This window comes from Canis aureus, chromosome 3 (genome assembly GCF_053574225.1).
Source record: "Canis aureus isolate CA01 chromosome 3, VMU_Caureus_v.1.0, whole genome shotgun sequence".
NCBI classification, from domain to species: Eukaryota; Metazoa; Chordata; class Mammalia; order Carnivora; family Canidae; genus Canis; species Canis aureus.
The window spans coordinates 38,047,221-38,118,706 of NC_135613.1; the positions used below are offsets into that span (position 1 = coordinate 38,047,221).

General features: G+C 45.5%; 1 protein-coding gene, 2 long non-coding RNA genes and 1 other non-coding gene across 5 annotated transcripts; 2 read left to right on the top strand and 2 right to left on the bottom strand.

The window, feature by feature from the left end:
- Positions 1 to 15,170: 15,170 nt before the first annotated feature.
- JUN (Jun proto-oncogene, AP-1 transcription factor subunit) lies at positions 15,171 to 18,151 on the bottom strand. Its single transcript, XM_077891971.1, has one exon. It carries the CDS (start codon positions 17,033 to 17,035, stop codon positions 16,007 to 16,009), a length of 1,029 nt encoding a protein of 342 aa, XP_077748097.1. The 5' UTR covers positions 17,036 to 18,151; the 3' UTR covers positions 15,171 to 16,006.
- A 29-nt stretch (positions 18,152 to 18,180) lies between these two features.
- On the top strand, positions 18,181 to 20,063 carry LOC144310685 (uncharacterized). Of its 2 annotated transcripts, XR_013376348.1 has the most exons (3): positions 18,181 to 18,406; positions 19,059 to 19,201; positions 19,572 to 20,063. It is a non-coding gene; the product is annotated as an uncharacterized LOC144310685 (long non-coding RNA). The 2 variants fall into 2 exon arrangements; XR_013376347.1 differs by lacking the exon at positions 18,181 to 18,406 and having other exon boundaries at positions 18,443 to 19,201.
- Positions 20,064 to 35,910: 15,847 nt separating this feature from the next.
- LOC144311678 (U6 spliceosomal RNA) lies at positions 35,911 to 36,015 on the top strand. The gene has a single exon (XR_013377259.1). It is a non-coding gene; the product is annotated as a U6 spliceosomal RNA (small nuclear RNA).
- Positions 36,016 to 55,243: 19,228 nt separating this feature from the next.
- Positions 55,244 to 57,808, bottom strand: LOC144305084 (uncharacterized). Its single transcript, XR_013372118.1, has 3 exons — positions 57,730 to 57,808; positions 55,557 to 55,673; positions 55,244 to 55,445 (listed from the first exon to the last, which is right to left on the bottom strand). It is a non-coding gene; the product is annotated as an uncharacterized LOC144305084 (long non-coding RNA).
- Positions 57,809 to 71,486: the final 13,678 nt, after the last annotated feature.

Sequence of the window (71,486 nt, forward strand, 5' to 3'; positions counted from 1 at the left end):
TGTGGTGGCAGAAACCAAGTGAAGGGGTGAGGTGATCTCAGAGAGGTGGAAAGAGGTCAATAAGCAAGAGAATACATACGTGGAATTGAGGGTACAGAAAGATTGGATTCTAAAGGTACCAATGAAGGCAGTCACTGTGATGCTTTCTGGTTTTCCACCATTTTTTCTTGTGTTCTTCTCTCTGCTAATTACATCTCTTAACCAGAGTCAGCCTCAGAAAACCCTCGTGCTACCACAGTCAGCTTCTTCCTTTCCACACTCTCAGCTCCCTGATGACTTGGCCAAGCCCACCAGAACAACGATGTGCCTCGGTGCCTCCTCTGGAGTGCTACTGCTAATCCCTAGCTCAGGGTCTGGGGCTCTTGTACCCTGCCTTGCTCTTCCAAATCTTCCTCACTGAGACCAAAGACTAGCTCCACTTTCTTGACAGATCCCTAAGGTGTTGCCACCAAGATCAGGCTTCCAAAATGATGACTTGGTTAATAAAAACAGTAATGACAATATCTAACATTTATTGGACACATATAATAGCTCCTGGGCAAAGCTATTTTTTTACCTTTGTAAAGTGCTCACCATAACCCCATGAATTGGGTGTGATTATTTTGGCATGGACTGTTAGTAGCCTTCCCAACGTTCACTCTCCCATTCACAAATGTCAAAGACTGCACATCATCCACTGTCTTGTAGCTAGGAGTGGCCAAGGGGATCTACATGAAAGTTGCTGAGTGAGTTTCTAAGAAAGCTCTTTAAAGCGGGTAGGGTGCCTTTTATTGCCTTGATCTTTTTTCCCTTTCATCTTGGCTGAAATGTGGCCATTGCACCTAGAGGGCACCTTGAAACCATGAAGTGACTTGAGGATGGAAGCCATATGCAAATAGTGGTGGAACAGAGAGGTAGAGAAGAAGCCTTTGCTGCTGAGGATTGTGGAGCTGCCCACCTCTTCAGGCTTCTTTTACAATAGAGGAAATAAACCTCTAACTTTTTAAAGCCACTGTTATTTGGCTGTTCTAGTTCATGCAGCAGGGTCTAATCCCGATTCAATTATTTTAACTAAATATTAAAATATAGTGGGGGGATATAATACATAATGCTCCCCAAATATCTCTATGCCCCTCCACATTTCTCAGTCTCCCCTGCAGTTAAACTCGGACTGTGTCTTATTTTGAACAATGGACTCTGAGCAGGAATTACATATGTCACTTCTGTACTAAGGCACTTAAGAGGCAGTGTGCCTTCTCCAACTCTCTCTTCCCTGTTGCAGTAATACTGGAAGCCACATGATGAGATGACAGTGACACAGATAGAAGGAAATGGGATCCCTGAGTTCCTGAGTGTACAAGAGCTCCCACTAACCTGCCTTTGGGTGAGACCTTGGGTGGGTGAGAAATTCACTTCTGTTTTGCTAAATCACTGAGAGTTCAGAGTTTAAACATTACCATAGCATAGGTTAACCTATTCTGACTAATATGCCTTATTTTCTAAACAAAGAGGTTAAGTCTTTCAGCAATTAAGTAACTTGCCCCAAAGGGGCTACTTAGTAACCAAGTCTATCTGACCACAATAGCCAAGTTTTGTGGTCTCCAATTCCCTGTTTAAAATTGGCTACATTGGCATCCCTGGTTCTGTTGCTCTCCTGTTATTTGCTTCCATTCAGATCATTCTTCTTTCCTTTAGCATCTCTCTTAGGCCTGCGTAGACTAGAATGCCACATGCCCAAATCTTAACCTGTGACACTAAGATCATAGACCAATGTCTACTCTTGCAGGTGTGTCTTGGAATTTATTTAGAATCTTGGCTGGGTAAGCTGGCTAATATTGAAAATGGCTGCTTAGCATCTGGCTCCTATTTGGTCTTCAGCTAAAACAAAAAATTCAAAATTGATTTTCATCACCAGGTTTGCAGTATTTTCTATTTTCTTTCCTGAGCACAGTGAAGAAAAAGAAAGTGAGATGTGGCCATAATTCTGTATCTGAATCATTTAGCTTGGTAGGTTGGTACAACTTGCTTACAAGCAAAGCTCCTGTATTCGACAGATGTTATGTTTGAGGGGCCCTGATAGACTCTGGGAATGTAAGGAGAACTTTACCATCACAGCCCTTACTTTAAAGGAGCGCCCAACCTGAGCACCTGTATAAGTAAATAAAATGTAAAATAATGTGACAATCCCAGAGAGAATCAGTGTGTATCAGACGCAGTGGTGACACAGATGAGAAAGTTGTCTTTTCTGATTGTACCCATTCCCAGAGAAAGGGCTTTTAGTGCCATAGCTGGAGGAGTTTTTCAGAGATTGCTGGATGTTGAATGTTGTGCTAAGCATTCTCTATAAATCAGATTTTGTCTCTCGCTTACAATTATTGCATCTCTTTCATGGATGAGTCAACTGTTGCTCAGAAGGGACGAGAATTGGTCAAGGTCACATATGTAGGATCTTAACCTAGCTCTAGCACTTTGTATTTCCCCCAGCTGGTCCCTCTGTGGAGGCAGGTGGGTTTATTCCGATACCATTAGGCTCCATCGCCTTATCCAGCGAGTTTCCTGAGCCCAGCCCTCCACAGTTCCGTCGCAGCGTGGGCTTCTGGCAAGTTTGGTTCTCCTCTAGGCCTCCCTACCTGCTGAGCCTTCTACTTCATTCTGAAATACAAGCTGCCCTGTAAACAGTATCTGGTGCTCACTTCCTGACCTCTGGCTGGTAGAGCAAGAACATTTCCAGAGCATGTTTCCCTATTCTGTAAAAAATGTGTTTATGCTTGGTCCTCTCTGAAGGAGGACGCCTCCCCTGCTCTTCTTGTCCCAGCTGAATTTGTTGACTGGGCTTTTTCAAATCTTTTACACCCTGAGAAGCAGGGAGCGCTGTGTCTGCCCTCTGGTGCCATCTACTGGCGCTGCTCAAGCCTCTGAATGAGCCCCAATTAATTGGAAGGATCTTGCCACATCATTAGCAGATTGTTGTTTGTTTGTTTGTTTTTTCCTTCACAGACTGGAGGGTGACCAATTAGTAAAGAAAGTAGATGGCAATTATATCTTACTTTAAGGAGACCAGAGCCTCCTTTCTCTCATTTTTTCCTATCCCACCAGTTGTGACATTCCTTCGTCTTCAATTCTTTCTTCCTTTTGAAAATATTTATTTTGTTCTTATATAGAGATTGGGGCATGGGGCACACAGCCACACACCTGAGCAAACAGAGGGGCTGACTGATTTGCTGGCGTAATGAAAAACATTAGTTTTGAGCTCATTACTGTGATTCCACAATGGGCACCAAATCCCACTTAAGACCCACAGAGGAAGTCTTCAAAGGGACACTGTTCCAGGGCTGTGCCTGGCGAGCAAGCTGCCTCTCTGAGTCTCTGCGAAGGAATAACCCACATTTGGAGACCCAGGCCTGTCAGATCAAAACCAGGCCTGGCCTCCAGACCTTGAAACAAGTCGCAACAGTGAACCTTACTCATCCATTTTCAAAATACGGCCTGTTCTCTACAAAATGGAGCAAAGCCTCTCAGATTGGGTCTGGCTGCTGTATTTGATATATTAAGGAGAATCTTGACTCTTTCCAGGTTTCTGCCAGTCTGTTTTAAATCCAAATGGCTTGGCAGAGAGTGGTTTTTGGTTATTTTTTCATTTGAAATGGAATTCAAAACAGCAGGGGCTTAAAGCCCAGATATGGAAGGGAGAGAAAATTAAAAGGTCCCTGGAGTTCCCATTCACCTTTCACGTTAAAAAAAGGAATTAGCGTTTCTTGTAAACCTACTGTCTGCTGAAGTACTGCTCGAGGAGGGTGATATTGCTGAGCTGTTGAATTTTCAAGATTCTTAAAGATTTTGATTCCTTCAGAGGTAGCCTGATGGAATGATCAAGGGCCGGACTTTAGAGCCAAACCCCGCTCCTCACTTGTACAGTCGGAGGATGCAACCATTTTCTGGGACCAGTCGAGCTTGCAGACTGAGGAGCAAGCCTGTGATAGCTAGCTGATAGAGCCGTTGCGAGGTTGAACAAGGTAGCACAGAAGGCATTGGCCCCAAGTCTGGGCCCCAAGAGCTTCACAAACAGCTAATGTCATGATCCATGTCTTGTAGCCAGGAATCAGAGCTTCTGCCCTAAGCATGAAATGTGTGACTTTTAGAACATGCGTAAGTTCTCTTTGCTCACTGTCATCTAGCCTCTCGGGTTGTTTGAGACTTGAGGGTCATTGAGGTGCTCTGTTTGGACATCCTGCATTAAAATTGCTCACCATCTGGATTCACCTGCCCCCATGGCCTCCTTCTCTTCCCATCTCCTCCCTTGATTCTCCTGGAGGGAACCTTACATTCTAACCACACTGGTCTTCTGGCTACTTCTAACACATGCTTTTGCCCAAGACAGGAATGCTGTCCCCACCCACTCCCATCTGCCTGACTGATTCCATCAGGTCTCAGTTTAAAGGTCATTTCCTTGGAGAGGCCTTCCCTAATGATCAGACTGAGTCAGGCTCCTCCCCACCCTTCCACTGAATGCTCTGGGAGCGGGCTGCAGTAGTACTGCTTGTACATCTTTGTAACACTTTGCAAAGTGCTGGGCTTGGTAAGTAATTTTGATCATGTGTTTAAGAATCCGTTAAATGTCTCTTTTCCTTACCTGACAGTCACTGGGCAGAAACTCCATCTATTTTTGTCCATGAATAGTTGATGCTTGACTGATGGGCCTTGGTCTCTCTCTCTCTGGAATACCATCACCCCATTTTTCATCTTTTTAAAGATACAATTCCAAGTTGGCTTCCCAGTGAGGCCATTGTTCAACTCCCTTAGGTGGGATATTGTTTCCAAAGTATATTGTATTTACCTCTCTCACAGCAACTAATATATTGAATGCCATCAGCTTTTTTTTTTTTTTTTAAAGACTTATTTATTTGAGAGAGAGTGAGTGAGAATGTGAGCAAGAGTGACAGGGAGAGAGGCAGAGGGGGAGAGAGAGAGAGAGAGAGAGAGAGAGAGACAGAAAGCTGAATCCTGAATCAGATGCCCTGTTGAGCCAGGAGCCCAATGCAGGGCTTGATCCCAGGACCCTGAGATCATGACCTGAGCTGAAATCAAGAGCCAGCTGCTTAACTGACTGAGCCACCCAGGTGCCCCACCATCAGCTTTTGATAGTAGGATTGATATCTTACATAAGTTCTCACTTCCAGTGCTCAGTGTCTGGCACGGAGGAGGTGTTCAACATTTGGTGAATAAACATGGTAACACTACCTTCTGAGAGAGTCATGATCATTCAATCCCATGTTGGTATCCTAAGGTGGAAAGATTTTGACTATTTATGCCAAGAATTGGTCACCATATCACCTCCTGGAAATGTCTTAAACCATGCAGTAGACCCATCAACCTTTCTTGGTATGCTGTTCTTGAAACACTGGATTTTTCATTCATTTCTTATGCTAATAACCACTTCTAGAAATTTTCAGAGATCTTTCATGTAAAGATCTTTGATGTGAGTAGAAGAAAAGAATATTTCTTTGTGTATTGGATTCTCCTTTTTATTTTTAATTTTTTTCTCCTTCCTTCTTTCCTTCCTTCCTTCCTTCCTTCCTTCCTTCCTTCCTTCCTTCCTTCCTTCATTTTTTTACATTTTTAAAATTTATTCTTTTATTGTTTATTTTTTTGGATTATTTTTTGGATTATTTTTTATTTTACAAACCCTTGTGTCGAGGGCTGACTTTCATTTTTAAAATTTAAATTCAACTTGTCAACCTACAGTGTGACACCCAGTGCTCATCCCATCAAGTGCCCTCCTCGGATTCTCCTTTTTAGAATTCAGTCATGATGACTGTCTACTTCTTTTTTTTCTGACCTTTACTACTTCAGCATTTGAATTGTGGAAATACTAGTTGTAGATACTGATACTGATAGAGTTCAGTGAGCAGGAAAGTAGAGAAAAATACAGACCAGAATAGATTGGTGGGGTCCTGACATTTCATAGTCTTGCCTGGAGTACCTTTGACTTTATTTCAGCTGGCCTGCATGAGTTAATTTTTTACGATAAACATTACAAAAGCGACTAATATTAATAAGTAACTCTTTTTTACAGAGTATTTTCACGTTATATTGTTTAATACAGTCCTCCCAAACATTTTCCATCCAGTGCAATATGTTTTGATGATTTTTACCTTGAGCTTCAAACTTGTTATAAGAGATTGAAGAATGTATCATGAATTTTGACCCAGCTTTTGAAGGGGACTAGTTGCCCCTCTATCCTGACTTATAAAATGTGATAATAGTAACAACAATAATCACAAAATAGATGGAGCAGCATCTACTCTTTTATAGGTCCTGACATTGCTTTGAGGATCTTTTCTTCCCCCTCTCTCTCTTCTCTGACCATGTGGTTTGATGGGACTCCCAAACCCTAGTATTGAAAGCTGACCTACACCTAAGCCAATCAGTATGTCACATGCCATCCCTCAGTCATGGTGACTGGTTCAGGTGGTTCAGGAATGGATATGAGACCCAATCAGATCAATGAAACACCGTCCTGGGAGAAGGGAAGTAACTGCTGTTGCCATCTTACTTATTCCCATGGACAGAGAGCGGGATCTGCTGGACACTTTCATATGGAGCCTGAGCAAGAAGCTAATACTTCCCATAGCAAGCTGAGTGATGGAGGGAAATCAATTTCCATTAATTAATTTATTAATTAATATCACTTGAGCCCTGCATATAGCCAGGTCTAGAATGACTTCTACTGATGGCTTTTCAATGATATATTTCAATAAAATTGCCTCTTTTTTTTTTTTTTTACATAAACTGAATTTTCTATCGCTTGCAACCATAGAGTTCTAAGCTGATACCTTTCTGATTTGCCAGCACTAAGCTATGTCAGCTTATTCAATCCTTACAACAACCCTGTGGGGGTAGGTATTACCATCTCTATTTCCTAGCTAATGAAATTGAGGCTTAGGGAAATTAACTATCTTCCTACTCACAGCTAGGAGATGTTCTAGTTGGGATTATGGTTCATGAAGGTCTTAGTTACTCACTGTACTTGGTCCCGGACGTGGCTGGAGAATGGTAGCGTGTTACTTCTCAGGGATCCACATGCTGTGGAACACCATCCAATTTTCTGTCTCCCCTGCCCAGCCTTCCTAACCTATTCCTTCTTTTTGCTATCCTCCCCCTCTCCTTCGTTCCATTCCCAACACTTGAGTTCAAGTCTCCAGAGAGATAAACATTAGCCTCTTGACCCAGCAAGCTCTGGGAGTCCGGCCTTAGTCATTCTGCTGCCCAAGACAGGGGGCTGGCTTAGATGAACCCTGCGTAGTCCTTCTAGCTGCTTTGTTATGGAAGTCACAGCCCTTCTCTGGGTGCCAGACACTGCTTCTTCCTTTTCTGGCTCAGAGCCATTCTCAGAGGCTTCTTTGACAGCACCCAGGGCAACCCAGGCTGATAGGCACCCTGCCTAGATAAGGCATGTCACTGCCTGGGCATTCGTGTGCAGCTGGCTCTGTTTGAAATCCTGCTTCTCTCTGACTTCACTTCCTGAATGTGCTGACAGGCCTCTGAGCCAAGTCAAACAGGTTCCCAATGCCGTGCCTGCAGAGCATTCCCCTGTGAGTGCAGCTGGGGAAACAAAACTTTTCTCCAGCCCGTAGACAGGACCTGCCAGCCCTTATATGACCAAGAAGCAGACTCTGTGAGACCTTGTTGAATCTTAGTGGGAAACGTTTGCATTTCAGCGAGGATGGTTTGTATGTGCATGCATGCACACTGGCTTGGGGCCATGGGGTGGGAGATTCCTGATTATTTCATTTTAAATTACGATGAAATAGTCCATCATGAAAAATGACTAATTCTTGCTTGTCTGCTCCATACAAGGGCTTTATATATATGATCCTCCTGACAATCTTCTGAGGTATCCATAGCTGTCCTCATTTTTTACAAAGGAAGAGATTGAGGCTTTAGCAATATTAAGGTACTCTCTCCACACTCCCCCACGTACAACTGCAGAGCCTGGATTGATCCTCTGGACCATTTGGTTCCAAAATCCTTGTGCCTCCTCTAGCTCATGACACCTTGAGCTTCATGTCACCAGGAGGATACAGAGGAAGAGTGGAAAGGGAGAGGCTCTGGTGTCTTCCTAGATCTGTGAAGTGCAGAATGACAGCAGGAAAGTTGTGAGGCTCAACTAGATATAAATTCATGTGGCAGTTCTACTTGGGAATAAGGACATGTGTATGCAGTGCAAGCTCTTTGCAGTCAGAAAGACCTGGACTCAACTTGGGCTTCCACCAATCACTTATTCCACGAACCCAAACAAGATGCAAACCTCCATTTTCTCGTATGCAAAATACAGCCCTATCTTTACCTTATGAGACCCAGGACAGTGCCTGCTACATGGTGGAAACTTGGTAAATGGTATCTATTATGAACATTATACAGGTGATATTTGTGAAGATACTGTTGTTTTCTCCTGGAGTTGAAAAAGGCTAGGTAAGGCTACAGAAACAAGCAGCTCTCAAATCTCTGTGTCCCAAAACAACAAAGGTTTTGTTCTTGCTCATGTTATTTTTTTTTTATTTTTTATTTTTTTCATGTTAAATGTCTATTGTAGATATGCTGGGCATGGGGAGGGACTCAGATCTACATCATCATTATTTAAAGACCCAGGTTAATGGACACTCCTTCTCTGTGGTTCCATGGTTGCCAAAGCTGGGAAAAGGAAGCATGTTGAATCTCTCACTTGCTCTTAGGCTTCTTTCCACCTGGATGTGACAGATGTCACCCTTGCTCACATTTCATTGGCTGACACAAGTCATATGGCTTCTTACCCATGTAAGAAGCCTTCTTACTCCTTCCTTCAAGGAGGTAGGAGATGGGAAAGTATTACCCTACCTTGTACCCAAGAGAAGAACTGGAAATATTTGGTGTAGAGCATTAGGGAACATTCACCAACCCCAAAGCCATCCTCTCTCTCACTTCTTTCTTGCCATCAGAGCCTTGATTTTTTATTTATTTTAAAAACAATTTTCTGTGTTCACTTTCCCATGTGCTTAGAAAAAGGTGATCCAAAAGAGTGAATCATGATTGTAGGCCAATTATGGAAGTCTCATTCCCTGTCTGCGTATATGTATGTGACCAACTCCTGGCCTCCGGGACCTGAGGGGATGTCTACTGGGGTGGAGGTGGGGAGCATCTAGAAAAGCATCTTGCTAATAAAAAAGGGAAATATTAAAGTAAATATCTTTGCATTACTAGTGATTATTGCGTTTACCTATGATGCCAGGAACTGCCAAAGTTATCTTGAGGCCACACGAGAAACTTCCTGGACACACCAAGAATGGTGACGTGGAAAGATTCAAAGCTCCTAAGCCCATGATGATGTCAATGAACGAGGTCACTGAGCTTTGGACTTGGTTCATGTCTGGACTTCTTCTTTAAATTGTGTCTTTTGTTAGTGGCAACTGTAAACATTCTGTTAGTGTGGTCGATTATATAACAGCCCAGGTTCCTGCCCACCTTTTTCTTGGACTTGTGATAAGGCCAGGGAAAAATCCTCCCTCTGAGCATGAACCTAGATGAATCAACATTCTGGAAGAGAGTAGCCATTAGCGGAATCTGTTGGACTGACAGTCTGAAGGAGAACTGAGAAATACACAAATTCTGTGCAGGTAGCTGTAGGTAGCAGTAGGCAGTAACTTAGTGATCTGGTAATCCAATTTTCTGAAGCAACAATGAGTCCACCATCAGGCACTATTTTTCAGTGGATGTACATGGAGGAAGTCTGTATGGCAAGAGAGGGTCAGGGGTTCTCAGCACTAAGTATTCTGGGCCCTCTAGAGAGGAGGAGTTTGTAGCAGGGCAAGGAGAGTTCACTACTTGCTGCTATGGCATAGATGACATATCCCAGGAGACTATCTGATTACCTTTGCTCAGATGGTGTACACATCAAAGAACCTTCTGATGACTAATTCAGTTCCTTAGGGTGCTTGATGTGGAAGTGGGGATGTGCTCCGGGTAAGGAACCCAGGATGACCAGGGCATGTGATTCCTGGAACAAAATAGGAGAAGAATATGGTTCTTGAAGCTTAATTGTGGCCCCACAAGCCAGTGGATGAAGAGCATGAACAAAAGCTCTTAAGACTCCCAGGGTGCATCAGTTGCTGTCTCTGTGAGATACAGCTACCAACAATGACACAGCCTGGGTAGTGGTGAAAATGGAAGCGGACAGGAGAGACAAGAGCGTGACCTGGTGAGGACCTATCGCATTGCTCATCACACTTCCTTTGCTCACTGCACTCCAGGACAGCAGCCTGTCTCTAAACCCTTAGGGTGCCCCAAAGTCTTTCCCAAGCTTTCCTTCATGCTGCTCTTCCAACTGCTGCCCCTTCTCCTGCTTTTCACTCAATAAATTCCAGTCATGGAGAAAGCCTCAATTCAGGCATTCTGGCAGAAAGGCCTTTTTTTCTCCTGGTCCTGTTTTGTTTGTTTGTTTGTTTGTTTTTAAGATTTTATTTATTTACTCATGAGAGACACACAGAGAGAGGCAGAGACATAGGCAGAAGGCAGAAGGAGAAGCAGGCTCCCTTCGGAGAACCTGACATGGGACTCAATCCCAGGACTCTGGGATCACACCCTGAGCCAAAGGCAGATGCTCAACCACTGAGCCACCCAGGCATCCCAACTCTCCTGGTCCAGTTTAGATGGTTTTTCTCTTTCACAGTGCCCAGTTCTTAACTGTGCTCGTCAAGGTGTAGACTCATCCATTTATTGGTGTGTTCTCTCTTTACAGTATCTCTTACCAGAATAAAAACTCCTTGAGGGGAGGCATCCTGTGGATTTCACTCTCCTCATTGCATTTCTAAGTGCATGGCACAAAATAGGAATACAATGTCGCTCGATGAATAAAATGAGTGTTGCATGAATGTGAGGTGTTATTATTCAATTCTCCCAACAAAAGTAAAAACATTGGTCTCTTCACTGGCATCAAAAGGTTTGCATAGTTTGGTTCAGTTGGTCCTACTGAGCTTGGTCAATTCTGAGGGACGACATAAAATCAGGTTTGGGTCCTGCAGTGTGAGCTCACAATCCCTTTTCTTTTATATCTGTTTATTTGAGCATCTTGACACCAGGCAGGTAGACTGTGGACTATTTTATAAGATGATTTCCCTTCAGATGTCAAGTCAACACGTGAGATCTGAAGTTCAGGACAAGTAGCTGAGGTGAAGCACAAACTTCCCGATATCCCTCCTTAGGCCTAGCTTGCCAGGGAGTTGTGTAGGAAGAAATGTGGCATAATGGGGCTCAGCCTAAGCCATCTTCTCCCCATTTCTCCCCCAACTCCAGGATAGCTTTAAAGACCATGGGCATTCTAAATTAACTAAATCCTGTCTTTGACATTGCTTTCCTCACCTTGTGTCTTCCCCACTAGTCCATCATCCAAACTGTTAACCTGTATGAATCTTTCTCAAGTTGAGAGAGGCTGTTTTCTTCCTCTGCCGTCTTCTACATTTCCTATCACCTGCAGAATAACACCCAAACTCTTAGCATGGAACAGATACTACTTCACAACCTGACACCTAAACTTTCTTGCTTCATCTCCCTTCATTTTTCTTTCCATATCTTCATTCCCAGCCTCTCCAAACAGCTTACAGCTCTCTGAAAGCACTATGTTTTCCTTGCACACAAGTTCCTCTTCCAACTTTCCCTTCCTGGTGAGTGCCACTGGCTCAGCTCAGATGTCACCTCTCCTGTAAAGTCTCTCCTGATAATGGCTCCTCCTCCCCAAATCTGGCACCTCTCTGTGGTTCATCTCTATTCTCCTCCCCACCAGACTGTGAGTTCCTGGAGACTAGGGATTGTGTCTTGCTCATCATTGAATCCCCTGCGCTTAGCATAGGGTCTCAATGAGACCCGGACCCAGGGGAATGCCTTTCTCTGGGATGTCAGAAGTGCAAAATCAAATAAACGGGATCAGGTTCAAGAGTTAGGAAGGAATAATGTCACTTTCTGGGACTGTCCCATATTCTAACCTTTTCCCATCTTCCATGACATTTCACTTGACCCATATAGAAGACCTGTGGAGGCAAGGATAGGGCAAAGTAAAAGGCATTGTTTTTTTTTTCCCCCTTTGTTCCACCAAGACACATTTCCTCAAGCAATAAAAGGACATGGGGAATAGATACTTTAGCATGATCCTTATCTGTACCCGAGATATACTGAGCACTAACTTCTAGACCCCTGAGATAAATTAACTTTACAAACAGAAAGCTCTCTGCCATTACCAACAAAGTGGTTGTTTTTAATAAAGCCACATCTGGAACTATTTTTTATGCTTGCCTAATGGTCACACATTATCCCCTTGCCCATCTCCACCTCCAAGCTTAATGTTTCAGGCAGATCCATTTTATATAAAGAGATGCACACTTGCATTAGCAGAGTGGGGGGAAGGGACACCATTTGGCTGGAAGGATGTGTTAACAGCTTAGTTATTTTAAGAACATCCATTGAAGATAGCACTTCAGAACACTCATCAAAACTTGGCTGGGCTTGAATTTTCTTGGGGGTCTTCAACTCATCTTGACTTGTACACCTGGAAATGGATGGGATATATTTCACTAGAAGAAATTAAGACCTGGAATTATTTTGGAGGATGGTTTAAGTTCAGTTGCTTGTTCAGTCATTGCACATTTATTTTAAAAACACCTCCTAGTACCAGGCACTGTACTAGGAGTCTGGGGTCCACAGATGAGTAGGAGAGGGCTCTAGCCAAGAGACACAGAAGTTGACAATGATAATACTTTGGTAAGTGCTATTTTAGAAGTTTTGATGGAATGTTATGAATGTTCAACGGGAATATTCATTCCACCTGAAAATAGAGTTAGCGAGGACGGGTTCATAGAGAAGGTGCTATGTATGCCAAGCCTTGAAGGATGGCTGAACTGGAAAGGAAAGGTATTCCAGGTAGGCGGATGAGCTCAAGCAGAAGCATGGAAGGGTGAAAAGGTACGACATTTAGATTCGCACAAAGGTAAATTTCTCATAGTGAGTGTGTAGCTATTAAGCTTAGGAATTTATTAACCATTTTTGAGTCATGGAACTCTGTGAAAACCAAATAAAAGCTAATGATTTCTTTCCTCAGGGGAGCAAGGATGTGCCCATGTGTGCATGCACGTACACAGACATAGAGTTTTGTAGGCTTTTTCATTGAGTTCATGAACCCCCTGCCCCAGTGGACACAGAGGGTTAAGAATCTCTGTTTGAAATATACATACATAAGACAAATTAGAATTAACGGCTTTATGTGTCACTGGCTTCATCTTCTCCAACTACTAGTGCTACCCAAAGAATAACTCATTCAATGGCAAAATAAAATTAACTTTTGTGTTTCTACAAAATTAGCTGATTTTCTGTGTCCAAAGATCATCGGTTAATTTCTTTCACCACAGCGATTTTTCTAACCCCTTTGTTAGAATGGTTAGAATTTCAGGGATACATATTTAGAATGTTAGTTGAAACAAACAAGTGTGGGGGTAGGCCTGAGTTTCAGGCTTTTTTTTTTTTTTTAACACTTGGAGTCTAAATAAAGCTGGGGAGTGGTGTGGCTTTTCTGTGCTGCTCTGTTGTCTGGGCTTAGTCTACCTTTGCAGGTAATTAATTCCCCAGCCTGCTTATTTTTTCTAGTTGGCTCTTGTTTAGCTTCCATAGAGCCCCACCCCAAAGTGCTTTATTGTCCCTCTGCTGACTATTCCTACATATGGTCAAAATCAACTCACCTTCCGGGTTGCTGACATCGGCAAATTCACTGTTTGGCAAACTCTGCTCTGCTCCCAGTAACCCTTTGGTAGTGTTATTACAACGGAGTGGATCTGATAGCTAACAAGTCTGTCCGATCTCTTCCACTCCTAGGTACACTCCTAAGGAGAAACTCTTTGTGTCTTTGGATTTACAGCCACAGGCAGGGTATTAGCACTCTCAGACCTGTTGGGTACCAGAGCACTGCTAATGAGCAAACAGCCCTGCCTCAATTAGTGGTTTGTGAAATATTCCTGGATATCAAATTGCTTTTGCTGCTTGATAATCATACTTGCTCCTGGGATGAAAAGCGACGAGGCAAAAATTGTTCCCTTGTTGCATACTACCTTGTTGATCTCCCGAGTTATATCTGTAGACAGAATTTAAGGTTGCCATTTCCCCAGAGCTAAGGTTTGATTTACAGATGTAATCATTGTGTTGGTGTGTTCATGGTTTCTCTTATGAATCTTTTCCATGTTACATAGATTACTATCTTTCAAGGCTTTTTCTGTAATAATAACTTAAACAAGGTTGATTATTTTAGAAACAAATAAAGAAATAAACTATAGAAGAATCCCAAATGGTAAATTGCTATAGTGGTAATTTGTCTAAGTATGGGTGATTATTTCAGAGAGAGAGAAGATGGGAATGAAGGAGGGGGGGGAAGAGAGAGAGAGAGAGAGAGAGAGAGAGAATATTAATGAAACGGGGAGAATCTTTCATCCAGATTGCAAATTCTGTGTTGACTCTTCCTAAATTCTTTGCTTCTTAATTACCCAGTAACTTCAGATGGCAGTAATGTTAACCCCAGCAACTGAAAAGAAAAGCTTCAGTGTAGAGCTTGGGAAGAAAAAAGTAGTAAAGGGAAAGGAATTCAAGATCTGTTATTGGTATTTGAATACGTTTATTGTGACAAGAATGCTGTTATAAATATTCATAAGCAAAGACCATCTTTTTTATCTAGGGATTGTTAAAAGATTCCAAATTGGAAGGATACATCTTTTGTAAAAATCTGCCACTCTTCCTGATTTGAGGATGAACAACTACTCTTAAAATTTCTGCTAATGTCGTAAATGGTCACAGCACATGCCACTTGGTATAATCCGGACTTTAAATGGTTTGACTTCCCCGTGGACTGTCTTCCCCGTCCACCATAACCTCCCTTCCCTCAGCCTTCTGAAGGGCCACACTACCTTTTGTAAGTGACTCTATATGGATGGTTGGGGGGGGGGAGGGAAGAGTAGAAGCTGAGGAGAGCATCAGCTACAGTTAATTCTCCAGTCCAGTAGAGAATAGTTTTCACTGCTATACATCAGTAAGCAGCACTGAGAGTGGTCTTAGTTGACACTCTTCACTCTTTCAACTCCACCTAGATAGGTTAATCCGCAGATGATGCAGAAAAGAGGTTGTGGGAGGGGTACTTTTCCAATATTTTATTGTATTTTCTTAAATATCCTTTCTGGAATTCTCAGGAACAAAACATAAAAAAATTATATACTTTATTACAAATGGTAAACTCAGAGTGCTCCAAATCTCTTATTTACAAACAACACTGGGCGGGACACCCAAACAAACAAACATGAAATAACTTACAAAGGCATGAAGCTGTTTATTGACAGTAATCAGCTTTCATCAAATTAAAAAATATATATATGTACATACACAGTTAAGGAAGGCAGGCCAGAAAAGAGTTCATCTGCAGGCTCAGCCTCGCTCTCACAAACCTCCCTCCCGCCTCCCCTCCCCCAACACCCCCCCTCCTCCCCTTTGTGTTCTTAAGGAGTACTACAGAAGCAATCTACAGTCGCTATTGCAGTTTGGAACCCTTCCCCCTCCCTCCCCCCCCCACCCCTTTAATACTGAATGAGATCGAATGTTAGGTCCATGCAGTTCTTGGTCAATGTTAAAGAAAAGTCTAACGTTCTGTTCGCGCGGGGACAGCCCGTCCGCAAAGCGGGGCAGCCCGCGGGCAGCCGCTCCCTGGCCCCGTGCCAGGGGAGGGCGCGCCAAGTCCTTCCCACTCGTGCACACTGGGGGCGCCGTCAGGACGCCGCCCAGTCCAACTTGGATACCCTTGGCTTTAGTCCTTGGACACTTCTTGTCTCTCTCGCTCTCTCTTGCAACTTGTCAAGTTCTCAAGTTCTCTCGCTCTCGCTCTCTGTGTGTGTGTGTGGTTTTTTTTTTTTTTTTCTCCTCTCTCTCTCTCTCTCTCTCCTCTCTCTCGGTTGCCCCTCAAGCCCCCGACAGTCTGTCCTCAAAACGTTTGCAACTGCTGCGTTAGCATGAGCTGGCACCCACTGTTAACGTGATTCATGACTTTCTGTTTAAGCTGTGCCACCTGTTCCCTGAGCATGTTGGCCGTGGACGCCAGCTCCGAGTTCTGCGCTTTCAAGGTTTTCACTTTTTCCTCCAGCCGGGCGATCCTCTCCAGCTTCCTTTTCCGGCACTTGGAGGCAGCTATGCGGTTCCTCATGCGCTTCCTCTCGGCCTTGATCCTCTCTTGCGACTCCATGTCGATGGGGGACAGGGGCGGCGTCTCCCCGGGCATCTCGGGCACCGTCTGCGGCTCCTCCTTCAGGGCCTGCAGGCGCGGGTGCTGCACGGGGAGCTGCTGGGGCAGGTGGTGCGGCGCTTGCGGGGGCTGCTGCGGCTGCTGCGGCTGCTGCTGCTGCTGGGGCTGCGCGGGAAAGGCCAGGCCGGCCGCGCCGTAGGAGGGCGCCCCGCCGCCGCTGCTCAGCGCGCCCGGGTTGAAGTTGCTGAGGTTGGCGTAGACCGGCGGCTCGCTGTGCAGGCCCGCGCTGAAGCCGCCGCCGCCGCCGCCGCCGCCGCCCGCCGCGGAGGCCACCGCCGGGGCCACCATGCCCGCGCCGCTGACCGGCTGCGCCGCCGACGTGACGCTGGGCAGCGTGTTCTGGCTGTGCAGCTCGGCCAGGGCGCGCACGAAGCCCTCGGCGAAGCCCTCCTGCTCGTCCGTCACGTTCTTGGGGCACAGGAACTGCGTGGGGGTCGGCGTGGTGGTGATGTGCCCGTTGCTGGACTGGATGATCAGGCGCTCCAGCTCGGGCGAGGCCAGCTTGAGCAGCCCCACGTCGGGCGAGGTGAGCAGGTCCGAGTTCTTGGCCCGGAGGTGCGGCTTCAGGCTGCCCACCGGGTCGGCCAGGTTCAGGGTCATGCTCTGCTTCAGGATCTTGGGGTTACTGTAGCCGTAGGCGCCGCTCTCGGACTGCAGGAACGAGGCGTTGAGGGCATCGTCGTAGAAGGTCGTTTCCATCTTTGCAGTCATAGAACAGTCCGTCACTTCGCGCGGGGTTACTTTGGGCTGCGCGCAGAAGTTTCGGGGCCGCAACAGCGCGCTGGCGAGCGGGGGACCCCCGCGCCTCCCGGGTGGGGGGGGCGGCCCTGGGCTGGAGGAAAGTTTCTGGAGGGGCGCGCGCTCCCGCCGGCGGTCCTCCCCCCGCGCCCCGCTCACCGGCTCCGGCCGCCGCCGCGCTCCTCCTGGGTCAGCTGGCGCGCGCGCTGCCCGCCTCGGGGAAAAGTCGCGGTCACCCACGGGGCGCGCTCGGGGCGCTCTCGGGGCGCGGCGGCTCCCGGGGGCCCGCGGGCCCGCCCCCGCGGCGACAGGGGGAGGGGGCGCCGGGCAGCCGCGGCTCGCGCTCGCCCAAGTTCAGCCACCGGGGCGAGGGGCGCCGAGCGCACGTCCCTCCGCGGTCTCCTCGCTCCGCCGCCGCCTCTCTCGTCCCGGCCGCCGCCGCCGCCGCCGCCGCCGCCGCCGCAGCCTCAGGCGCGGCAGAGCTTTGCAAAAGTTCGCTCCGGGACCCGGGCCACTCGTCCCCTGTGCTCCCGGCCAGGAAAGTTCTGAGCCGCCGCAGCCACTCTCTGCACTTGCGCGGACGGACTGTCGCCGCTCTCCGCGCTGTCACGGCTCCCGGGCGGCGGGGCTCTCCTCCCGGGGGCGGCTGGAGAAGGGGGTTCTCCGGGCGCTCCCCGAAACACCAGCCCGGGAGCCACAGGCGCTAGCTCCGGCCAGTCGGCGAGGAAAATGCAAAACGGAAAGCGGATTTTGCAGCCCGGACTCTCCGGCCGTCTCGCCTGCCCGCGGCCGCCCGCCTCCCCGAGCCCGCGCTCCTCCACTCCCACCTCGCCGCCTCAGCCACACTCAGTGCAACTCTGAGCCCTTATCCAGCCGGAGCTCAACACTTATCTGCTACCAGTCAACCCCTAAAAATAGCCCATGATGTCACCCCAAGGCCTTCCCATTGGCTCGCGTCGCTCTCCAGGGGGCGGGCCCGCCCGTCGCCATGGAGACCCCACCCTAGAAGATTCTTCTCCGGCCCCGCGGAGGCTCACGGGATGAGGTAATGCTCCGCTGCCCTCCTACAGTTGGGCCCTTCTTTCTCCTCCTCCCCCTCCCCCTCCCCCTCCCCCCTCCCCCTCCCGCGCGGCTCGCGCCCGGCTCTGCCCCCGTCTCCTCCGCCGCGCGTCTTTCCCGGCCCGCCCGGTGCATTGTGGGCTGACGTCTTGGGATTTGACTGTCGGGTGACGGCGGCTGCCGCGAGCCGGGCGGACGCGGGCGGACGCGGGCGGACGCGGGCTCCCGCGGCCCGGGCGGGCTCCAGTTCAGGGCGCTGGCGGGAAGGCGCGGGGACCCGGCCAGGTGCCCGGGGCCGAGGGCGCGCGGGGTGCGGGGAGGGGTGCACCACCCGGGGCGCTCGAGGTCCTCCGCGGGCGCCGCGCCGCCTGCCGCGGCTGCAGGCCGAGCTCCGGGCCGGCGTCCCCCGCCCCCCCGCCCCCCCGCACTTCCGGGGGGCGGGAGCACCGCCCTTAAGGTGGCTCCCTTAAGTCCCCTGTGCGGGCCGGGGAAAGCGGGCGTCCGTTTGGGGCCGGTCTCGCGAGCGCGCCCCCTCCCGCCCCCCGTTGAGGACGCCGCGAAGTTTGTGTCCCGGTCAAGTTCACCAGCGGCCGCCCGCGCTGCTGTCCCGCGGCGCCGGCCGCCCAGGGGCCTGCACTGCTCCAGACTGGGTGCCCAGCTCGGTCCGCGCTGCAGCCCCCCACCCCCCGCACCCGCAGCGCACCCTGCAGGCCGAGGGAAAAGGGGTGCGAGGGTTCACAGTTCTGCCCGCGGGGGAAATTTCTCTCCTAGGGGGTGGAATTAGGGGGCAGCTCAGCTTCCAGTTGTGAATGAGCGTGTAGGGAATCCGAAACTTGGGGAACCCCGGCGATCGTCTGCTGCACGCCCCCGCACAGCGTGCAACCACACGCGCGCGCGCACACACCCCCACACCCTCCGAGTCCTGATTTGTTTACAGGAAAACCAGTCCCGAGAGTGTCAGATACTCAGGAATAAGTCACGCAGCGAGTCCCGGGTGGGACCTGGATTTCACACCGGCTGCCCTCCCGGCCGGGTGGTGGGCCCATATCCCGGGTGGCCTCTAGGAAGCGCTAGACTCATGTAAGTGGCGCCCTTTTCTGCGGTGGTTCTTTTATCCTCCACCCCCCCACCCCCCCCCACCCCACTACCCCGCACGCCTTGGGGACAGAAGTGTGTGGCGGAAAGAATCCCGAAGCCGGGAATCGTGGCTCCTGCCGTGGCCCAGCGCTGCCACGGCGTGAAGTGAACACGTGGCTGAGCTCTGAGCTCCTGCAGGTCTGCAAGTGCCGCGGCGGAGACCCACCCCCCTGGGCTCGGTTAGGGTAGCGGCATCGCCTCCAGCACCAGGAGGTGGTCCTAACAGCCCGACCCTTCCTGGGGGTGTGGGGGGTGTGTGGGGGGGTGTCCCAGAGCCTCGTTGGAACGCCAGGATTTGAGTGTGACTCGGCAGGACCAGGTGCACTTACTCCAGTGAGGTGCAGGGAGAGGAGGAAGATGAAGGAAAAGCTCAGGAGTCAGCGCCTCCGCGGGCCCTGCATCCCTCGAGGACTGGAGTTTGGAGTTGGACCTGCAGCCACGTGGGTTCTTAAGGTTCTAATTCTGGCTTTTCAGCTTCTGAACTTGGGGACTCCAGCTTTGGGTTTACAGCCCAGAGCTTTAAGGTATTTGTGGCTTTGGGAGTTCAGACTCAGTGGCCCAACAGCCGCTAGTGTTGGAAATCTTGACAACTTTTCTTCACCCCACGCACTCACCTCTCTTTCCCTTCCGCAGCAAAGGAAAACTGAGTGGCTCCCCCCTGCCCCACCCCATCCCACTGGCAATACGGTGATGACAAGATCCAGTTACTTTCCTCAAGGAGAGAACATTCTCTATTCTGTTGCCCTGAATCCTTTTCTTTTGTAATCAGGGAGCTGACGTTCTTAATAAATTTTTTTAATGTTAATGGTAATAAAAATAAATGTGTATTAAACACCTACCACGAATCAGGCATTCACCTGAGCAATTTAAATATGCTCTTTCTTCCTATGACCATCTCGAGCTGCATGTGTTCTTATTTGGATTTAAACGTGTGAGGAACTGGCCCCAGGGAGCTTAAGAATCTTGCTCAGGTCACACAGACCGCTGAAAATTGACCTCAGGTGTTTGTTACATTCCCTTGTTTCTGCTCTGCTCTGGCAGACTTTCTTGTAAAGTATTAGTTGTCTGTAGGGGAATGGCACTTGGATGGTGGGATAGAACAAATTACCATGCCTGATTTTCTGGAACTCCTTTCAAGCCTCCTTTCAGAGCTCCTGTATTTAGAAACTTCAAGACTTAGGAATATGTGTGTGTGTGTGTATATATATATATATATATATACACACACACACACATATATATACAATATATATGTATATATATACGTATATATTTTGCCTAAGGGTTCTGTGTGTTTCTCTTTGCCTTATGTGGTTTAGTAGGCTTATTTTCTCCTTATGTTGAGAAATAGCATATTTTATCCAAAAAATAGCAGATCTGTTCATGTTAACACCCCTGCTTGGAAGCTTTCATGGTTTCCCCTTATGACCTGGAAACAGTTTGGAGGCCTCTGCCTGGGAGAAGGGCCTTTCATGCTCTCACTTCTGCTCTCCTGCCTCCTCTCTCACTTTCAGGATCAGTCAGGAAAGGCTGGGCTATGCTGCTCTAACAAACAAGCCCGACATCTCAGTGGCTTACCTCAGGGAAGTCTATTTTGCGCTCATGCTACATGCCCCCACTCAGGGTCTGCAGGGGAGTTCTGCTCACTGTGGACACTTGACGACTTGGGCTGAAGATGGCTTCGCCTTGACACGTGCTTCTCATTACTGTCTTGGCTGGGGGGAGAGAAGGCAGCAAACTATTCACTGGCTCTGGAGGCATCCACCAGGAAGTGACACACTGCACTTCTCATGTATCATTGGCCAAAGCAAGTCACATGGCAATGCCTAATTTTAAATCTCTGTAATCCTGCCCAGTATCTTGAAGGGAAGGAGCCAGGAATATTTGGAGAACAACACTAATGACTCTAGCAGTCTCCTTTCTGTTCACCAAATGTTTGGCTTACTGTCTTCCCACAGGCAGAATTTTCTCATTCTTTCCTCAGGGGGAACAATCCTAAAGATCCATCGAGTCGCAGTGTGTTAAGCTCACTTTCCAGGTTCTGGGTGATTCGTAGTAGACTGTATCAGCTCCAGATGTGACTCTTTCCCTAAACGGAAGACATCTACCCTGTGCACCCTCCACATGTAGCAGTGGGGCCGAGATAGGCTAACTGCAGTGGGCATGTTGTTTGGAAAGTGAAGGGATGGGAAGCCACAGTAGACACCAGTCCATTGAGCAGACATGTTGAGGACTCCCATCCCCCCATCCAACACCCTGATTAGACCCTGATTCTATCCCCAGCATGTAGCTGCCCTGGCCATTGCTTTTCATAACCAAAACCTCTGGCTTTGCTCTCTGAGAACGTCTTCCTTTTCTACATTTAAAGTGGGCATACTGAAATATGTTTTAAAATAAGCTTTTTAAAATAGGGAGAGGTACATGGTGATATTAAGTCTTGAATATGGTCCTTTAATCCAGGCTGATATGCTTTTGGCAGTACAACTCTCATAAAAATGTAGGCTTCTTATCTGTTTGATTCCAGGCGTTCCATGAACTAATAGCCACACCAATTCTTTCCCTCATGTTTTGCTGTATTTCTTTGCTTTCTTGCTCTCTTACCTGCTGGTATTTCTCTCTCTCTCTCTCTCTCTCTCTCTCTTTTTCATTGTCCTTCCCTTCCCCTCCTATTTCTTCTGACTTGGTTTTGTGTGCTTTGGGTTTTCTGGGCTCTGGTAGGAGAGTGACACTTTTCCTCCTTTTTCCAAAGCCATTTTGTCCAATTGAAAGCATATGCTGGATAATATCTTAATTTATCCAGAGGTTATAAACATACCAACACCATACCCTTGACTTGATACATACTACAAGGCTAATTTTAATTCGCATGTGTTTATTTATTTTTGCTAAAACTATCTTAATTTTATATTTTACTAGTTGACACTGAGAAACAGTAGCCTCTTCTAACCCTACAAATCTCTGAATTTATAGATTGTCCCTATTTCCATTCATTTCTGCTTACCAACTAGGCAAATCTATGAGCTCATCTCTTTTTTTGTAATAAGTTTCCAAGTGTATCCAATAGCTACCAACACAGGCTACTAACATTTCTTCTTCTTTTTTTTTTTTACAATCTCTTGCTTTAGTTCATTATATACCTTCTACATTATCACAGGTGACATATTCACCAAATAGATCACCATCCTTTTAGCTTCTGATAAGTGTTCTTAGTTATTGCCTTCTAAACAAATGTTTACTTTTATTTGTTGTTGTCATTACATTACCATGTGTCTAGGTTCTAATTTTCTATCAGGATGGGCTAGGTTTGCCACCATGTTGAACAGTTCTAAAATCTCAGTGGCTTGGGGTGCTTGGGTGGCTCAGTCGGTTAAACCTCCAACTTGATTTTGGCTCAGGTCACGATCTCAGGGTTGTGAGATCACACAACTGTGAGATTGAGCCCCATGTCAAGCCTGGTATGGAGCCCTGTGTGGAGCCCTATGTCAAGCGAGCCCTGTGTAGGGCTCCACACTCAGTGGGGAGTCTGCTTATCTCCCTCTCTCTTTTTCCCTCTCACTCTGTCCACCCCTCCATTGCATGCTCTATCTCAAGTAAATAAATAAAATCTTTAAAATCTCAGTGTCTTAAGAAAAAAACTTTATTCTTGCTCATACTACACGTTCAAGGTCAGAGGGGCTCTGCTCAATGTACTCATTCAGAGACTGAGTCTGAAGAAAGTACCCTTGATGAATGCTTCCATAATCATCCCAATCACCTCAATAGGAGAAAGAAAGCATGGTGAATTCACTTTGGCAATGAAGGTTCCTTCCAGAAATGACACACATTAGTTGTATGTCCGAATTATTGGTTAAAAACAAATCACGTGACCATGTTTTACTTAAAGGGTGCAAGAAAATGCAATCCTACTATGTGTCTGGAAGTCAAGAGCTGGAAATGCACACCTATGTATAAGCTAGGTTATGCTATGGTAGCAATCCAAAAATCTTACTGGATGACAACCAAATACTTATTTTTCATCCAGACTGCATGCTCATTATGGGTAGACTGTGTCTCTGTTTCACACAATATCATCATTTCTCTAGGAACCTTTCTGAAACATTGCTGATTGTCATGGCAAACAGAAAAGAGCATGGTACTCAAAAGGCTTCTGCTAAAATTAGTTCGCGCTGTCAAACCTGACACCAGTGGCACTGGGCAGCAAGTATTTGCAAAGAGTAATTCAGTCTACCATACCCTGAACTACACAGGGTCTCAGCTACCCTAAACATTTTCAATTCCTCTCGTGTTTTTTCTATCTTTCCATTTCATTTTATCCTTAATCAAAATGCCACCTGGAAAGCTCCTGGACCCCACTCAAATAATTGCTCCCTCTGACCCATATTTCTGTTATCCCATCTCCCACCCTACCCTCAAATAGTTATTATTTTCTTTGGCTCTACTGGGCACACACCTGAAGCAGAGAATGTTTATCGCACAGATATCTTCTTACATCCCTGACTCCAGATCCAGGAACTGTGTCTAATTCATTTCTAAAATATTTTTGTTATTTTTTTCTAATTCATTTTTGTATCTCCAATGCTTAATGCAGTGCCTGGCACATGAGAGGATAGAAAGTGTTCAATAAATGCTTGATGATTTTTTAAAAAATAGCCTTTTCTATAGTGAAATTAAGGGGGGCATTTTATTTTTAAAGATTTTATTTATTTATTCATGAGAAACACAGAGAAAGGCAGAGACAGAGGGAGAAGCAGGCTCCATGCAAGGGAGCCTGATGTGGGACTCGATCCCGGGACCCTGGAATCACACCCTGAGCCAAAAGCAGATGCTCAACTGCTGAGCCACCCAGGTGTCCCAAGGGAGTATTCTATTTTATTTTATTTTATTTTATTTTATTTTATTTTATTTTATTTTATTTTATTTTATTTTATTTTATTTATTTTTAAAAGGATTTTATATATTCATGAGACACATACACACACACACAGAGAGAGAGAGAGAGGCAGAGACACAAGCAGAGGGAGAAGCAGGCTCCATGCAGGGAGCCTGACGTGGAACTCGATCCTGGGTCTCCAGGATCAGGTCCTGGGCTGAAGGCGGCGCTAAACCGCTGAGCCACCCAGGCTGCCCCTCAAGGGGGTATTTTAATAGTCAAATAGTAATAGTACTTTGTTTTAAAACATAAAAATTGGAACATGTCAGACTCCTTTCCTGAAGCCTCCTTAAGAGCATCCTATTGGATTTGGGATAAAACCCAAATTATTTGGCCAAAAGATCTCACATTATCATACCTCAGCAAGTCTTTTGTAGTCATACTGGTGTCAGTCTATCAGGGTAGCCTGGGTTATACTACAGTAAAAAGAAACAAACAAAAATCTTGGTGACTTAAGACAAAAAAAAAAAAAAAAAAGAATTATTTCTTGTTCCTGTTCCATATCCATCAAGGGTTGGCAGGGACTCTGATCACATTGCCTTCTCTGGGACCCAGCCTAATGTAGCACCTACTTTCAGGAACATTACAGATCTCGTGGTAGACAGAAAGCAAAGTTTGAAGGGTCTTGGCCAGGCAGTTAAGTACCTTTGCCAGAGAATGTAACATGTCATTTCTCACAATTCATTGGTTCAAACTAGTCTCATGTCCCGTCCATCCCCTCCTGCCTCCCGCTTCCCACCCCCCAGCCACTAGGAGACCAGAAAGTGCAATCTTATTTGCTTGGAAGGCAGAGAGCTACAAGTATTTGGTGACAACCAGCCCTAATGACTCCCACACTGGACTTCTTTCGCTCCTCGAACAAGAGAAACTATTTCTTGCCTAGGAACCTTTATACTCACCCTCCTACTTCTTCCCTGTTCCTTGGTCAATTTCTATTTCCTTTGGATGTTGGCTTTCATAACACTTGAAGAGGCTTTCTTTCATACTGCTCCCTTCCCCCATCGAAATTAGATTCCCCTCTTACACTTTCTCATAAGTCTGTTTTTTTCTTTCTAGCAGTTGGGAACTCAGAAATGTAATAAGTAACACTCTTTTCTTTCCCCCTTGAGCTCAGAACCAGCTGGAAGTTAGATATAGGAGTCAGATGAATGGAGATCACAGGGTTGTTCTGATAGAGGGTAGATGGCATGGTATGGCAGACACAAGACCACAATGGGCTTCCCAATGCTTTACCTGGAATTGAACTTATCTGCTGGTCCCTGCCAAAGGTGAGCCCTTGCAAGCTGTTTCCAAATAGACAGTGAGTATGTACATCCTCTGGACAAATTGATTCTAAAAGACAGAACAATAGCTGGGGTGGGCATGCTGGGTCTTTCTTCTGACTTGAGCAATCAAATAACCTCAACTTTCCCATGGGGAAGAAATAAGGCATGGAGAAAGTGGACAAGAAAGTACTCCAGCAAATGTCCCTCCTGGAAAGCTGAAGGCAGGGACATGGAGATTTCCTTGTGAACAACAGAATTTACCTAAATTTGCTATTCCATATTTCTTTGTGTAAGTGTTATCTGAAGATCTGTTTTGCCCACCAGGGGCAGGATAGGCATCCTTTGGTCTTCACTGTATCCACACCATTTAGTACAGAACTTGGCACATAGAGGCTGCCCATTAAATCTTTGTTACACATCCGAGCCGCCATGCAAGTCCTCCTCCTTTTTTTTTTTTTTTTTTTTTGGAAGTCCTTCTTTTGGATCAATTCTCCACACAAAATTTGTTCTTATATGCTTAAGACTGGTTTCCAGTTTTGGAATGTTTCACTCTCTTCCTCACCCTCCACCTGCTTCCCCTCCCTGCTCCAGATTGTCAGCTTGGATATATGCATTCATATCACAGCTGGAGTCAAGAGGCAGAAATGAAGAAAACTGTAATATAAGTAAGTGAACTGAGTCATTGGAGAGTATGCGCAGACTAGGTTTTGATCAAGGAGGACTGTGTAATTGTTGTGCACACCATCATCCTTATAGTGTTGTCTTCTCAGCATTCAGAACTTCCAGGATCATAAAGTGGAAGACATCTTCAAGTCCTGCCTCTTTCCCAGTGCAGGAATCCCTTTGGCAGCATCTTCACTACTTGTGTACTAGTGATGCTCAGGGCTGGGCAATGGTTCTGAATGCTGTTGGTTGGACCTCAGTAGGAGCAGTGTGGACATGAAAATGTAGAACGTGGTTTTGGCCCATCAAATCTCAGAGAGGGTCAGACACTGAGAAGCCCAAAACTATGTCCTATGGAGAAGAGTTGAAGGAACCAGGCATATTTATTTACCCAGGGAGAAAATAAGTGGCTGTGAGAGCATATACAGAAGTCTTCAAGTGGTTGTGCAAATGTCACATGGGAGAGTTGACCTATTCTATAGATTTATAGGTCAGAACGAGGGTAATGTTTAGAAGTGAGAGAGGAAAACTGCAATATTTAAGGAAGAAATTTCTGAAGTCACAGATACTTATTAGTGATCTGGATCTTAAAAGTAGAATTGAAGGCCATTTATTTAATACATATTTGTTGTCTACTATGTGCCAGACACTATGCTGGCTTAGTTTACGATAATTCCTAGTGAGCTCATAGTAACTTGTGCTCATCATCATTTTGGTTTCAAAGTTCATAAAAACTATCTTTAAAAATTCTCTTTTAGAATTTGTCTGGGGGTGGTGACCAAACTTAGTGGTTTATCAATTCTGGTATTGACCCTTTATTACTCTTAAAATGTGAAAATCTGAGATAATGTTTTCTTATGTCCAGGGTTGGTTAGATGGACATTTCTTCTGTCAAGACAACAAGTATTCATAAACCAAAGTTACCTGCACTTGGGATCACTTAAGATACTCTCTGTACTCTGACATATGACAAATATTTGTGGCAGAAAAACTGCAAAGCATTCACCTAACTCCTTTTCCTTCTGTATGGACAGCTAAATTACATTTCCTGGCCTCATTTGTAACTAGTGTAGCTATGTGGCTGAGGTTTAGCCAATGCAGAGGGGGTGAAAGTAACATGTGCTAGGTACAGGCCTGGCTCCTAAAACCATCTCTCTCCATCTCCTGGCTGAGTGTAAGGGACATAGAGAAGGATAGAGCCACAGATGGAAGGAGCCTGGGTCTCTGAATGACCACATGGAAGATTGCCCACTGACCACTAGACTTGGCCTGAATGGGAAATCAACTGTATTGTGTTGAACCACTGAGATTTGAGAGCATATATGTTCAAGTTGCTAGTGTCTTCTTATTCCAACTGGTGCTGCAGGTTATACTCAGTGAGAGAATAAACGTGAAACTCAAGTTAGGCCGTGTCCTATGGCCTCTTCTTTTTTTTTTTTGTTTTAAGATTTTATTTATTTACTCATGAGACACACACACACACAGAGCACACACACACACACACACACACACACAGAGAGAGAGAGAGACAGAGAGAGAGAGAGAGACAGGCAGAGGGAGAAACAGGCCAAGGGAGAAACAGGCTCCATGGAGGGAGCCTGACGTGGGACTCGATCCTGGGTCTCCAGGATCATGCCCTGGACTGAAGGCGGTGCTAACCTGCTGAGCCACCTGGGCTGCCCTATCCTCTTCTATATTTAATCTTTCACTAGAGATTTATTGAGAAATTCCAGGTACTCTGGGGATTTCTGAAGAAATATAGGTAGCACATTTTGTTGACCATGTTACTCATTCATCAGTTTTTGAGCATTTACTAGGAGCTGGCTGCTGGTAAACATTGGTGAACAAAAGCTACAGTACCTACCCACAAGCTGGAGTTTAAGCAAGGAAAATAGACAATAAGGGGACAAGACTAGTGGAGTATGATGATCTATGAGAAAGAGGAGCAGGATGTTCTGGGTGCACACAGAAGGGACATCTAACAAGGGAAGTGGCCAGAGAATTGTCCTCTAAGGAAGTGATGAATAAATTGGAAACCCGAAGGACGATGAGTAGGAGTAGCCAGGAGAAGAGGGGTCAGTGGAGAGAGAAAGAGCACTGTAGGACGAGAGAATGCATGAACAAAGGTCTGCCTATGGGGTATGACTGTGGGACATGTTTGGAGGGACCAAAAGGAAAACTAGAAAGGAAGAATGGAGAGGATGAGCATGAGAGGAAGAACTTGTAATAAATTATGCACACACTTAAACGCATACAGAAGGCCTTGTGCTATGTGTGTGTACATTTACCTAGGAGGAAGTATGTTCTATTAACCATCAAGATACCAACGGTTGTGATATTTGGGTAATTTTCCATTTTCCTCCTTATGTTTCTCTTTTTGATTTAAAACGTTCTACAATAAACATATATTACACGTGTAATAAAAAATAAATAAATGCTTTTTTTTCCTTATTCATTGTGACTATATCTGCTATCCCGCATTGGATCCTCACAGTAGTCCTCTGAGCAAATAGAGGTCCCGAGCTGGTACCCAGGGAGTCTGGAATTAGCCTTCTTAAGATCCCATTCAGTCTACTTTCTCTTCCTTGCACCTGCCTTCCCTGCTGTTTACTAGGTAGTGATGATGGCTTTTCTTGGAACTGCTGACATGAGTGCCATGTTGCATGTTTGTGTCTATGTAGTTTGCAACCTGGAGAAAATGGGTCAATGCTTTCATGATGCTGACCTACCTAAGAGCCTTCCCACACACAAAGGATGTCCTCAACCTACTGGACTACATCATTAGACTTGTTTTTTCTGTGATACCATCATGTTCTTTGCCTAACGATTTGGCAGTAGGGGAGAAGGCTACTGATAATTTTTAAAAATGAAGTTGGGGGCAGCCCCGGTGGCGCAGCGGTTTAGCGCTGCCTGCAGCCCAGGGCGTGATCTGGAGACCCTGGATCGAGTCCCACGTCAGGCTCTCTGCATGGAGCCTGCTTCTCCCTCTGCCTGTGTCTCTGCCTCTCACTCTCTCTCTCTCTCTCTCTGCATCTCTATGAATAAATAAATAAAATCTTAAAAAAAATAAAATAAAAATGAAGTTAAGGAAGAGATTGTTTCCCATTATTCTGTCAACCCACATCTTGTTTAATGAGCTTATTGATGCTTGGCCAAACCAGTGGATGGTGAATATTTACAATGAACATCCAAACACTTGAAAGTCTTAAAATACTGTATTAATGTTCTCTAAATTATATTGTGGTAACAAACCGTCTCCCAAATCTCAGAGTCTTAGAACAAATGAGTTAATTTTCATGTGCATGTTACATTTTCATCATGATTTAGGCCTTAGCTCTTTCTCTGAAACTCAGTCTGAAGTAGCAGCTCCCCTGTCTGAAATATTGCTGCTGTGTGTGTGTTATAAGGAAGAGAGAGAGGTAATACCACGAAATTACTTTTAAAATTTGACTCACCTGTCACTTCCACTCACCTTTGATTGGCCAGAGTGTGTCTCAGGGCTTGACAAGGAGAAGCTGCAAATATTTTGACAAACACTTCAGCTCTCTCAGTGTTAGTTTCTTCATCTACAAAATGGAAATAGGTAAAATATATTCTGGTATTGTTAAGCCATGGGATATCATATAGCTAATTTAAAAAGTAAGTTAAATGCCCTTAAAAAGATGAGTGGACATAAAGAAAAAAATACGTATGTTACATGAAGAAAGCAAGTTGCAGAGTAATGTGGATAGCATGGTCTCATTTGTGCATATGTTTTTAAAAACCCTATACCTGAGTATATTTGTTTGCACTAGAATATAATAACAACACCTAATGTTTAATGAGTGCCTACATCATATGCCCATCACTGTGCTAAGTGCTTTTTACATGCATTTGCTCACTTAATCCTTGGAGAAACCAGAGAAAGGAGTAGAAAGTTACGTATTGAATGATTATCATCAGCTACTTTCATTGGGGGTGGGATAAAGAGATTGTCCTTACTTTTAAAAGTATGTGATTTCTGTAAACTTTTACTGGGCACAATAGGTGGGTTAATCAGCTTTTGTCATGAAAAAAAAAAAAAAAAACTACCACAAGATCAGAATGCTATATAAGGTTAAGTATTGCCTTTTCTGCTTATTGGTTTGCAGGTTGGTTGAGGCGGCATACACTTCCTAAGGTCCTGGTCATGGTTTTTTCTTGCCACCACACGTGCCTCCCCTGCAGTTTTCTGAGTGGTGATGGTGGCTTTTCCTGGAACTGCTGACATGAGTGCTGTGTCACGTGTGTTCATATACATCCTGAAGAAATAAGGTTGAGGGTCAAATACAGGTCCACTTGATGTGTCTTTTTCTGGAATGCATCCTGTAGAGGGAGGATCTACCAGAGATCTGTTCTTCTCATGGCAAAGGTTGGGGCAAATGGAAACGTGGGAAGCTTTTTAAAGCCTAGGCTTATAACCGGTATACTGTCATTTTTGCCTACCTTCTATTAGTGAAAGCAAGTCACATGGCCAAGTCCAATATCAGTGGAGTGGGGAGGTCCGAGAGGGTGTGGAAGGAGATGGGGAAAGTTTGCTGTATAGTCATCTACTACAACCCACATTCGTTGCTTTGTAAGTCATAAAAATAACAATAAGGTGAGGAAAAGAGAGTGCTTAGCCAGGATAGTTTATTTTTTAAAAATTTTTATTTATTATTTTTAAAAATTTTACTTAAATTCAATTTGCCAACATATAGTATAGCAAGCACCCAGTGCTTATCCCATCAGGAGCCCTCCTTAATGCCCATCACCCAGTTCTCCATCCCCCCCACCTTCTTCCCCTTCTGCAACCCTTTATTTGTTTCCAAGAGTTAGGAGCCTCTCATCTCTAATTTTTCCCCACTCAGTTGCCCTCCTCTCCCTTATGGTCTCTTTCACTATATGTTATATTCCATAAATGATTGAGACCATATGATAATTGCCTTTCTCTGATTGACTTATTTCACTTAGCATAATACCCTCCAGTTCTATCCATATCGATGTAAATGGTAGTATTCATCCTTTCTGATGATTGAGTAATATTCTATTGTGTGTGTGTGTGTGTGTGTGTGTGTATACACACACACACACACACACACACACACACACACATCTTCTTTATCCATTCTTCTGTCAAAGGACATCATGGCTCCTTCCACAGTTTCTTAGCCAGGATAGTTTAAATTGTGTTCAATATATTACAAAGTTGCATTAAGAATTTCTTAAGAATACAAACTCTATATTTACAATTATGATGAGCATAGTGATAGTAACAAGGACATTTAATTAACCAGGATACTCATTGCCTAGAAGGACAGGTAGGCGTTTACACCAACCTGGCTTATGTGGCCTTTGGTGTGACAGACAAAGCATAATTCAGAGACTTTAATGGCCCTCTGTATGCATCCCTGCTACTTGTGTGGCCATCTGCAGTGCAAGGAGCTTAAATCATGAAATCATAGATTCTTAGAGCAGGAAGGGTTCTGCTGCCCGTGGTAGGCAGGTGCCTTCTAACTTACAGGGACAGCTGCTTTTGCCAATTATAGTTATTCTTGATTGGGTGTGTCTCACATTGCTGGAAAGTGGTTATAGAAATCAAAATTCCTTCATTTAGCCAGTGGGGACAGTGGACCTCTCAGCTGTCACTTACCTGAGTGTCATATTAGATTAGTGGCTAAGATGGGATTGAAACCCAGGTGTCTAGAGTGGACCCGGGGCCTTTTACTTTTATCTCTGTATAACACAAACATCAAGTGTATGGATCATTTGGGAATATTCACTTGGCCCTGAAACTGCCATTACTCTCTTTAAAATATATATTGTCTTCTTTCTCTCCTGCTTCCTCTGTCATATGAGAACCCAGGCACTTCTTAGACCACCTACCTCTGAGTCCTGTGAAGAAAACACCAATTGGCATAGACACTGAAATAAAGAGTACCATGTTAAATTCCTGAATACACTGGCCAGGGAATCACACCTATTTTAATTTCCTTTCTACTCAAGGTAATTTAGACAATATCTGCTGATCTAGCTCATGGGAATCAAGTGCATAAAGAAAATGTTTTATTAAGGGTTTTGTTAGGATTAAGAGTTGTGTTCAAGTTTCAGTTATTTACCCACTGCTTTTTCCATTTTGCTATGTCTGCTTACAGATCTAAAATTAATTTTCTTAATATTTTTCGTTAAAGAGATTTATTTTCTTAAACGTTAAAGATATTTTTATAGGAGATGATGTCTTACAATCAGAAGTTGATAACAAATATTCCTTGCCATAAACATTTAGACCGCTGTAAAAATAAATACATAGTCATTAATATGAATATATTTATCCATGTGCCACTGCAAGTATTCTCTTATTCTATAGGAGGTGTTCTCCACTGATATAGTGGAAAAGTATGGGCTTTGGAATTAGGAGGACTTGGATTCAAATCTCAACAAATTCCTTTCCCAGTAGTATGATCTTGGGCAATTTTCTTAAATTGTTGAACATCAGTTTCTTGTCTATAAGATGGAATGACAACAGCTATCTCATAGTGTGTGTGTATGTGTGTTCATGTTAAAAAAGCATCACATGTCATTCCTGGCTCATAGTAGAAGTCAAAAAAATTTAGCTACCTTCTTCTTTCCCTCATTTTTCCCCCCAAAATGGCATTCATGGACTATATTGTTGGATAGTTGAATGATCAGTTGGCAGAATTAATTGTTCCCTGAATAGCTTACTGATCAATTGTTTACCATATCACTGGGAAATGTGCTAAATGTTGTGGGTACAGTGAAAACTGGGTAAATGAACTTCAAGACTTGGATTCAAGAACTGTTTCATCACTTTTGGATGAGTCACTAAACATCTCTGAGCCTCAGTTCTCTCTTCTGAAAATGAGGGTGGTAATTGCCATTTACCCCTACTTTATAGAACTTGGGTAAGGAATGCCATAGTAACAGGTAGAAAAGCCTTTGGTGCTCTGCTAGGGGCATTTCTGCTACAGTGTGGCATTAAGTTCCTGCAAAGCTTTGTGTTCTGTAGAATTGTACATTAAAAAATAACAGGGCTTTTTGCAAAAATAAGGTTAAGGCAGACAATGGAAAACCTGGGCAGTATTGTAACCACAATGCTAAGATAAAACGCTAAGTATCCTAATAGCAATGATAGAGCTAAAAAGATCTGTTAAATTTTGACTAAACAAATAAATACACACCCACACACTAGGCAAATATGGCAAATATAGGACTTGACCAATTTTAAATGGGTGAAGGTTGCTTGATGGAAGGCATGAGGGGGAGAGGAGGCTGCCGAGTTATGGCGGTAAGGGCAGGTGCTTGAAGATGGGAGCATACCGTGCAATAAGCTCCTTTGAGAAAGAGGATATAGGCAAATAGCCCAGCAGGAGGGTGAAAGGGCTCTATGCCCAGTACCCCCAGTTCTGTATGCCTCTGAGGCAATCATATTCCCCCGTGTAGGACAGTTTCTGCTCTGCTGCTGTTCCTCATTGGAACAAAATGCTAAGAATCCTGGGAAAAATCAGTGTGAAAGGAGGCTTATATGTTCTCCATGTTATACCACTCTCATTCTTCTAGTGATCAGTCTTAGCTTGTCTTCAAGTCATACATGTCACTCTATCATGTATGGGCAGCCCCCATACACTGATGTGGAGGGCAAGAAATGCAGTTCTCCACCAAGAGCCTGTCCGAGTCCTGGACTTCATGAGCTGAACAAGCAGAGCCTCCTAGAGGCAGAAGACTTCCCTCCTTTCCCAGCCTGACTGGTGTACTTCCCCCTCCTCTTCTTGGTTCTAGGGTTCCTCTTCCTCACTAGCCAGTGACTCCTGGAGAGAGGGATCTGTCATATTCACTGATGAGCTCTGAGGGCCTGCACAGGAGCCTTGGAGCAGAATGGTTGCATTGGAGCTGAATCCCCTTTTATGGAAGGGCCTTGGACCCATGGAGGCGGTTCCTGGGCTCTCCTGAGAGCATCAGAACCAAGGGACCAATGACCTTGAGATGAGGATGCAGGCACTCTACCAGGACAGGGACAGTGTCTCATTCAGCTCTACCTCCAGTATCTCTGTTGCTCCCAAGTGAGGCAAGGACTCCTCAGTGGGTCCCAGCCCTACTTTACATATGGGAGAACATGTATGGGCTAGTGGCATATCTTCTTCCTCAGTGCTCCTCCTTCTCTCCCTCTTTCCCCCTCCTCCCTCCCTTCTTTTCATTCTTTTGGCAAATATTGATTGAAGCACTATCCCATACCACCCATTATACAAGGTCTTGGGAATGAAGCGGTGGGCAAAACTGACATGGAATCTGCCCTCATGGTGCTTCTAGATTGCCTAGAGATTAAGTACTTAACCTCTGAAGCCAGATTGTCTGGCTCTGATATCTGGATCTGTCCTTGACACGCTATGTGAACTTGGTCAAATTCCTCTCTGAATCTGTTTCCTCATCTGTAAAATAAGGTTCACAATAGAACCTGTTTCAGAGGCTTGTTACGGATGTTAAATGAATTGATAAGTACCTAACCCAGTATGTGCCCAATAAATATCAACTAGTATTGTAGTGGCTCTATATAGATAGTAATTAAATTAATATGAAATCACCATAATCAGCAAGTGTTATGAGTGAAAAAAAAAAAAAAAACAAACAAGCAGGTGGGAATTGCCTGTAGCCTGAAACTATGTTTTTCCTGTGGTGTAGCTTGCAGAATATGTGAATGATACCTGATGGAGGAGTTGGGAGACAATCTTCTATAGACTGTATAGAGACCAGGAGATATCTATACACTTCTGGTTTTAAAGAAGAAAAATGGAGGGTCTTCTTAAAGGGGATGATCAGAAAGGGCTGCTGTAAAGAGAGACTATAATACAAAGGATATAAATGCTGATACTGGGAGAAGAGGGTGGTTTGGGAAGGGCATTCTGGGCAGAGGAAGGGCAGGGAAGAACCATCACCAGTGATCAGTTATTGAGAACTTTTTCTATGGGCTCTGTACTAGGTCAATTCCATTAAAAGATCTTCTGTTCTCCACTGGTCAGTTGAAGTGTCTACTGTATGGGAAGCTCTCTTGTGGCTTTTAAGCACTGGAGACTGGACACTGGCATCATCCATATCTTTTTTTTAAGATCTATTTAAACAATGGGTTGAGAGGGGCGGAGACAGAAAGAGAGAAAGAGAACTTCAAGCAGACTCCCTGCTGAGCAGAGAGCCTGACACAGGGCTTGATCCCATGACCCTGAGACCATGACCTGAGCCAAAATGAAGAGTTGGTCTCCTCCTCCTCCTCCTCCTCCTCCTTCTCTTCCTCCTCCTCCTCCTCCTTCTTCTCCTTCTTCTTCTCCTTCTTCTTCTTCTTCTTCTTCTTCTTCTTCTTCTTCTTCTTCTTCTTCTTCTTCTTCTTCTTCCTTAAGATTTTATTTATTTATTCATGAGAGACACAAAGAGAGAGAGGAAGAGAGATGGGCAGAGGGAGAAACAGGCTCCCTGCAGGGAGCCTGATGTGGAACTCGATCCCAGGACCCCGGGATCACGCCCTGAGCTGAAGGCATACACTCAACAATTGAGCCACCCAGGCATCCCAAGAGTCAGTCTCTTAACTGACTGAGCCACCCAGGTGCCTCTAGCATCATCCATATCTGAAGATTCGAGAACTCCGTGTCTTTTCGAGCTATTACTGCAGCTCCCTCTATACCGCCATGTCTATCAGGCAGTTGTTCTATTTCTCAGGGTGCCCTTGAGCAAAATAAAGAAAAGAAACATAATAAATATGCATTTCTAGGTACCACATTCCAAATTCACCCCATGTTCACTTTGGCAGCACGTATACTAAAATTGGAACAACATGGAGAAGTTTAGCTTGGCCCCTGCACAAGGATGACACACAAATTCATGAAGCATTCCATATTATGAATGAATGAATGAATGAATGAATGAATGAATTCATCCCCAATCTCTAAGTTTTAATCAGTATGTGTTATTACTAGCCACATACAGTTTGGGTAACCTTGGTCATGTCATCTCATTTGCCTACTCATTCACGAATATTCATTCAGCAAATACTGATTGAGCAAGAAGTATGTGCTAGCATGACAGGCTAGATGGGTCACTTGGGGCCTCAGCTTCTCCATCAGTAGCATGAAGGCCTGGACCAGATCATTGGTTCTCAACTGCAGTGTTGAATCCCAACCTCCATTTTATTAAACAAATTAGAGTGGATTCAAGTTTATTCCTTTAAGAGCTTCAGCTTACTCCCTAGTATACTGAAAAGCTTTCTCTAGTGGGAGAGAAAACAGTGACATGACAGCTAGCAGCTGGAAATGTCTATTATTACCCAGAAATTGTTTTCTTTGCCTAAACTGTTAGGATATGTGAGCCTCACCTGTCCCAAAGATGCCATGGAAAGGGTTGAGAACTGCTGAACTGGGTGTTCTTTGGGGCCCTTCCTAGTTTTGACATTCTCTGAGTCCGTGATTATTTCTCTTTTTTTCTTTGGCTCCTTCATTTAACACCATTTCATATGTGTGTTTCCAAGAAGCCACGTGGTTCTCCTCCCATATCAGTCTCAGGGATTATGCTTCAATTTTGCTTAGTTGTTTCACTATAGAACACTCTCTGTTGATTTACTCTATTTCACAGACCTTTTCAAAACCTTCACTTCAATGAATCCTAAATGTGTGTGTGTGTGTGTGTGTGTCCCCGCACTCAAGGCCTTTATCCTGGTAGCAGTAGGCACTTGGTAATCATTGAACAAGTTAGTGAATTCTTAATGATTATCAGAACCTCACCATACACTTACTGACATGTAATAACCTTTGGATTATTTGACTTCTTTTGTGAGGGTATTAATCCTGAAGATGGAATTGCTAGATACAAAGATATAAGCAGGTTTTGTGCTTTTATTACCAACTGCCAGATTGTCATTGTGCTTTTGTTTTACGTAAATGGTGATATTGCTGATAATGGTAGTGGTAATTATTTATGACCTTATCTTAAATGATCAAATCAAGGGGGTACTTTCTCTCCCTTTTTATTCTGGGTTTCAATATACCTTGCATTCCAAACTCCAGTAGTTTCCCTAAAGCTAATCAGATCAGCGTTGCCTGCTCTGACTTTAGCCAGAGAAAAAGAATTGGGCTGCTCCAGCTCTAGGTACCAGAAATGTGTGTGTCCACCCTTTTGCCAGTTCAACATCAGCCTGGTTTGGGGTTTTCCATGACGACGATAATGATGATGGAGGTAACTATAACAACCCTGTGAAAATATTATTAACCCCATATTATAAATGAGGAGACAAAGACTCCGAGAGGTGACACAACTTGACTTAAGACACACAGCTAGGAATTAGCAAAGACTGAATTTATTCCTGGTTCCATCTGACTCAAAGCCTGCCTCTCTCCACTAAACCGTACTACACCACTCCCCAAGTGGACGTTCAAGGTCAGGAGCCCCATGGGACCAGCAGGTCTGTCAAGTTCTGCAGGACTGAGCTGTTTATCGTTGCAGAGGACACTCATCACTGCACTAATTACATTAATTGCTGCCCACTCTGGGGCTAGGTGGGTGGCTTAACAATACCTAGCAACATGGTAATGATGCCTGGGCCTGCCTTTCTGCGTGAAAACATCTGACTTCCCCCCCACCCCCCACCCCTTCTCTCTTTTAAACTCCTTCCCATGGTGGCCAGAGATAGTAATTACAGGTTCTATTGGTTGGAAGTTAGTGACTCTCTACTTTGTAGGGGAGAGGTCAAGACTTCGAACTTTGGCCTCCATCAACATCAGCTGTGTGCTTGACGCTTTATTTAAGGGATCTTTTATAATCCTCATGATAGCTCAGAAGTAAGTACTATATTTTCCTTGTTTTGCTTATTGGGAAATCCAGCCACCTCTTTGGGATCATATAGCCAGGAAGAGCTGGAAACTGGCTTAGAACTCAGGACTATCAGAAAACGGACTGAGCTCCCACTCATTTCCCTACACGACACCACAGCACCTTTCCACAGGAGTCTTTTTCCTTCTGATGCTCCAAACTCAATTACCAGAGTAGTTGAGTTGGCATTTCCGGAGAAGGAGCAGAGCACTAGGAATCCATGTTTTGTGAGGTCCTCTATTGCTGAGGGATGTATAGTTGCCATTTCAACCTTCCAACTACCATCCATCTGCTGAGCTTCTCAAGGAAATGTTAAGAGTATTCCAGTTGACTTTTTTCTTAAGCAAAGTTTTTTTTTTTTTTAAAGATTTTATTTATTCATGAGAGACAGAGAGAGAGAGGCAGAGACATAGGCAGAGGGAGAAGCAGGCTCCATGCAGGGAGCCCGATGTGGGACTCGATCCTGGGACCCCAGGATCACACCCTGAGTCAAAGGCAGACGCTTAATCGCTGAGCCACCCAGGCATCCTTTCAGTTGACTTTTTAAGACGTAATCTGAATACTATATCCGTGTACTTCTTGGGAATGGACAAGATGGCTTTGGCAGTTCATCATAATTGGGCAAATGACTTAACTTCCCCCGAGACCCAGATAAGAGAGGTTAATTTAGGAAGTAATTGACTTTGGAATGTTGTGTATGCCTGCACTTTATGGGTGTGTCCATATCCATATGTGTATGTATGCATGTCAAGAAATGTGCGTGCGTGCGTGTGTGTGTGTGTTCCTCAAGAAGTCTTGGCATACTGGTCACCTTAAATGACTTGGTTCTTTTCTTACCTGCCACCTATCTGTAAGTAAAATTCAAAACTATATTTTACTAAAGTTCAAAACAGTGGTGTTCTATAATGACACAGAGTTGGGGTTAAGATATGAGGAGGTAGACCAGCATTGAATCTTGGCTCTGCCACATACCAGATGTTGTGACTTGGGCAAGTCACTTAACCTCTCTGGGCATCCTTTTTCTCATTTCTAAAAATAGAGACAATAACAGTTCTGACCTTATGGAGTTGTTGTAAGTCAGGGAGGTTTTTGAGGGCAAGGACTATGTTGATAATCTTCTCAGCACCCAGCCCGAATAAGTTTGGAAGAACAGGCTTTGGCCTTAGACAGTCTCTCAACTGATTCTAGCACTTGCATATTGGCTGTGTGCCTTGGAGAAATTGCTTAACTTCTCTGTTCCTCAGATTCCTCCTGTGAATAGGGGCTCACAATCCTTCCCTTGAATGATTGATGGTGATATGATGATGTAGGAAATATGAAGCCCTAGTACAGAGGCTAGCATGTAGGAGGTATCCATTTCCCTTTTGCCTGTCCTGGAGTCTGACATTCAATAATTGATTACTAAGTTCTTGTTGGGTATGTAAAATAGCCTTTTCTCTCATACTCCATTTGTATTTTATCCCTTTCACTTGTTTCCTTTCTTCTCCTCACCTTTGTTCCCCTTCATTTTCTTTGTCTTTTTTCAGCCTGCTCCAATCACCATGACTCAAGGCCATCAAGGATGCTCCATCAAGGATGCTCCATCCCTTGGACTCTGAAAGTAGCCTTCTCCCTGGCCTCCTCGCCTCCAGCCAGCCTTCTGTTGTTTAACTTTCCAGAACCTTGTACCAGACCTCACTACCCCCTCTAAGCCACCCCCTTGGTGGTTTTTCACCACACCTGGAGCAGTCCAGGGCTCTCACCATGGCTTGCAGACTCTGTATGGACTGTGTTCTGGCAAATTCTTGGACTGGCTTCCTCCTGCCCTATCTCAGCTCTCTCTGCTCCAGCCTCAAAGGTCTCCTGGCTGTTATTAGAGCTCTACAAGCACATTCTACCTTTGGGTCTTTTATACTTGCAGTTCCCTCCTCCTCCAAGTATCCACAGATTTCACTGTCACCCCTCAGGACTCTGCCCACATGTCACTTTATCAGGAAGGCCTTCCTAGATGAGCTGCATAAAATGGCATCTCCGGCTTCTTCCAGTCCTCCATTTTATTTTCCTTTTCACTTCTCAGTGAAATATTATATATTTATTTATTTACTTTTTATTGTCTCCTCCCCCCACCCAGTAGAATGTAAGCTTCATAAGAATACATTTGGTTTTCCCCCTCCCCCTTCTCTATTTTTTTTTAATTGAATGATAGTTGACATACAATGTTATATTAGTTTCAGGAGTAGAACGTAGTGATTCTACAGTTACATACATTATGAAATGCTCATCATGGTAAGTGCAGTTGCCATTTGTCACCATACCATGTTATTCCCGTATGACTGCTTTCTGCTGTGGCCCCAGAGCCCGACATATAGTAGGCACTACATAAATAGTTGCCGAATGCATGGATATGTGTGACCTCTCTCTGAAATGTCAGGGAAGAACCTTCATTGATGCTGCAGGTGATTCCAGGCCTGGATGGCTCACTGATCAGCATTTATCTTACCCAGACCAAGGCGACAAGCAGCAAGGAGGAGGATTAGGGGCCCACTCCCTTCACACACTCACCCCCGGGGACCAGTGCTGTTTTGTGTGCGGCAGTGACACGCCTGCTCTCACACTTGTGTTTCGTGCCATAGTTGCAGGGTTGTCTGGAATTCCCGTGGCAGCTTTACAATATGATTAATTTTGCTCATACAGATGCATACCGATCATAGATAAGGATCACTCAAGGTTTAAATTTGGCACCACCACAACAAATGGAAAGTTAGAAGTATGATGCCTAATTGTTCCCAGCCTATGAAAGCAAAAGCACAAAGTCTGCTAACTGAACCACTCTCCTCCGCTGGTCTCTCCCTCCCCTTTCTCATTCCTGTCCCGATTCTGTTCCTGTCACAAAGTGTGGTAGCCTAGCGACTTGAAGAAAAGCAATGCGAGCCCTGGGCCCCAGACCCAGTACCCAAAGTGAGAGCACCATGAGATCTCAAGCAGGTTATCCCACCTCCCTGAGCCTTAATTCCCTCTTCTCTAAGTTGGGCCTTGAGAACATAAGAACACGTCTTGAGTAGAAGGTGACTAAATGTGGTGCCAGCATGGAGCGCCTAGCTTGCAGTGAGCATGCATAGATGCTAGTTCATTCCATGTGGGCTGATTTACATGACTACGGGGTCCAGACAACCTTGTGCTGGCTTCAGTCAACCTTTAGAATAGGTAACCCAGCTGAAAATACACACAAGGCCTTTGGGATTCAGTACCTCATAAGGCTTTCATGGGGGCCCTACTGTTTGCATGGTGAGGTTTCTAAAGATGCTGGGGCAGGTGGGTGGGTGGGACATCACAGCCATGAGAGACACACACAGTTACTGCTAATACTAGTTTCTATGGCTGCTGTAACAAGTGCCATAAGCTTGGTAGCTTCAAACAACAGAAATTTATTCTCACACAGGTCTGGAGGCCGAAAACCCTGAAATCAAAATGTAGATGGGGCCACAGTCCCATGGAAGGTTCTAAGGGAGAATCCATTCTTTGCCTCCAATAGTTTATGGCAGCATCCCTCCTACCCCTTCTCCATCTTCACATGGCTGATGTAGGGCATGCTCTATATCCAAAATGATCTCATCTTGAGATCCTTAGTTATGTCTGCAAAGACCCTATTTCCAAATATGGCCACACTTCCAAGTACTGAGGATTTGGATAGGTCTTTTTGGAGGACACAGTTCAACCCACTACAGTGCTCCCCACCCTGGAATTTCAGAATAGGCAAAGGGACAGAGTACACAGCTGAAAAAGCAGAGTTTCAAGCAAAGAGTAAAACAAACCCTACTGGAAGGTGGGTAGGGAGTTGATTCATTCCTTCTTTGATCCAGAAACACTTGCTGAGCCTCTGCTGAGCTGGGTGCTTGGAAGTAGGAATTACAAAGCACAGTCCCTGCCTTCAAGGAGTTCACAGACTGGTAGCAGCAGACAGAGAAACAGGCATTTCCGGCTCCGAATGGTGGGGCTGTGCAGAAGGTGGGCCCAGATGCTGTGAGGCTTGGCAGGTCTGGGTCACAGCTCTGGAGGAATGGTGGTCAGAGAAGACTCCTGGAGGCAGGATTACCTCACCTGAGGCCTGAGGGATAAGGGAGTAGGAGCCAACCTGCCCAAGGGAGGAGGAGTTCTGGGAAGAAGGAAGAGAAGAAAGAGAGCCTGGCCTCTGTGGCTCTTGCACAGAGTGGGGGGTGGGGAGGTGGGCTGGCGAGGCAGGCAAGGGGTCCAGTTGTATAGGGTGCTTTTACAAATAAAAATTAGAAAAGGCTTCTAGGGACACCTGGGTGGCTCAGCAGTTAAAACGTCTGTCTTCAGCTTGGGGCGTGATCCTGGAGTCCTGGGATCGAGTCCCACATCGGGCTCCCTGCATGGAGCCTGCTTCTCCCTCTGCCTGTGTCTCTGCCTCTGTGTGTGTGTGTGTGTGTCTCATAAATAAATAAATAAAATCTTTTAAAAAAATAGAAAAGGCCTCCAGTGAAAAATGATGTTCCGAGGAATTTTAAAATGATATTTATTAGATTGTGTCTTTTAAAAAGAACTAGAACACATACGCAGAAAAGTGCTTTAGATCCTGAGTGCAGCTTGGTCAATAAGTGAGTAGCTTCACAAGCACCCCACTGAGGTTGCCTGGGTGTATGGATTGTGGGTGGTGGCGGGGGCTGGATAGAGGAGAGTCTGCGATGGGCCCAGGACTCAGAATTCCTTTTTTTTGTCCTATGGAGAAATAACCCCTGTAACAGGAAGAACCTGGGATCTAGAGAAGGAAGACTCAAGTCTGAGCTCTGTATCTGGTATTTCCTTGCTATGTGATCTCAGACAAACAATGATGCTTCTTTTTTTTTTTTTTTAAAGATTTTTATTTATTTATTCATAAGAGACACAAAGAGAGAGAGAGGCAGAGACACAAGCAGAGGGAGAAGCAGGCTCCAGGCAGGGAGACCGACGTGGGACTCGATCCCGGGACTCCAGGATCACGCCCTGAACGAAGGCAGGTGCTAAACTGCTGAGCCACCCAGGAATCCCCCAATGATGCTTCTTTTATTCTCAGTTCTACCATCTGTAGAATGGGCCAACAGCATATGCCTCACCAAGATGTTGAAGGTTGAAATGAGACAAAGCTGGGGAAGGGATTATACAACATAGTAGCTAATAGGATTCTCACATTCTAACCTGTCTCATGTCTGGACTGCTTCACCAGACCTTCTTCCTTTTCCATCTGGCAGTTTTTCAGATAAAAGAGGAGGAGAGAAAAAAAAAAAGAGGAGAGGAGGGAGAGAATTTCTCCTTCGGCAGTGCTTTTTTGTTTGGTTTCCATTCCAACATAATCTATCCTGGGGGTGGATCTGGAGTGTCATTCCTGTTCTCTTCTTCATCCCTGCCCTTCCTATTCACTGCTGGCCCTGCCACCCAGCCAGGCTCCACTGAGGCAGAGGAAGGAGGGTTAGGGAAGCGGTTTGAGGATGAAGATGAATTCAGTTCTCCTTTCCCAGCCTTCACAGAGGACCTACTGTCCCCAGCTCTGCACTGGGCACTGGGGATCATCAGTGGTGGGCAGAGGGAGACACAGGAGGAGACAGGGCATTCACACTCAGATGGTGGGCTGAAACGAAAAGAGGTCTAGCACAGAGCAAAGCCAGCAAAGGTCAAAGTCTTACCGTTAAGAGGCAAAAAGTCCCAGAGGAGTGGAGAAACAGATGAGGCCACTTTAATGGGTAAAACACTATAAAGGTGAGCTCAGCGCTGGACTCCCCTCACTCCTCCCATTTCAGATTCTTGGCATTTCCGCAATAGCTATCTTTAAAGGCTCTAGACAATTCTTTTTTTTTTTTTTTTTTAAGATTTTATTTATTTATTTGTGAGAGACACAGAGAGAGACAGGCAGAGGGAGAAGCAGGCTCCCTGCAAGGAGCCAGATGCAGGACTTGATCCCAGGATCCTGGGATCATGACCTGAGCTGAAGGCAGACGCTCAACCACTGAGCCACTCAGGTGTCCCTAGACAATTCTTTTACAGACATTGCCTTATATGATCCTCACAACAAGACCCAAAACTAAGGACTGTAATTACCATCTTTTCAGACTGACACTACCAGGGACTTGCTCTATCCAGATCACACCCCTGTTAAAGGGAGGAAGTAGCTTTGGGCCCTCATTATCCAGCTCCAAAGTTCCTGCTCTCTGTGCACAGCCTGACCATTTTTGTTGAATATATATGGAAGGGAGCCACATGTTTTATCAGGCTGCATCACATCGCATGCATTTTTAGTATGTGTGTGCACATGTCAACTGGCATGTTGCTGTGCCTGCTGGGTGAGTTGGAATGATTGCATTTTGAGCGGCTACATGCATTTTTGCTGGCAAGGCCTAGCTCAAGGAGAACAGGAAAGGAGGTATCCAAGCCCTCTGTGTGGGAAGCCAGTCACACGGGTGAGGGCTGGTCCTTGAACAGACGATTGGGAAATGGCTATTTAGCCCTGGTAGAGCTTTACTTCATTGGGGGCCCCTGGGTTTTTCCATGACTATTCAATTTCCAAAGCACAATTCATTCCCTATTCTTAAAAAAAAAATAAAAAAGGAAAGAAAAGGAACTGATATTTGTTTAGCACCCACTCTGTGCCAGTCACGGTGCTTGGTGCTTTACATCCATGACGTCACTTAATCCCTGCAAACTCTGCTGAGGGGGTGCTGTGAGCATCATCATTCAGCCCTGGGGCACAGATGCAGAAAGGAGGGGGGCGTTTGTTCATGACCATTCTCCGGTGTGGAGCGGAGCTGGGGCTCCTGCCCACTGTCGTCCAAACAGCAGGCTACACTGGTCATCTTAAAGACATTGGTAAGACATTTTCTTTTTCAAGTAAGCTGTGAATTACCTCTAATTCAGGACCTGGGATGCTGGTGAACTGACTGTGCCCCTGCTCTTTTAGAAAAAGAAATGCTTTATCTTTTCATTCCTGAGTAACCCAAGTGTTTGCCCCAGAGATAAAAATCTTCGCTTCAGGTCAGTTGAGTATGATGTTAGGAGGGTAACACCTGGCTGTTCTCACTCATTCGGCTTTTCTTCTCCTCCTTCCCCCTCCTCCTCCTCCTCCTCCTCCTCCTCCTCCTCCTCCTCCTCCTCCTCCTCCTCCTCCTCCTCCTCCTCCTTCTTCTTCTTCTTCTTCTTCTTCTTCTTCTTCTTCCACCTCCTCCTCTCTTTTTTCCTTTTTCTTTTTCCCTAAGGCATCTGGTCTCCTTTGAAGACCTTTGTCTGCTATAACCACACAACTTCACTACTGAGGTGGCACCAGCCATGACAGCCACGGCTGGACTGCTGGTGTGGATGACCCCATCATCAGTAAGGTCTGCTGTGTGCAGAGTCCAGAAGGACCTCTGAGATTTGAGATGGGCTCTCACAGTCTCCTGAAGACCCGGGCCCCCACTGATGCAGTACCACCACAGCAAGTAGAAGTCCTCAGTACCATTTGGGACTATTTGGCCTCTGAGACAAACCTTTGGGCCACCAGCCCTTTTTAAGAGATGACAACTTTGCATACCTGGATGGTCTTAGTTTTTGCACTGGGAAGACAGATTGACCAAATGTTCTAGAAGTGTGATGAATAATAAAGATGAAGGTCTTTGCAACATTAGGGCCTGCTATTTTCAAGCCTCTTTTAAGGCTCATAAAAGCAAGGAGCAATAGGCAGAGAGGCAGGGGAAGAATGAGCTCATAGCATGGCTGTGGTGGAGAAAGGCCCAGACTTTAGCTGTGGGACCTTGGTTTATACTCCATTTCACCTCGGAGCCCTCGTTGTGGTATTTGGCAGTGGTACCACTTTCTTCCTTACTCCTGTCCCCAGATGGTGGCTGTGACAATTAAATGGGACTATGGTTATGCAGATGGAGCAGGGTTCCAACACAGAGAAGAGACTTAGGCAAGAGTCAAGAGGCTTGAGTTCTACCTCAGATTCTGCCCTGAACTCTGTACCTCCTTTCTCTGGGTCTCCCTTCCTGTAAAATGAGGGGATTAAAGGAGTTTTTTTTTTTTTTTTTTTCCCTTTACGGTCTCTCTTGACTCAACATGCTCTGATCCTATCTCTAAGTGTCTAAGTGGAGCACTAGAAGCAATATTTAAGAGATGAATGGATCTTTTAATATTTAGCTACTTGGCCATTCAGCAAATATTTAATAAGGGCTTACCATGTGTCAGGTGATGGGGAGAGAGTCACAAACCTAATGGAGGTAGCACCTGCCCTCATGGACCTTCTGGTCTAGTACAGATGTTTCAGAAGCACTCCCTTATCTCAGAGAGTTGAAGAAGTACCATGGCTCCCCTGGGAACACTTCACTAAAAGAGCTATGTCAGGCATGTAGAGATGATCAAATATTCATTAGACAAAAAAATCAATGCAAGTACCTTAAGGAAGCTCTTAGGGTGACCCTTGAGTTGGGGAACTGTTCCTAGGAGTCAGGAAAGGTTGTGGGAGCTCTGGCCAAGGGTGTGTGTAATTGCTAAAGAGTTTGTTTATTGAGACACCTGAGAATGGAAGGATCTGCCTCTACCTGCCTGGTTCTCAGGGGGGCCATTTACTGGGAACAAGGAACAATGACTGCTTCCCATGCCTTGTCTTTCCCCCAGAGGCTTCCCATGCCTCCTCTTTTCCCCAGAGGTGGAGCCAGTGTAGATGCCGGAAACCAAAGGGAGAAGAGAAGAGTGGCCTGAGGAAATGCCAGTGTTAGTATGATACTTGGGCCAAACCCAGGGAACAGTGAAAAGGTATAGAGTTTCATTTGTATTCCATCAAGAGAGATAAAAGGGACCTAGTTAAGAGCATAAGGGCCACCATAACACCCAGGGTCATGGTCAGGAGGCTGCCTGGGGAGGTGGAAAGAATCTGGGCTTTGGAATTGGAGACTGACTTGGGTTTGAAAGCTGTGGAATCTTGGGCAAATCACTTAACCTCTCTGAACCAGCTTCCAAATCTGTTAAATGGACATCACAGTGTTGACCACTCTCAGATATTATGAGGTATAATATGTCTCAGGCACCTACCATCAGTATCTGGGGCTAACTATAGATTTGATGATTAGTGTTTATAATTGTTATATTACATACTAACAGGACCCAGGTCCTGTTTCTGTGCAATAATGAAAGCCAGTGCTAGGAGCAACTTTGATGAGAAATCTTAGAAGGAGGTTGTATTATCTTTTTTTTTTTTTTAGATTTATTTATTTATTTTAGAGGAGAGAGAAAGAAAGAAAGAAAGAAAGAAAGAAAGAAAGAAAGAAAGAAAGAAGAAAGAAAGAAAGAAAGGGCACACACGCACGAGCAGTGGGGAGGAGCAGATGGAGATGGAAAGAGAGAGAGGATCTCCAGCAAACTCCGTGCTCAGTGCAGAGCCCAAGGATGATCTTGATCTCACCACCTCAAGATCATGACCTGAGTTGAAACCAAGAGTCAGATGCTTTACCGACTGAGCCACCCAAGTGCCTCTGTATTATCATTAATATAAGTGAAATGGTGACTCAAGACTGAGTGGATTTACAGGGATTTATCTCTAGCTGAACTCACCCACTTGCCAGCTGTCTGACCTTACATAGGCATTTTCACCCTCTTTGAGACTTGGATTTCTCCTCTGTTAAATGGGAATAATTTTCATGCTCAATCTTTTCTCATTCATCCATTCAACATTTATGGGATGTATTTAATGAACCATATTATGCATGGTGCTGAGGATGCAAGAACAAAGCACAGTCCTTGTACCTAAGGAGCTCACCATCTAGTGAGACAGACCATTAAACAGATACTTACAATAGAGTATAGACCAGCCTGGTCCTGTCTAAATGGACAAGGAAGGCTTCCTGGAGGAGGTGCCATCTAAAGCAGAGAGCTGAAGGATGAATCATATTTAACCAAGTAGAAGGAAAAGAAGTGGGGATCTAGGAAGGACATTCTAGGAAGAAGGAATTGCACGTACAGAGGCTAGGAAATAAATGGGCACAGCAGATGTGATGGTGTGGCTGGCTGAGTACACTGTGGACTTTCTATAAAGGCAGTGGGTGACCACTGAGAGATCTGAAGTGATGAAATTAGAACAACATCACTGCATTTGCATTTTTAGAAAGAACACTGAGAGTTATATGTGCTTATGTCAAATTATATTATAGAGAGCAGTGGGTAAGTTGATTCTTGCCTCCTCCTCTTTCTGAACCCTTCCTCCTCCTTTTCCTGCCCACATAAAGTGAAATAACCCACATCAGCATGCCTGGTGTAGTGTCTGGCACATAGTAGGTGTCCAGTTAGCATAGATTATTCCCCTTTTCAAAGTAGTCCTTGGAAGAAAAATCCCCTGGCATGGAGTGTGTGTTGGGGCAAAAATGCTGAGGGTGGAGTTCTTTGTATTTTCTGGCTGCTGTTCGGGGAGAGCTGACAGGATTTAGGTCAAAGGAAGTTCCTCAGACAGTTCAGTCTCAACCAGTCATCTAGGGCTTTAGAAAGGGCAGGTGGAGGTCAAACTATCTCCCCTATTCCAGGGGGCCATTCCTCCTCAGGGTCCTAGTCTTGAAAACATAACCAGACACAGGTAATGGTTTGTCAAGTTAGCTTCCTCATCTGTAAAATGGGTATGAACTTACCCGTGCTGTATCATACAGGGCATTGTCAGGAGGATCAGAGGAAGCATGTGAACCCCAACAAAGTAATACCATAGATGCCATTCACTGATGCCTACCTTAGGCCATGCCTTTTTCTTATGAAGCCAGTATTATTGTTAGCCCTCTTTTCACAGGGAAAGAAACCAAAGTTCAGAGAAATTAATGAAATCACACAGGGCCAAGTAAGTGGCGATAGCCAGGGCTCTGGCATTTTAAACACTATACCATGACATCCATGACCTGCTGTCCCTTGAAAACTACCAACTGCTCCTGGAAGTCTTCGCTTGATTCACATCTCCAGATATACATGGAGAAAGGTGGAAGAAGGAAGAAAAAGGGCAATATTTGCAGTCTGAGAAAGTCTTTCCTAATGCCTCCCACTCCCACCTTCCAACCAATTTAGAGTTTTCTCCCAGATGCACTCTGAGAAATGGTTCCCTGCCTGGAATTAAAATGACCTGTTCTGTGCCTGATGCCTCTCAGGTCTGGGACAGAATGAAGGCAGAAACTGTGTCTGGGTCATGGTGGCATCCCCAGGGCCTAGTACAGTGCCTAGCACTCAACAAATATTTGTGAATCAATTCCTTCTGTCACTTGCCTGGCTTTTCTGCTCAAGCCTTCCTCTTGGCCAAGAGGTGTAAAACAAAGGAACTGAGGTTTCAGAAGTCCTCAGAGGTCCTGGGGCATTTGCTGATGGAGGGCCACCAAGAGATGAGTGAGCCAGCCGTGGGCCAAGTCTCACTGCAGCCTCCCACACCCGCTAACCCAGAGGGCTAGGGCAGCCTATGGCATCCTGCCGATCTTCTCCATGGGACTTGACTCTGGGGGGCCAGGCACACAACACAGGTGTCACAAGAGGAACCCCAAGGGCTTCCTGGGTGGACCTGGATGTGCAAGCCTCTGTACCTGCTGGGTGGCTTGAGCTGGGCCCCCCTGGCTGACGGCTGGTCGACAAATTGCATGAGAACCAGAACAATCCTCAGGCACATTGAGCAACCAGCCTCCGTTCCTCGCCCCCGGCAGGAGCTGGGCCAGGGAAAGTGAAGAAAGCTGTTGGGAGCCTCCTCGGGGTGGGCGTGGGCGGGGCCCTGTCGGGAAAGGGGCGGCTGGACCAGTTTCAGCTGCTCCCGGACCGGATGCAGCCCGGTGACGCGGGCGGAGACGCGAGAGATGCGCGCCCTGGGCGCACCTGTGTGTCTTCCAGGGACGACATTAGCTTTGGCAAGGATGCGACGACTAGGGGCCCTGGGTCAGCGGTCACCCGGAGGGCGACTTCCGGCTGCTAAATCAGGCGCGCGGGTGGGGCAGCGGCGAGTCAGCGGTGACAGGTACAACCGGGGGAGGCTCTGGACACCCCGCTGGCCCGGGGAGGAGAACGAGGGGAGGGCCGATGGCGCTGCTCTCCTTACCCTTGGGCCTCCCCCGCAGCACGTTTGGGTAGGAAGAGCCGAGGGCCGAGTGGTGTCGGAGCGCCAGCTGTTCCACCTACAGGCTTTGTGTTCTTGGGCAAGTGGCTTCGCCTGGGCTTTTCTGAGCTGAAGTTGCCGCAGATGAAAACGAGAATACTTAGCTCCAAGCGTGGTGCGAGAGGTCAATGAAGTAACCTAGGGACAGTGGCCGGGGAGCGCATCGTAGGCGGTCATAAGGGGAGGGTAGTGTGTGTGTGTGTGTGTGTGTGTGTGTGTGTCTTATCCCCCCTCTGCTTGAGGTCTAGATCTCCCTCCCCGCCACGCAGGAGACCCGAGGACCGTGGAGTCTGGGTGTCAGGAGGCCTGGCCTGGCAATGACGCGCCCATCATTTGCGCCTCCGTCGGCCAAACTACCGAATGGGCCAGAGCCTGTGGGCTGATTGCGGGCTGCGCATTCTTTCATTCGCCTGCTGATTTATCCAGATTCCTATCAGGAGACGGCCTCCCCCGGCCACCACGGTCCCGCCCCCCCCGCCCCCCCGCGATGGTCCCCGCCCGCCAGCGTTTCGTCCATACATGGCCAGCCTCTACTGGCTGCTTTCTGTGTCAATAAAGCCACAGCCTTCCGCCTGCAGGTCCTGCAGGTCCCCGCGGGTCCCGCGCGCAGAGCCGGCGGGCGGAGGAGGCGTCACCAGCGCCACCCGCGCGGGACTGGGAGCCTGGGAGCCGGCGCGCCCAGCACTGGAGCTGGGCGGGGCGCTGGGGGGCAGCAAGGAGGAACCCAGGGCGCCCCCCCCCCCCGGGGCTTAGACTCTCAGAGTCCCCACCCATTAGCACCCTCATCCCTTGACCACCCAGCGCGCCGCAAGCCCTTGACAAATGCCAACCCTGCCAGGAGTATTCGCCCCATTTTAAAGACGTGACACTGAGGCTTAGCCAGTGGCTTGATCCGTGGTCCACGGGCAAAACAAAGACAGAAAAAGAAATTCAAACATATCTGTCTGCAAAACCCAGTCTTTTCCCCACCGGACCTGTCGTCAGTGAGCTCGTAGAGGTCTTAAGGGTAAAGAATAAAAAATAACCACAAGGAATCAGATGAACTGCAGGAGTTGAAAGGGCCTTCCAGAGCTTCCTTGGGTGTCCCCAACTGGGGGACGTGAACCACAGGAATAAACCAAAGGTTGTTTTTCCTGGGGGACAATTTTACTCCTTTTCAAATTAAGAAGTATGGCTTTGGGGACATCTGGGTGGCTCAGCGGTTTGGCGCCGCCTTCAGCCCAGGGCATGATCCTGGAGTCCCGGGATCGAGTCCCGCATCTGGCTCCCTGCACGGAGCCTGCTTCTCGCTCTGCCTGTGTCTCTGCCTCTCTCTCTCTCTCTGTGTCTCTCATGAATAAATAAATAAAATCTAAAAAATAAAATAAAATAAAATAAATAGAAAGTATAGCTTCATAGTAAAACAAGTAATGGTGGATAAGAATATAAAACTCTTATAAATCATTTCGGCGAAAAAGAGGGACTTCAAATAAATTTCGGGCTGTTGCCACGCCATTCACCTTTGGGTCGCAGGAGTCCTGTTGACCCCGTTTACACAGATGCGCAAACTGAGGCCCGAACCGAGTCTCCCCGAGAGCAAGAAGCAGCGCAGGGGCGGGTGGGGGCGGGGAGAACCGCGATTTCCGGACTCCCCGCCGCGGGTGCTTTCTGCTGCGGGCGGGAGTCCTGTTTTTGCAAATAGGATTCCTCGGGACCACTACGGGTGATCTTTGTCGCTCAGCCACAGCCAAGTGGGGGCGATTCTGAGTAATCGCAGGCTCCTCGGGCGGCTGGGGCGAAAAGCGAAAGGGACCCGCGGGCGCCGGGCCGGGAGGGCGCAGGAGGGGCCCCTCCCCGGGTCCCCGCGGTGGGAGCGCGCGGGATGCTTCCTGCCCTAGCTCGTCTCCGCGGTCCCCTCGGGGGCGGGGGCGCAGGACCCGGGCGCCAGGCCCAGCCCTGCTACAGGCCCACCGGAGCTATCCCCTGCCTGGGAGCCGCCGCCCCCACCCACGGCCCCAGCACGGGCTTGGAGGACAGGCCGGTGCTGGCCCCAGGCAGCTGGGACCAGAGGCCCTCTGCTTCTGTTGGGACGGTCGGTGGTGGTGGTGGTGGGGGGGGGGGGGGCCCGCTGGGCTTAAATCCCATCCTGGTGTTTGCTATCGGGCCTTTGAGCAAATTATTTAAGCGCTCACTCTGTTTCTGTATCCGTAAAATGGGGGTAAGCAACATTTGCGTCATGTAATTGCCATGAGAAGTAAATGCGTTCCTATCTGGGAAGGCCTAGAATATTTTAAAAAACCAATTAAATGTTTTGCCCTTCATGTTAGGCGGGCCTGGGTAGGAATTTAAGTTAGGCCAATTAAGAACTAGATGATGACCTGGCAGGTATACTTTCTTCAGTTACCCCACCTGGAAAAGAGAGCTTTATTACACTTTACATCACAGGGTGGGGGTGAGGACAGATGAGCTCCCCAGTATCTGGCAAGTCCACAAGTGCTTATGTTTGCAACTTTTATTGTTTGCCAGCAGAGTCTTGTGCACTTATTAGCTTATTTAATGCCACAATTACAGCGTGAGGGAGCTATCACTGTTATCCCATTTCATAAGTGGGAAACCAAGGCACAAGGAGGTTGAGTTCTTTACTTAAGGTCATGCAGCTACTAAGGAGGATTTGCATCCACAAAATCTGTCTCCACACTCCTATGTTCCTAACTCCTACTGGATGTACCGGGCATTATGCCAGGCCATGGGGATGCATCCAGGAAGAATAGCCAACAGTCACCTCCCTAACAAAGGGCAGGGGCTCCTCTCTGACTTTCCTGGCCTTCCTTACACATGCTTAAGCACCACACGTGCTTCATTGTATTTTATGTGCACACTGTGTGCACCTGGCACACAGGAGATACTCAACATTGTTTCCCTCTTCCTGTATTTTCGGGGGTCCCCGCTAAAAGTACTTATGTGGAGAGTGGACATTAGGTGTTTTAGGTGATAGAGTCCTTGGTGTCTGTAGGTGCTTAGCACACCTGAGTTCTTCCTTGTTTGTACTTAGTGATCTTCCAGTTAAATAGTCTGAAACAGCATGCCCTTAAGGTTTAGACATTTTAATAGTAATAATTGCTTCTGCCTCTGAGAATTACTGTCTGTGCTGTGGGGTTCCCAGAACAGAGGGTGAATTTACTGTATTTATCACTTGATCATTTCCCAGCTAGCTTATGACTACAACACCTTTGGTCAAAGCTGCAGAGCTCTCCCTATCCTAACCTCCTGCTGTGGGGTCCCTGTGATAACTCTTGCTATAAATGGCTAACACTATTAAATAGAGAATGTAGATCTTCCTGCCATGGCAGTGTGAACTGTCGTTACATTGATCGCTTAAATGTTATGATCATTTCAAGCTTGGCTTTTGCATTTGAAACCTTGAGTTAAATGTGGAAAGTAAGAAAAAAAAAAGCCCAACGGTTAGAAATAAGGGCATGCAATGGGTAGGTTTCCAGAGTAATAATAATAATAATAATAATAAACAGCTTTACATTTTAAAAAGATTTTAAGCCTGGTTTGATTCCAGGCAGCATACCGTAAATTCCCATCATTCATGGTGGGCACATTCTAAAGGGTCAAAACCACTTCTAGATAATTCAGGGAACTCCATTAATGACATAGTATTAAATCTTGAGTTTTTCCTTGTAAATGAGATGGCCTGTGGGGAGCATTCAGCACGTGGTAGGCACTCAAGGGGAAGCTGTTCAAATTAGGGACTGGGATGCAGTTAGAGACTTTTCCCTGAACTGATGTCGATTGGGCACTTAATATGTGCTGGTTGCTTGAATGTCCATTCTTTCAAGTAACCTCACAATAAGCCTGTAAGGAAAATACACTGCAGAAGAGGTCAACACTCCCAAGAAGTTCATGCACTTGCCCATCTCACCGGAGAATAAGGGGCAGAGTCTGAGCTGGAATTTGGGTCTGACTTCAACCAAGATCAGCGTCTGAGTCATGGCACCACTCTGCTTTCTCCTGCGTGCCTTGCTGTTGGTCACCATAGAACTGGAGGCTGGAGTCAGAGGGGTCCTTCAGATCAACTCAGCCAAGGTTTGTCTGCCTCTTTTATAACCCAGGTCCATAAACACAAAAAGCTCACATTCTTTTGATGAGTTTCAGATTCAAAATAATTTAAATATCACCATTCAAAACAAAGCAAAGCAAAAGGACAACATTTTCAGCATCTTGCTTGTAAGCAAAGAAGCCTCCTTAGAGCTTTTGGTTCCAGCTCCTCAGGTCTGTCTGTTGGTCTCTGGTGGAGAGCTGCCCATCTGACCCTCACCCCCAGCTCATTTACTTCCCAGGAACTTGAGCCCAAAGAGGGGTGACGTGCTCATGGCATGGTCAGCATTTGAATTCAGGGTCGTCTGATTCCAAGTGCTGTGTCTTGTCTAAACACCCTGCTTACAACCTCTCAGCTGGGTCTGTTACCATGACCTATCTCAGGATCCGCACTTCCGGCCAAATTTATCACCCATAGTTCCAGAATGTGTCATCCTTCCAGGCCTTTGCTCAGACTGTTCCTCTGCCTGAAAATCCTCACTCCCTGTCCTCTCCTGTTTGCTGGGTGAGCTCCTGTACATTAAAATTCAGCTGAAATGCAGGTCTCTCAAGGAAGTTTTTTGGATTTCCACCTATATGCAAATAAAAGGAATTGACTCCTTTTCCCTGCTTGCCTATGTAGAAGTTATCTCCTGGTATTTGTTTGCATTTAAGTCTTGTTTGCAAGCCTCTCTCTCTCTTTCTCTCTCTCTTGCTCGCTCTCTCTCCCCCTCTGGCTCTGGCTCTCTCTCTTATCGCTTTTGACCTCTTTGGGCATCTACCACAACTATTCCCAAAATTATGGTGGTTGGGATTGAACCACATCTTTATATTCTTTCATCAGAATGCCTGCCATACAGCAAGCATTTAGTAAATATATATAAAATAAATATACACACAGGGATGCCTGGGTGGCTCAGTGGTTGAATGTCTGCCTTCAGCTCAGGGCGTGATCCTGGGGTCCTGGGATTGAGTCCTGCTTTGAGTTCCTCACAGGGAGCCTGCTTCTCCCTCTGCCCATGTCTCTGCCTCTCTCTGTGTCTTTCATGAATAAATAAATAAATAAAATCTTTAAAATATACATATACACACATCACTATCAGGTTATTTTATTTTTATAGTCTTAAGACTTCATCTAGGCTCTAAACTTTTATGGACATCAGTCCTCTGGCGAAGCAATTGGGAGTCTCTGCAGTTTTTTGAGGTAGAGAATTCCTTGATCCACAAGTAACATAGAGACTTGGTCTGGAATTAAAGTTGTAGATCTCCCAGTCTCCAGGCCTTTCCTTTTGTAATCTTTACCTGGGAAGGCTTTATTTTATAAACAAGAGGTTGGGGAGAAAAGTTTTTTTTTTTTTTTATTAGTTCTTTGTTTATTCCAAAAATATTGGTTCCTGTCCCCAGGTGCTACTTACTACTTACTTTCTTTTTTTTTAATTAATTCTTTGTTTATTCCAAAAATATTGGTTCCTGTCCCCAGGTGATATAGCAGTGAGCAACGTAGATGAGACATTCTCTTCTCATGACGTTTACATTCTCCTGGAGGAGAAAGACAATAAATAACTAAAAGATACATATATCAGTTCAACTGGTAATCAATATTATGAAGAAAGATCAAGATCACAAAAGATGGATGGAGTGGGGGATGGGCAGATTTTTTTATTATTATTCTTAAAATATTTTATTTAAATTCAATTTGCCAACATATAGTCTAACACCCAGTGCTCATCCCATCAGGTGTAGACGGTGAAGTCAAGAGAGGATCTTTGAAGAAGCAGTGGCTCACAGAACTCAGAATGTCATGAGGGAGGAAGCCAGGTAAAGATTTGTGGGAAGTGCATTTGAAGCAGAGGAAGCAGCAAGTGCAAAGGCCCTGAGATAGAAACGACTGGGCACATTAAGAAACAATACCATGGCTGAAGTGACAACATGGACAGCGTCGGGCCGTAGGTCTTGGGTTGTTTTCAATGGCAGCTGCCGGGGTCAGAGGATAATTTGGTAGATGAAGTAAGATTAGCCATGACAGCTTGTTCTGAGTTCAACTCCACTGTGCATGAGTGAGTGACTGGAATGCGGCTGATCAGCCAGGAAATTGGACTGAACACCTTGGTCATATTTTTAAAGCTTTTAGTCAGCCACAAGTGAAAGTTTGTGTAACAAAATATAAGAACAACACGATGAGTTTCTGAGTGTAAAATAGGTGGTATTTTCATGTTTATTCTTTCAAAAAGAATCTGTCTAATCCATCCCACAGTTGTTTTAACTGAAATATAGGTTATTTTCACTGTAAGTTTGGGAGTGGCGGTAAGATGCCTCCTGCAGAGGGTAGGTAGCTTCAGGTTGACCCTCCTGGGGGACCCTCCTGGGTGTAAGTTACATCCCAGAGTTATCCCCACCCAAGGCCAGGGAGCTAGAGCACCTGATGGTTTTCCCAAGAATAGATGCTGGCACTGACCATCGAAGGCACACAGAGGTGGGTGGATTCTATTTTCAATTCCAAATGTGTAGAGTGCTGGGTGACCTTCAGCATGTTAATTAACCTCTCTGAGCCTCTATGTTTCTCTTCTACACATGTAATAATTCCCAGGCCTAGATTTTTCCCACCACCATTGTCTTGTCTCGGTGGCTCCCTGACTGTGCCTACAATGTCTCTGAAAGCATGAGCATGCTAACTTCTGTTTTTCAAGAACCAAATGAATTCTGGCTTAGGAGAGTGCATAATTGATATTCTTGCTTTGTAGATCATTCAGCCTTTACTTTCCTTGCTTCATTTCTTGTAATTATAGGATCTTGGTCAAGAAATCTTGAAACGTATTTCCAGAGGAGCAATTTTATACCTTTCTTTAGAACCTAAAGAAAACTTTTTAAAAGGGCAGGTCTGAGAGAATTGCCTTTAAATTTTTTTTTCTTTTTCTTTTTTTTTTTTTTAATTTTTTTTTCTTTGGAGACAGAGTACGAGCCAGTGCATGGGGCAGAGGAAGGAGAGAGAGAATCCTTTTTTTGTTTGTTTGTTTGTTTTGTTTTGAAGAATTTATTTATTTATTTGACAGAGAAAGAGAAAGCACAAGCAGGAGTAGCAGCAGAGGGAGAAGGAGGACAGGAACCCTGGTATGGGGCTCGATCCCAGGACCCCAAGATCATGACCTGAGCCAAAGGCAGACACTTAACTGACTGAGCTACCCAGGTGCCCCAGAGAGAGAATCTTAAGCAGGCTCCATGTCCAGCACAGAGCCCTCCCTACATGTGGCTCTATCTCACGACCCTGAGATCATGACCTGAGCCAAAATCAAAAGTCAGACACTTAACTGACTGGGCCACCCAGGTGCCCCAAGAATTGCCTTTTAATGTCAAAACTGGGAGGCGGCACCAGTGGGGGATCTAAGAGGTATTAGAGGGAGGGGGAGCCTGGATGTCCAATATACTAGAGGGGCTTCTTAGGGACAGGCCCACTCCCAAGTGATTGGCAACCCAGTTTAAGTTTGGCACTAAACGAATAAGTAAATGGTTCCATGTTGGATGATAGAGAGGAAAAGTATGTGCTTCTCTAAAGGGCTGTGCTCTAGCCCCAGTTCCACCTCTGGGGTGTGTCCCTTACCCTCTCCGAATTCTTCTTCTTCATCTGTAAAGTGGAAAGGGTCAGACTTGCCTAACCTAGTTCCTTGGATTGTTTCAAGTATCAGATGTAATGCAAAAGTACCTGCTTGTTGATGCGATAATGCACGGAACAGCGTGACAAAGTCATTCTACACTCTTTCTGCAACTAACTAGCGTGACCTCAGGAAAATCACATAGCTTTACTAAAGCCTCCATTTTTTTCAACTATGAAATGGAGGTAATACCTGTCTTGCCAAATTCATAGGGGTTCAAAGAGACAGTGAGTGAGAAGGCATCTTATAAATGGTAGAGTCCCAAGGAAAACTTACAAACTGCTATTGCCTCTTCCTCATTCTTGTTGTCATTATTATATTGCTTCCTCCCTGTGAAAACCTCCTCACTCCATCCTCATTAAGGTGCTGCTATGCCCAGAGACAGGCTTCTGAGTCTGAGAGGCTTCTGCCTAAATCTGTGCCCTACCAGCTACTGGCTGGTGTGTGACCTTGGGTTAGCCACTTAACCTCTCAGCATCTTGCCAAAGAACTCAGGACAATGAGACCTACCTCAGAGGTGTTTGTGCTAAAACTCAAGCAGGAGAGCATGTGTGTGCATCCAGAAGAGCATCTGATATAAGTTCAATCGGTGCTAATTACTCCTCTTGCCAACGCTCTTCCTCCTCTAGGATCTTCAGGTTTAAATCCACAATGAAGTGGCCATAATGGGGGGGTGGGGGTGGTCTGGTTTATTCCTCAAGCTATTTGTCACATGCTAGGCTGAGTCATGGTGAGTTGCATGAGTTCCTTTCTCCATTAGGCTGTGAAGTCCCCAAGAAGAGGATGTGTGGCTTGTACTTCTAGCCCTCGGTATGGGGTATATATGGTCTTCTAGGCACAGGGGAAAGAGTACAGATGTTGGGCCACACAGATATGGTTCAAATTTCTCTTTACCACTTCCTTGTGGTAGAACCCTGGACAAATCACTTAACTGCTTTGCGCCTCAGTTTCTTCATCTGACAAAACCCCACTATGGATGCATGTATTCTGGGGTCATTGGGAAAAGATTGGATATAATATGTGTAAAATGGTACCTGGCACATTGTAGTCCTTACCGAGTAACTGCTGACTGTTTAAAGACTCTGCCCCATATCGCATTCTATCGCTGACAGCGTGTTCTTTTCCCGGACAACAGGAACTGGAAAGTGTTCACGGGAGTGATATACCAAGGGGCGTACCCCTTGCTGCATACCTTTTGCCCCAGAAAGGAGGAGCCTTTGGTCTCTGACATTGTTTAGAATTGCCTGCACATGGTGAAATTAAAACAGCTGACTTATTAAAAATAATTTAAAAAATTTTTTGCTTGTTAAAGTTTGCTACAAAGAATGTACCCCCTTATTACCTGCACCCAGGGAGGACTGCTCCTACCTCCCATCTTTGGTTCATCACTGGCTCACAAAATTCAGAGAAAGATGGGGAGGGTTGACTGGGGGTGATGAGCTGTAATTGCAGGGCAGTGGGATGACTGCCCACAGAGCTGGGTCCATGACTCTGTACAAGCACTGGGGGCAAAGCCACCCACTCACCCACTCTGTGTAGGGCTTAAGATCTGAGGATGTTGCCAGGGAAGCCTTACCAGGGAGGGGTCTTTAGGCTGGCCTCATCTAAAGGGAAAAGGAGGAAGGACTGTCAGTGTAAATGACAAGGCACAGACTTTTCACACTGCATGTAATGTTCTGGGAACTTCAAGTAGGAGGGTTTGTTTGGTCGGGGAACAACCAACAGGACATATTACTTCTATTTAAGAATCTCCTGGGGAATGACTTCGAAGTCCCATTTTCTTGTAGGCTCTGGAGAAGATTCCAGCCTCTTGCTCTATTGTTCTCTGAATGTAGAGGCTGGTGGAACCCTTCCTTGGCCCTTAGCCATTAGGATATTTCTCAGGGAAAGCCCTTGGACCAAGAAGTCTGTTTTTTCTTTTCTTTGGAAACTATGGTACTCTTTGTGAAAACAAAGGAATTTGGATTCTGTTCAGGAAAAATGTAACCTACAAATAAATAGCCTTGGAAAATCTGGGCCTCACCCTCGGTGCCTGGGTCAAGCGCAGGGAGAGCCCCACCCTCCACTGCTTTCTAGCTGGAAACCACCTCCTTTTCCTCTTCTGTGTGTTGTCTCTGGCTGCCCAAAGGGCAATACCTCCTTTCCTTGCCTCTCCCTTCCCTCTGCTCAGGGCCCAGGTCTTTGCAAGTGCTTTTGCTCTGTCTGGAATGTTCTCCCCTCCCTGTCTGCAAGCCTTCAGTTGTTCTTGAAGCCTCCACAACTCTCTCCATCAATTCTGATTTCCCCAGATGGCTAGTTGCTCCTCTGCTGTGTTGCTCTGGATAACTTAAAATTTAAGTATCCCCCGCCTCAACTTTTTTCTTTTTTTTGGATAACAGTCCCTAATCTTACTTTTTAAAAAAAATGTAGTAAAAATAATGGTCGCCAACTTAAACTCTTGTTACACACCAGGCAGGATGGTACATGTTACTCACCCCAGATGCAATGTGCTTAGGACAGAAGCTGGCACATAAATTCTCAGTAAATGTGGCTTATTATCACCCTTATTATTTATCTTAATTCTCTTACTACTTGTGACAAATACAATTTGTCATGCACGTTATAATAACAGGTTACTTTTCTGTGAGCTCATGAGGGGTAGGGACTATCTTCTTCATGTGGTATCTCCAAGCATATGGATACACAAAGGTTGTTTGGTGAGTGAATATCTAATCATTGAAACTGATGATTGAGTGCGGAGTTCTTTTTTTTTTTAAATATTTTTTTTAAGGATTTTATCCATTTATTCATGATAGTCACACACAGAGAGAGAGGCAGAGGGAGAAGCAGGCTCCATGCAGGGAGCCCGACGTGGGATTCGATCCCGGGTCTCCAGGATCACACCCTGGGCCAAAGGCAGGCGCTAAACCACTGCGCCACCCAGGGATCCCTGAGTACGGAGTTCTATCATGAGTACCCAAATCAATTTAGAGTAGTTGTAGTCTAAAAATATTAGGATGGGGAATCAGAAACTTTGGGCTTAATTCTTTTCCATCTATCTATTAACTTTGTGACACTGAGTAAATTAGTGAATGCCTTTTGAGCCCCAAAATCGGGCTTTTCCAAAATGGGGATAATAGTCTCTAACTTGCTGTCCTCACAGATCTGCCTTGAATATCAAGTGAGCTCACACATGGAGAGTTTTGTGAATTGTAGTATTTTACACATGTGGCACATTATTGTTAGAATAATTTTGGACCCCATTACCTTCATCACCATACTTAAGAGAACATAAGCCCAAGGTAGCTCTAGTTGGACAAGTATCAATATGACATTTTTGGTTTTTGCAGTGTCTAAAAATGTAACCTTTTGATGTTCAAGATACCACTATTTCTTCTCTTCAAAAATGCATGAGGTATTTAGCCTCAACCCTTTTAAAGCTTTTTAAGTGGTCCTAGATTTTACCATGTGACTAATTTAAGACCTATGTCCTAGATTTCACGGATATATTCCCTTTCAAGAAATGTCCTACAAGAATTAGAATCAAATAATTCTGCTATTTATTGGAGTGAGACACTAGGAAGTATAAAGAGTATAAAGAGTACTCACTGACAAGTGTCTGAATCCAAGGAGCTGGTAATATTTTGTGGCTGATGCTTTCATGGTGAGAAAATAAAAACTCCCTACAAAAGAATTTCAGTCATGATGTCAGAGAGAAAGCTGTCTCCAAAATATTGTAATACTCTAGCCTCAACACAGTGATGATGATGCCAGGTCCTCCTGGATTAGTGAGGCCAGCACACACTGCTGAGTATACTGAGTATAATAGTAATGATGAAATATTAAAAATACACAACTGTAAGTAACTTAGGGAGAAAAAAAAGTGAGAATACTAGATCTAAAAATGTATGTAGTGCAGCCAAAGCCATAGTCAGAGGTAAATTCATAGCTTTTATGCTTTCACTTAAAAAAATAAGAATAAATGAAAAGAAAGCAGTGATCAAACTGCTAGTGATCAAACTGAGGATCAAAGAAATGAGATTACTTTTTAGGGCCATACAACTAGGGAGTGGTAAAACCATGATTTGAATCCTCTCCTAACTTTGTTGACTATTCTTCCAATACTCTCATAGCATCCTTTCAGGATGAATATAAGAAAGGAAGAATGAAACATTTTATATGTCTATATTAGTTTCCTAAAGGTGCTATAACAAATCACCACAAACTTAGTGGTTTAGAACAGCAAAAATTTACTCTTTCAGTTCTGGAGGCTAGATATATGAAATCAAGGTGTGTGTACTGAGGTGGGTTTGGGGGGGCATGAGAGGAAGGAAAGAGCATGACAATGCTTTGCTTCTACATGAAGGGCTACCAGCTATGGGAGTATGGGCTTGTTTTTATGTCTCTGGCTAGAAGGACCACAACCAATGGGTGGAAGACACAGGGATTTCTAATTTAAGTCAGTGTACAGAAAACTAGGTTCCTCTAAAGATGTATCTGGGACTGGCTGACATTGGCACCTGCATAGGATTCACTGGACAGAGACAAGGAGAGGAAGGGCTTCTTAATGGATCTTCTCACTTGCCAAACATTCCGAGCAAGATAGTGCATAGAGATCTCTATTTAAAAATTATAGAAACAAACAAAAAAAAATTATAGAAACACATACTTTAAGATTGTTCTGCACAAATGTACACTGTTTCTCAATATAAACACAGTGGCTTGCATAAAATTACTTTTATGTGCCAGACACTGTGCTGGGAACCAGCAATGCAAAGATGAACAGGACATTGGCCCCAGCTCCCAGGGGTTCACAGTAGAGTGGGAGAGATATAACACAAAACAGAGCCAACTGGCTATAGTAATATAAGGATAAGGCTCAATGAATATTTGAAGAATGAACAATTGAGCAATTTTCTTCAAAGACTTTTTTTTTTGTCATCATGTCATTGACTTTATAGTAGGGTGAGCAACTGTTCCAATATTTTGGGACTCAAGAGGTTTCTTGCAACATTGTCCTTTCAGTGCTAAAACCAGGGAAGGTCCAAGCACACTGAGACAAGTTGGTCATGCTAATTTATAGATTTTTTTTTTGTTACAAAGGAAGGAAAACATAAAACCAGTTGCAGTAGCAGCAGTAACAATAGTTACGGGGGCAGAGAGAGGGGGCACTTATCATCTCTAAGGGGGAAGCCTGGCAAGTCTCAAAGGTTCATTAGAACAGGGATGGTGTCTGTCTTGGTCACCGCTATATTCCCAGCACCCAAAACAGTGTTCCATAACTGGAATTCTGTTGATGTTAGTCAAATACCTGAATTAATTAACACAAGCCAAAAAGCATTTGAGCTGAGGCTTGAAGGCTAATGTAGCATTTTGACCATGAGAATAGCATGTGTGGTAGGAGATTCCCAAAATAGGAAGCTTGGGTATAGTAATTGGTAAGTATGATATTTAATGGAATCTAGTGTTTTCCTATGGCTATTAATATGGTTCTTGGGGAAAGCCCTTGAAAAAATAAGTCTATCATGTTTCCTCTCTTCTTCTTCTTTCCATCCTGCAGATCCTCCTCTGCTTTTCTTTGCCTCTTCCTTCCCTTTTCTCTGTTGGAAGAGGCGATACTCTGCAGAAGGGACACCACTAGAAGCTTTTTCAGGGCAAGCCTTGTTGTCAAGTAAACTTATCCGGAAAACATTCTGTTTGGAAATACACTGAAGTGGAGGCAGAGTGGAGAGGATGAGATTTGGCCCATGGACTATCCATCAGGAAGGTTGGAATGACATGGGAGAAGGAAGAGGGGAAGGGGCATCATGGCTGAAGAAGACACTGGGGAATACACAGGGAATGCTCCGGTTGCAGAATCACAGTGCACCACGTACTAGTCTGCCTTGGGTCACACAGGTGTTTCCTACTGGGTTGTTGCTTATGGAGGACAAAATATGAGCATTACTCCTATGAGGGTAAGAGAAACCGATTGAGCAACCATTATGTGCCAGACACTGTTGGGTGCATCTATACATGATCCATATACATGTATTTTGAAAGAAGGAATTATTAGCCACATTTTACAAATGAAGATCCAGAGGCTGAAAGAGATTCAATGACTTGCACAAGATGTTAACTAGGACTTGGTACAAGCCAGATTTGGACTCGGGTCTCTGGTTTCACAGCAGTGTTTCCAACCTCCCATTTTCTTACCTCTCAGTTAATGAAAACAGACCTTTCCCAGGCTCCTCCCTCTTACCTCCTGCCTCTTTTCTTTTCTTTCTTTTTTTTTTTTTCCTGCCTCTTTTCAACACTAGGGGCCCTTCCTCACGTCTGAGCACCCTGTTCTCCTAAGAAAAAAGTCAGGATCTTGGTGTCTCTTTTCAACCTGGACAGACCCCTAAGACCCTCTGATAGTCTTCAACTTTCTTGATTTTTCAGGAATATCTCAAGCAAGTGTCTTTGTACTATGAAAACACACTTCTTAAAGGGGCATGGTTACTCACAGTAAAAAGCTGTGGTAATCTTTTGGGTCCAAGTAGCCAAATTCTCTCTTAGTTTTTCTAGCCATGATTTACTAATAAAATGGAGAGGAAAATAAGAAAACCTAGACTTCAGTTGAGGCTCTGCCCATTTACTAGCTGTGGGACTGAAGTTCCTTTACTTCCTGAGGCCTCAGTTATTTTATCTATAAAAATTATACTTTCTTTGCTTGCCTCACAAAGTTACATTGAGAGATTACCTTGAGTAAAGTAATCATATATCAGAAAATGTAAGATGAAGGAATGATGTTAGCTTTAAATCTGTTGTGGAACAATATGGGCATAAGTAAAATATGAAGTATTTTTATTTCTTGGTGGATAGTCAGTTTGGGTAAAAGAAATCTGAATTCTATATAGCTTATGCCAAAAAGGGGACTTTATTTGCTCATATCTGAGGAGGGGAGGGGGCATATGGATCCAGCCTCAGGAATGGCTAGATCTGGGTCTCCCATGCTGCCAGAACACCCCTTTGTCCTCTACCTCTCTGACTTATTGCCTATTTGCCTTATTCTCTCCTGCTGTTCATGAGCTTCCAGCATGATCACCAAAGCTTCAGGCTTGTCTTCTAGCTTTTTAAAGTCTTTTTAAATTTGTGTAATATAATATATATAGAAAAAATACACAATGGTCTATGTACAGTTTAGCCTTCCATTTTTTCAGCTTGTTATCCGAGAGGGAAGAGAGTTTTTTCCTAGAGTGTGAAGTAGAAAAATCCCATAGAAACCCTGTGATTGGCCTGACATAGGTCATGGGTATGCCTTGGACAAATCACTGTGGTCAAGTGTGAGTATGACCACTGGCCCACTTCAGGTCTCAGGCATACCCCATGTAACCAAGGCGCAGAGAAAGCACAGACATGGTCACACCCATTGGTGCTTAAACATTTGGAATTTAGACAATAAAATATATGGCAAGAGTATACTTCTGCAGGCTCCTGGCTCCTCCGGGTTGCTTCAGTCCTGGGTATTGCAGGCTTACCTGGGGGTGTAAGGTGGAAACTTTGCACTGATGACACTCGGGATATCTTACCACTCCTTGCTTAATGTAAGTTGCTAGGTGTAGTTACAGAATAGGCACCTACTTACTCTGTCAAACTTAGTGTAGAGAATGGGGTGAAATGAACTGGCTCATGGATGAACCCTGACCTGTGCTTATTATACACAGGCCAACGTAGCAGGGAAGGCAGAAGTTGAGTAGATATCTGTGCCATGAAGGAGAAATACAGAACACCCAGCAGCATGTAAGAGAGATAAAAGGATGCACTGGTGTCAGCTCAGTGAAGTGTCTCGGGTGGGAGGAAGGCCTTCTGGGTAGAAGGACTAGCATGTATAACAGTCCTGGGGTTGGAAAGAGCACAGTAGAGGAAGTAAGAAAGGGCCAGAGTGACTTGGTATGAAGAATGGCTCAAGATGGGGGAGATAGGGGCCAGATCAGGTATCTTGAGAGACACTAAATGCTGGCCCCACATGGAGTATTTGTGAGTGCTCTCTTTCCATCTTTGGCTAGGATTGGTCTATAATCATTACAGGAGGCCTGTGGCCCACCTCCCATGCCCAACCCATCCTGGCATGGCATTTTCTTTAAGAGCAAAACAAGGAATGGAGGGAGCCTCAGCAACTGGGAAGTAGTTGCAGGGCGATTTCCCTCTTTCAAAAGAGGTAACCTCTGCTGCTAATAATACTTATTGTTAATGCTAATCATCATAATATTTGACACCTCTGTTGCCACAGACCATGCCGACCTTCAAAGCTCCCAGGACCAATAATTATACCTCCCAGCTCCCCTCTGAAAGAGGCTAATCAGGGTCTGAGTACAGGATGAGGAGCCATAAAGTCCTGAAAGTCAGACTCCTCTATGGCCTGGAGCAGAAAAAGGCATAGGCACCAGAAAACCCCTTTTGGCTCCCAACTGTAAAGAGGAAAGACAGACGGGAAGGGAAGGAATTGTGGCCTCCCAGGTGTGCTGAGACGTTTAATTAGAAGGTGTGAGGCGTGCTTTCATGAGGGGAAGGGCCACTGAGCACTACTTTCCCAGACTTCCAATTCCCCTATAGGCAGATAGAACATCCAGGCTCAGGCACGGAGGGCTGGGATGAAGGAAGGGATGGGAATAGCGACCACTTCCCATGAGACGGCACTTGCCAATGGAGGCCAAACCGCTTGGCTGTTGTGAGTCAGGGAGGAGCAAACCCTGATTTCATCCAGGTCCCATCTCCTCCTGTGATGAAATGCTCCATGGGGCCAAGATCTGTCAGGTCCTTGGTGGCTCAGAAAATCTCCCCTCAGAGTTTTGCTTGGGCTTAAATATGACTTTTAGTTTGGTTCTATGCCCTCCCCCCACCAGCCCTCCCTCAAATGCACCTCTCCCACATTCACTGTGTCATGGGGCCTGCAATAGGCAGTGGGGATATGATGATGGAGAAACATGACCCCAGCCTTGTGGTTTGGGTGGGGAAATGGAAAGCACAAATAGACAATTCGAATTTGGGGTAATGAGCTGAGAGAGGGGATTGCAGGGAATTTGGTATCCTGGAGGAAGGGCATCTGTCCAAGTTGAGGAGGCTGGGAACACCCTCTTGGGGGACCGGGTCACCCTACCAAGCCCATCCTATGGAACCCTCCTCTGGAAAAGAAGCCTTTCCCAGCTGCCCCAGCCCATGTGTCGCCATGGCCTCTGCTTCTAGAACCCTAGAGTTCTGAGTCTCTGCTCTGATCCTGGGGTGCTTCTGACTGATTCCTGTTTTTGAACATGTCTTTTGGTGAAATTTCATGTTCTGAATGACAGAATGAAGAGCAACAGCTACCGTCGCTTGGGTTTGACTTTGCAGTTCCCCGAGCACATACACCACCATCTCCTTGTCACTTTCCCCCAGACAGTCCCATTTTATAAGAGGAAACTCAGACTTTAAGACATGGGTCAGGTAACCCAGCTTCTTTTCCCCACCTGTCTGCCTCTCAGCCTTATAGTTTCTCTCTATTCCTGCCTCAGATGGACAAGGGGAGTGCGTTAGCGTCTAGGGCATGCCTGCTATTTATATTCTAAACACCACTTCGCATGTGTGGTTCCATTTCATCTTCACACCAGTCCAGAGAGGGTGGTGTCATAGGATCTCCTTATAGATACAGGAGGAACCTGGAGCTTCTGGAGGTAAGGTCACGCCAGCAGCCCACAGCTCATAGGGCACGGAGCTGGGATGTTTCCTAGCACGGGCTTCACTCCCAGCCTCTTCACTTGGTACAACATGCTACTTGCTCTTTTTCTTGGTATTCATCTCTCACTGCCAGGCACACAGTAGGAGCTTAGTTAAGGTTCAGAGGTCCAATTTATTCATTTGTGTTCTTCTTTTTCTGCCTCACCATCTTGTTCTGGGGGTGGGAAGAGCATGCAGAGCTGAGGGGAGGGAGTTTTGTCCTTGGCTCCCTGGTCCCACAGGCACAAAAGAAAATACCAATCCCTGACTGGGCACCTGTTCTTTTTTGCTGCCTGGAATGTGCCCAAGGAGGACAGAAAGTTAAGATGTTGGAACCTTGACTGCCCGAGGTAGATGGTTCCTTCCTGTCCCCCTCCTCTCTAGACCTGAATGCCATTGGGGGCAGTTACCTAACAGCAGGGAGTGGCTCTGCCAACCAGAATGTCCTCTCCCTTGGCCAGAGCTGGTTACTCGCTGTCCAGACCTTTCTCTTGGGCCCTGTTTTCCCAGACTCTTTGCACATCTGCACTCTCGGATCCATTTCATAGACCTCCAGGTCTCAGGAATCATGGCTTTCATTTTTATTTACCAGTGCATCTTCGGGTTATCTTCATTCAACACCTGTCTTACAGAGCACGCATCCACAGGTCTCTAGGAGCATATACTTAGTTGAACACAGTCTCTACCTTTAAGGCATTCCCAGGCTGAGGGGCCTTGAACACTCCACCCAGGGTAAAAATATTGGTTGAAAACAAGTCTGGGGGCTTGCAGGTTTGTGGAGTAGCTCCTGACCAGGCCAGGGAGACTTTGGGGGGATTGGTGCTCAGGCTTGGTCTGAAGAAATGCACACAGATTTTCCATGCCGAGCAATAGAAGTAAGGAATTCGATGAAGAGGGATTTTTGTCTATTCATGGGTCCTGGTGCCCCTGAGGAACCACACAGATACATACACGAATTCTGTGGGATTGCCCCTAGATGTGGGAACAGTTCATAGGCTCCATTGTATTTGTGGCTTTGCTCCTCATTCATGAGCATCTCTATTGTCCTTGATGACCTTCATGGTTCCTAGTTCCCTTGACATCTTTGAGCATCTGTCATTGACCTCTTCCATTTCAACAATGTCCTTCAGAAAGTAGCATCTGGCGTGGTGCTAAGAGCACCCCCTTTCTGGTGACACCAGGCCTAAGTGTGAATCATGGCATTGCCACCTATTAGGTGGGAGAGCTTAGGCAAGTTTCTCCGAGACTTAGTTTCTCTCTATGTAAAACAAGAGAGTTGTAATGCCCCATCGGTTTGCTGGGGGCTTTACACAAGGTCCTGAGTGCGAAGAGCTGACACAGAGCTGAACACACAAAAGTGCTCGATAAACATCCGCTCTGGCCGTATTCGAAGTGTGCGGCCCAGAACTGAATGAGTTGACCTGGGGGAGCCTAGCCAGAGCTGGATTGTTGCCTCCTGCCTGACACTGGCCTATTCATGCAGTGAAGATCACGGTGGCCCTTTTGGCAGACACAAGCCCTGCTGACTCACCCCAGGTTGCCTGGTCCCTGGAAGGCTTAGGCCTCCTTTTCAAGGGCTGTGCTGCTAAGTCACATCTCCCCAACCATTCACTGGAGCCATTGGTGTTGCAGCATCTTGTCCAGGGCCTGACATTTCAGCTGGTGAAATTCTAGTGCAGGTACATTTAGTCCATCCGTCAAGCCTGTCTGGAGCCTTGGTCCTGTGTCCTAACGTTTGCCTGCCTGTTTCTTCGCAGGATTTCCTCACTGCCCAATTTCTCCAACAGACTATGGCTACAGGAGCTTTGGGGAAATGTTTTCCTGCTATTCCTCTCCTATTCAAAATCTTTTAAGCTCCTTAGCCTGGCACACAAGACTCTTCGTGATCTAACACCAACCTACTTTGAAGACTATTTTATCCTACTTTGCTTGTCCAAATAGGGATGGCAATCATTTCTATATCATGGGATTTTTGTGAAGATTAAAGGAGTTCATGCTGGGAAAGCACTTAGAACAGGGCTTTTAAGAATTGGGAGGGGTCTGGGATCTCATATGATCTATAAACTAATAGGTCAGCCTCGCACGATTGCATGGCTGCTAGGTCAGAGACAAGGATTGTATTGCTTTCAGCAATCGCAGTAGCCAGAGTGTCAGTGTTTTCTGATGTCTGTTCCCTAGCCCCAGTTCCCACGGGGTGACATGAACAAGGCCAGGTGACCCCTGACATCTGTGGGTTGCATTAAGGAAAAGAGCCCCGAGCTTAAGGAACCTGCCTCTTTTTTAATGGACTGCAAGGGAACCTGCTCTCTGGTGTAGAGAACATTCTATCTTCCAAGTCTATTTCTGTAAAAACATCCCTGAAAGATGGTTTGGAACAAAGGCAGTCAGTGCCTCTGTTTGTAAAATGTGCAGAAATACAAGAGACCCATGGAGAGTCACCTCCCAACAAGGGCCACGTGTGCTGTAAGTGCTTGGTAAATATTAGCCATGAGGATGATGGTGGTGCTGGCATGTGTACTTTTGCTTCAGTGTGGTGTCTCTTCTCATCAACATTTCAACGTGACTTTGGTCCTTGATCTGTTTATATATGCAGTTCCTCACACACACACCCCAGCCCCCATCCTGCTTAAATACTCTGAATCCTGCTCTAGTTTCTCCATCGCATCTATTCTGACCACCGCCCCCCCAATTTAAATGGGGCTCCCCTTTCTAAACTCTGACAGTTTCATTTGTCTCCTTCTCTCAGCACTTAGCAAAGACTGTTTTCCTGCAAGACCTTTGCAGAACTCATCCTTTCACGTGAAATTCCTGCTTATCTTTCTTAAACTCCACTTCATCCTTTGTTTATCAGCTTAGAGGATGCTTCCTCCAGAAAGCTTTCCTGATCACTCCTGTACCGAGCCTGGATTAGGAGCTTCCATTTGCTCCTGTGACATCAGTGGTAACCTTTAAGTGAGATTTCTTGTCTGGTTGCCCCTTGAGACTTGGATATTCTGAAAGACCCTTGGGTGTCTAGCATCTGCCATGGTGCCTGGCACACAGAAACATTTAATTAACATTTACAAATAAAAGAATGGCTGCATGAATGTATTAATACCCATATCACATATTTATGCAAATTTAACAAACAAGTCTAACCATGTTGGGAGCTCCTGGAAAGTGTCCTGTGGTCACAGACACTTAAGTTTGCATTTAATATCTGTGGGTTGATTGACGAGATAGGCAATAGTCATTATGCTTCCTTTCAGATGTCAATCTTACCTCGCTTTAAAGGATATCTGTGAGGCCAAGTGGACCCTTATTTGAGAACACATAACATACGTTGTCAAAGATATTTTTCATCCTGACTTTATATAAGGGAAAATTCTAGTAAGCCTCCTCAAAGCAATTTAAAAATCATAAACTTCATGTTCCTTTAACTTGGTGAATATCAAACTCATTTCATCCTTAATAGTCCACAAAATCAACACTAGTTTAAACCAATGGTCTGTTTATAGCATTTATGGCAAGTTTCAAATTGCAAGTGCATTTTTACCGTGGCTTTTGAAGGTTGACATTGGAAAGAATGACAGAGTAGTCAACCTGGGGCTGAGCTTGAGTCTGGCAACCCCGTTTTTCCATAATGTGATAAAGTTATAGCAAAGAATGGAAAACTTAGAAACCCAAACCAAGGGATGCAAGCCCTCAGGACACTTTCAGAGACAGAGATCACAGTGATCAAGATTGACCCCTTTGCATTCAAGTCCTGCTTCTCTTAATCACCAAGCCTTGGTTTCTTCACTTGTAAAGGCAGCAAAATACATACAGCAGAGGACTGGCATGAGATTTAAATGAGGTGATACATGTTAAAAACAAACAAACTTAGCACAGTATGTGGTGCATAGTAAGCTCATAACAAGTAGTAGCTGTTGGCATTATTACTAATTTTATAGTAAGAAAAACCTGGGTTTGTATCCCCGCTCAGACACTAGCAGTGACGTACAGGGCATCTCAAGCTGTGGGACGTGAGTGG

Bases quoted from the DNA above. Each gene is read 5' to 3' on its own strand.
- JUN (XM_077891971.1), bottom strand. From the start codon at position 17,035: ATGACTGCAAAGATGGAAACGACCTTCTACGACGATGCCCTCAACGCC.